Source organism: Triticum urartu, chromosome 2A, assembly GCF_056163025.1.
Source record: "Triticum urartu cultivar PI428250 chromosome 2A, HENAU_Tu73, whole genome shotgun sequence".
Classification (NCBI taxonomy): Eukaryota; Viridiplantae; Streptophyta; class Magnoliopsida; order Poales; family Poaceae; genus Triticum; species Triticum urartu.
In genome coordinates this window covers 97,835,154-97,907,242 of record NC_141874.1, presented here as the reverse complement: position 1 = coordinate 97,907,242, position 72,089 = coordinate 97,835,154, and the positions used below count along the sequence as shown (strand labels likewise).

Below are 72,089 nucleotides of genomic sequence, written 5' to 3'. Positions count from 1 at the left end.
GAAGTCCCGGTTCTAAGCCATAAAGCATGGTGCACTAAACTATCAAGTAGTCATCATACCGAGCTTGTCAAACGTTCATAACGTCTGCATCTGCTCCTACAATAGGTCTGTCACCTAGCAGTGCATCAAGGAGATAATTCTTCTGTGCAGCAACGAGGATAATCCTCAGATCATGGACCTAGCCCGCATCATTGCTACTATCATATTTCAACTTAGTTTTCTCTAGGAACATATCAAAAACATAGGGGAGCTACAACGCGAGCTATTGATCTATTAAACATAGATATGCAAATACTATCAGGACTAAGTTCAAGATAAATTAAGTTTAATTAATCATATTACTTAAGAACTCCCACTTAGATAGACATCCCTCGAGTCATCTAAATGATCACGTGATCCATATCAACTAAACCATGTCCGATCATCACGTGAGATTGAGTAGTTTTCAATGGTGAACATCTCTATGTTGATCATATCTACTATATGATTCACGTTCGACCTTTCAGTCTCAGTGTTCCGAGGCCATGTCTGTACATGCTAGGCTCGTCAAGTTTAACCTGAGTATTCTGCACATGCAAAACTATCTTGCACCCATTGTATGTGAATGTAGAGCTTATCACACCCGATCATCATGTGGTGTCTCGGCACGATGAACTGTCGCAACGGTGCATACTCAGGGAGAACACTTATACCTTGAAATTTAGTGAGGGATCATCTTATAGTGCTACCATCGTACTAAGCAAAATAAGATGCATAAAAGATGAACATCACATGCAATCAAAATATGTGACATGATATGGCCATCATCTTCTTGTGCCTTTGATCTCCATCTCCAAAGCACCATCATGATCTCCATCGTCACCAGCTTGACACCTTGATCTCCATCGTAGCGTCGTTGTCATCTCGCCAACTATTGCTTCTACAATTATCGCTAATGCATAGTGATAAAGTAAAGCAATTACATGGCGTTTGCATTTCATACAATAAAGCGACAACCATAAGGCTCCTGCCAGTTGCCGATAACTTATACAAAACATGATCATCTCATACAATAACTTATATCACATCATGTCTTGACCATATCACATCACAACAAGCCCTGCAAAAACAAGTTAGGCATCCTCTACTTTGTTGTTGCAAGTTTTACGTGGCTGCTATGGGCTTCTAGCAAGAACCGTTCTTACCTACGCATCAAAACCACAACGATTTTTTGTCGAGTGTGTTGTTTTAACCTTCAACAAGGCCCGGCCGTCCTCAAATTCAATTCAACTAAAGTTGGAAAAGCAGACACCCGTGAGCCACCTTTATGCAAAACAAGTTGCATGTCTGTCCGTGGACCCAGTCTCATGAACGTGGTCATGTAAGGTTGGTCCGGGCCGCTTCATCCAACAATACCGCCAAATCAAAATAAGACGTTGGTGGTAAGTAGTATGACACTATTATCGCCCACAACTATTTGTGTTCTACTCATGCATATCATCTACGCATAGACTTGGCTCGGATGCCACTGTTGGGGAACATAGCATGCAATTTAAAAAAAATCCTACGATCACGCAAGATCTATCTAGGAGATGCATAGAAAAGAGAGGGGGAGAGTGTGTCCACGTACCCTCATAGACCGAAAGCGAAAGCGTTAGGTTAACGTGGTTGATATAGTCGAACGTATTCACGATCCAACCGATCTAGTATCGAACGTATGGAACCTCCGATTTTAGCACACGTTCAGCTTGATGACATCCCTCGAACTCTTGATCCAGCAAAGGGTCGAGGGAGAGTTTCATCAACATGACGGCATGGTGACGGTGATGGTGATGTGATCCGCGCAAGGCTTCGCCTAAGCACTACGACGCTATGGCCGGAGGAGTAAACTGTGGAGGGGGCACCGCACACGTCTAAGAGAATAACTGTTTTTCCTTGGAGTGCCCCCCTGCCCTCGTATATAAAGGAGGAGGAGAGGAGGTGGCCGGCTCTAGGGGGCGCACCATGGGGGAAACCGAATAGGATTGCAAGTCCTATTCGGCCCCCTTCCTTTCTTACGGAGGGGGGAAAGGGGAAGGGAGAGGGAGGAGGAGAAGGAAAGGGGGGCGCGCCCCCTCCCCTAGTCCAATTTAGACTCCCCATGGGAGGGGGGCGCGGCCACTCCTTGTGGGCTGCCTTCTCTCTCCCCTATGGCCCATGTAGGCCCATTACTTCCCCGAGGGTATTCGGTAACCTCCCGGTACTCCAAAAAATACCCGAACCACTCCGAAACCATTCCGGTGTCCGAATACCATCATCCAATATATAAATCTTTACCTCTCGATCATTTAGACACTCCTCATCATGTCCGTGATCTCATCCGGGACTCCGAACAATCTTCGATCACCAAAACACATAACTCATAATACAAATCGTCATCGAACGTTAAGCGTGCGGACCCTACGGGTTCGAGAACTATGTAGACATGACCGAGACACACCTCTAGTCAATAACCAATAGCGGAACCTGGATGCTCATATTGGTTCCTACATATTCTACAAAGATCTTTATCGGTCAAACCGCAATGACAACATACGTCATTCCCTTTGTCATCGGTATGTTACTTGCCCGAGATTCGATCATTGGTATCTTCATACCTACTTCAATCTCGTTACCGGCAAGTCTCTTTACTCGTTCCGTAATGCATCATCCCACGACTAACTCATTAGTATTGCTTGCAAAGCATATCGTGGTGTGCATAACCGAGAGGGCACAGAGATACCTCTCCGATACTCGGAGTTACAAATCCTAATCTCGATCTGTGCCAACCCAACAAACACCTTTGGATACACTTGTAGAGCATCTTTATAATCACCCATTTATGTTGTGACGTTTGATAGCACATAAGGTGTTCCTGCGGTATTCAGGAGTTGCATAATCTCATAGTCAAAGGAATATGTATAAGTCATGAAGAAAGAAATAGCAATAAAACATATCGATCATTATGCTAAGCTAACGGATTGGTCTTTTCCATCACATCATTCTCCTAATGATGTGATCCCGTTCATCAAATGGAAACACATGTCTATGGTCAGGAAACTTAACCATCTTTGTTTAATGAGCTAGTCAAGTAGATGCATACTAGGGACACTCTGTTTTGTCTATTTATCCACACATGTATCAAGTTTCCAGTTAATAGAATTCTAGCATGAATAATAAACATTTATCATGATCTAAGGAAATATAAATAACAACTTTATTATTGTCTCTAGGGCATATTTCCTTCACGAGGGTCATTCCTCCAAGTTCACCTTGACGGTTGCATCAAGAGGATTCCATCGAGGGTGATTCCTCGGATTCCCCCTTGGTGTTATGGACATAGAGTTACTTTGATTTTACCACCAGAACCATGATGAAGTTGGGCCGGCCCTGAGGGGTGATAACCCACAAGTATAGGGGATCGCAACAGTTTTCGAGGGTAAAGTATTCAACCCAAATTTATTGATTCGACACAAGGGGAGCCAAAGAATACTCTCAAGTATTAGCAGCTGAGTTGTCAATTCAACCACACCTGGAAACTTAATATCTGCAGCAAGGTGTTTAGTAGCAAAGTAATATGATAGTAGTGGTAACGGTAGCAAAAGGTAACAGTAGTAAAATCAATGTTTTTGGTATTTTGTAGTGATGATAGCAATAGCAACGGGAAAGTAAATAAGCAAAGAACAATATATGGAAAGCTCGTAGGAAATGGATCGGTGATGGAGAATTATGTCGGATGCGGTTCATCATGCAACAGTCATAACCTAGGGTGACACAAAACTAGCTCCAGTTCGTCAATGTAATGTAGGCATGTATTCCGAATATAGTCATACGTGCTTATGGAAAAGAACTTGCATGACATCTTTTGTCCTACCCTCCCGTGGCAGCGGGGTCCTTACGAAAACTAAGGGATATTAAGGCCTCCTTTTAATAGAGAACCGGAACAAAGCATTAACACATAGTGAATACATGAACTCCTCAAACTACGGTCATCACCAGTAAGTATCCCGATTATTGTCACTTCGGGGTTAACAGATCATAACACATAATAGGTGACTATAGACTTGCAAGATAGGATCAAGAGCACTCATATATTGATGAAAACATAATAGGTTCAGATCTGAAATCATGGCACTCGTCCCCTAGTGACAAGCATTAAGCATAGCAAATTCATAGCAACATCAACCTCAGAACATAGTGGATACTAGGGATCAAACCCTAACAAAACTAACTCGATTACATGATAGATCCCATCCAACCCATCACCATCCAGCAAGCCTATGATGGAATTACTCACACATGGCGGTGAGCATCATGAAATTGGTGATGGAGGATGGTTGATGATGACGATGGCGACGGCTTCCCCTCTCCGGAGCCCCGAACGGACTCCAGATCAGCCCTCCCGAGACGTTTTAGGGCTTGGCGGCGGCTCCGTATCGTAAAACACGATGATTACTTCTCTCTGAATTTTTTCTCCCCGAAACACAATATATGGAGTTGGAGTCGGAGTCGGAGAGGCAACAGGGGGCCCATGAGGTAGGGGGCACGCCCCCCACCCTCGTGGAGAGGTGGTGGGCCCCCTGGCCTTCATCTTTTGCAGGTATTTTTCATATTTTCTGAAAAGTTTCTCCGTGAAGTTTCAGGTCATTCCGAGAACGTTCGTTCCTACACATAAATAACACCATGGTAATTCTGCTGAAAATAGCATCAGTCCGGGTTAGTTCCATTCAAATCATGCAAGTTAGAGTCCAAAACAAGGGCAAAAGTGTTTGGAAAAGTAGATACATTGGAGACGTATCAAGTCCCCCAAGCTTAAATCTTTGCTTGTCCTCAAGAAATTCAGTTGACAAACTGAAAGTGATAAAGAAAAACTTTTACAATCTCTGTTTGCTCTTGTTGCTGTAGATATGTAAAGCCAGCATTCAACTTTTCAGCAAAGATTATAACTAACCACATTTGCAATAACGCATAGGTCTCAAGTTTACTCATATCAATAGCATAATCAACTAGCGAGCCATAATAATAAATCTCGGATGACAAAACTTTCTCAAAACAATCATAATATCATATAACAAGGTGGTATCTCGCTAGTCCTTTCTGAGACATAAATGCAGAGCACCTTTAAAGACCAAGGACTGACTAGACATTGTAATTCATGGTAAAAGAGATCTAGTCAAGTCATACTCAATGTAAACTAACAGTAATGAATGCAAATGACAGCGGTGCTCTCTAACTGGTGCTTTTTAATAAGAGGATGATGACTCAGCATAAAAGTAAATAGATAGGCCCTTCGCAGAGGGAAGCGGGGATTTGTAGAGGTGCCAGAGCTCGGTTTTGAAACAAAGGTGAATAATATTTTGAGCGGTATACTTTCATTGTCAACATAACAACCAAGAGATGGCGATGTCTTTCATGCTACACACATTATAGGCGGTTCCCAAACAGAATGGTAAAGTTTATACTCCCCGTTCCACCAACAAGCATCAATCCATGGCTTTCTCGAAACAACGAGTGCCTCCAACTAACAAGAGTCCCAGGGGGAGTTTTGTTTGCAATTATTTTGATTTAGTTTGCATAAAGCATGGGACTAGGCATCCCGGTGACCAGCCATTTATCTCGTGAGTGAGGAGTGGAGATCCACTCCTCTTGAGAATAACCCGCCTAACATGGAAGATACGGACAGCCCTAGTTGATACATGAGCTATTCGAGCATACAAAACAGGATAATTATTTGAAGGTTTAGAGTTTGGCACATACAAATTTACTTGGAATGGCAGGTAGATACCGTATATAGGTAGGTATAGTGGACTCATGTGGAATAACTTTGGGGTTTAAGGATTGTATGCACAAGCACTATTCCCGCTTAGTACAGGTGAAGGCTAGCAAAAGACTAGGAAGCGACCAGCTAGAGAGCGACAACAGTCATGAATATGCATTAAAATTAATCAACACCGAATGCAAGCATGAGTAGCATATAATCCACCATGAACATAAATATCGTGAAGGCTATGTTGATTTTGTTTCAACTACATGCGTGAACATGTGCCAAGTCAAGTCACTTAAATCATTCAGAGGAGGATACCACCCTATCATACCACATCATAAGTATCTCAATAGCATGTTGGCACGCAAGGTAAACCATTATAACTCATAGCTAATCAAGCATGGCACAAGAAACTATGATCTCTAGTTGTCATTGCAAACGTGTTTATTCATAATATGCTGAATCAGGAACGATGAACTAATCATATTTACAAAAACAAAAGAGGTCGAGTTCATACCAACTTTTCTCATCTCAGTCAGTCCATCATATAACATCATAATTTCTTTCACTTGCACGACCGAATGATGTGAATAATAATAATAGTGCACGTGCATTGGACTAAGCTAGAATCTGCAGGCATTCAATAAACAGGAGAAGACAAGGCAATATGGGCTCTTTTGTCAGATAAACAATAATGCATATAAGAGCCACTTCAAAAATTTAACCATGGTGTTCTCCTATCGACCCCCAAAGAAAAGAACAGAAATAAAACTATTTACACGGGAAAGCTCCCAACAAGCAAAAGAAGAATAGGAAATCTTTTTGGGTTTTCTTTTTAATTACTACTACAAGCATGGAAATTAAACTACCAAGTGGCACAGTAGTATCAAGCATAGAAGTAGTTTCATCATAAGTATCATGCATAGCAGAAGTAGCATCATCAATAAAATGCGACATATCAGAACGAATAGCAGAAGCAGGTGTAGGTGTCGCAAGCTTACTCAAAACAGAAGGTGAATCAAGTGCAGTGCTAGATGGCAGTTCCTTACCTCCCCTCGTAGTTGAGGGATAGATATTGGTTTTTGGATCTCTCAAGTTCTTCATAATGATAAGTAGATATATATCCCAAGTGACTCAAAGAATAGAGCTATGCTCCGCGGCAACGGCGCCAGAAAATAGTCTTGATAACCCACAAGTATAGGGGATCGCAACAGTTTTCGAGGGTAAAGTATTCAGCCCAAATCTATTGATTCGACACAAGGGGAGCCAAAGAATACTCTCAAGTATTAGCGGCTGAGTTGTCGTTTCAACCACACCTGGAAACATAATATCTGCAGCAAAGTGTTTAGTAGCAAAGTAATATGATAGTAGTGGTAACGGTAGCAAAAGGTAACAGTAGTAAAAGCAATGTTTTTGGTATTTTGTACTGATGATAGCAATAGCAACGGGAAAGTAAATAAGCGAAGAACAATATATGGAAAGCTCGTAGGCAATGGATCGGTGATGGAGAATTATGCCGGATGTGGTTCATCATGTAACAGTCATAACCTAGGGTGACACAGAACTAGCTCCAGTTCGTTAATGTAATGTAGGCATGTATTTCGAATATAGTCATACGTGCTTATGGAAAAGAACTTGCATGACATCTTTTGTCCTACCCTCCCGTGGCAGCGGGGTCCTTACGGAAACTAAGCGATATTAAGGCCTCCTTTTAATAGAGAACCGGAACAAAGCATTAACACATAGTGAATACATGAACTCCTCAAACTACGGTCATCACCGGTAAGTATCCCGATTATTGTCACTTCAGGGTTAACGGATCATAGCACATAATAGGTGACTATAGACTTGCAAGATAGGATCAAGAACACTCATATATTGATGAAAAAATAATAGGTTCAGATCGTAAATCATGGCACTCGGGCCCTAGTGACATGCATTAAGCATAGTAAAGTCATAGCAACATCAATCTCAGAACATAGTGGATACTAGGGATCAAACCCTAACAAAACTAACTCGATTACATGATAGATCCCATCCAACCCATCACCGTCCAGCAAGCCTACGATGGAATTACTCACGCACGACGGTGAGCATCATGAAATTGGTGATGGAGGATGGTTGATGATGATGGTGGTGACGGATTCCCCTCTCCGGAGCCCCGAATGGACTCCAAATCAGCCCTCCCAAGAGGTTTTAGGGCTTGGCGGCGGCTCCGTATAGTAAAACACGATGATTTCTTCTCTCTGATTTTTTTCCCCGAAACACAATATATGGAGTTGGAGTTGGAGAGGCAACAGGGCCCCACGAGGTAGGGGTGCGCCCCCCACCCTCGTGGAGACGTGATGGGCCCCCTGGCCTTCATATTTTGCAGGTATTTTTCATATTTTCTGAAAAGTTTCTCCGTGAAGTTTCAGGTCATTCCGAGAACGTTTGTTCCTGCACATAAATAACACCATGGTAATTTTGCTGAAAACAGCGTCAGTCCGGGTTAGTTCCATTCAAATCATGCAAGTTAGAGTCCAAAACAAGGGCAAAAGTGTTTGGAAAAGTAGATACGTTGGAGACGTATCAAGGGGTACCCGCGAGAGAAATGTGAAGTCGGGTTGACCGTGAGGGTACCTGCGAGTGATGTGGAGTCGGGTTGATCTGGAGGATACCCGGAAGTTAATTACGCAACATGCACGGGCATTCTTAGCCCTTGTCGTAAGTCTGTGAGACAGGGAGACGGGACCATAGATCATGGATCATTGATCACCTCCGCGTGCTCCCAAGGCACTAACGGTTTGGATATGTGATCCGAGTAGGCCTCTGGCCTTTTCGCATTGACCACCATGCAGGAATAAGTATGGGCACTCTATGTCTTACGTTTCTTCCGAAAGCTCACAGACGTTAGCAATGGAGCGGCACGCGCCCGAGTGGTCCGCATAAGTGTGTGCTTTGTATAAATAGGTAGCTAAGGCTGATCTCGGCCGTCCTTGCAATGCGCAGGATTGCAAAGGACGATTGGCCCATGACCCCTTCGCATTTAGGATGTAGACCGGTGTGCTGGCCTCTCTGTTGAGCCTATGTAGGACTATGGCGTGTTGATCAGCCGAGGTCGGGCATGACCCAGAAAAGTGTGTTCGGTTGGAGTTAATCGAGCGTGTTGGGTAAGTTTGTGCACCCCGGCAGGGAAGTTAATCTATTCTAATAGCTGTGTCCACTGTAACGGATGCTCGGAGTTGTATCCCGAACTATACAACTAGAACTGGATGCTGAGGCATGAAATGGATATGATGGCTCCGGGATTGCTTTCTCGCAGGGAGTCGAGAAATGATCTCTAGGTGATACTGCAACATGCTTGCTACTTATAATATGCTAATCTGCACTCTTCTAATGCTTCAAGATGCTAGTCTTTGATAGGCTAGGCTTTCCCTTCTCTTCTGGCATTCTGCAGTTCATTCCAAAGATATAGCCTCATTCCTTTGATACTGGTGCATACTTAGCATAGTTCGGATGTAAGTCTTGCGGGTACTTTGGATGAGTACTCATGGTTGATTTTCTACTCCTTTTCCCCTATAGCTGATTGCTGCGATTAGGTGACGGATCCCAGGAGCCAGATGCCACCACCGACGACTACTACCACCCCGACGGAGCCTACTACTATGTGGACACCGCCAATGACCATGAGTAGTTAGGAGGCTCCTAGGCAAGAGGCCTTGCCTTTTCGATCGTTGTTATCATTTGTGCTAGCCTTCTTAAGGCGGACTTGTTTACCTTATGTTTGTACTCAGATATTATTGCTTCCGCTCTATTCGAGCTTATGTATACAAGCCCTCGAGGCCCCTGGCTTGTAATATAAAGCTTGTATGACTTTAATTTGTGTTTAGAGTTGTGTTGTGATATCTTCCCGTGAGTCTCTGATCTTGATCGTGTGCATTATCATGTACGATTAGTGCATGATTAAGTCGGGGCGTCACAAGTAGGATATAAACACCATGAACATAAATATCATGGAGGCCATGTTGGTTTTGAATCAACTACACGCGTGAGCATTGATACGTCCATTTTGCATCATGTTTTCCTAATGTTATTTATAATGTTTTTATGCATAATAATTCTTTATGGAGTATTTCTAATGCCTTTTCTCTCATAATATGCAAGGTTTACACAAAGAGGGAGAATACCGGCAGCTGGAATTCTGGGCCTCAAAAAGCTGCGTCAGGACACCTATTCTGCACATCTCTAAATGAGCTGAAAATTTACGGAGAATTATTTTGGAATATATATATATATATATAATACTAGAGCAAATAACTACTGGAGGGGGACACCTGGTGACCACAAGACACCAGGGCGCGCCAGGTCCCCCAGGTGGCCAGCCCGGCCCACCTCTGGTGCCCATCTTCTGGTATATAAGTCATTTTGACCTAGAAAAAATAAGGAGAGGACTTTCGGGACGGAGCGCCACCGTCTCGAGGCAGAACTTGGGCAGGAGCACTTTTTCCCTCCGGCGGAGCGATTTCGTCGAGGGATCTCCCCTCCCGAAGGGGGAAATCAAAGCCATCGTCATCACCAACAAGCCTCTCATCTTTGGGAGGCCAATATTCATCAACATATTCAACAACACCATCTCCTCTCAAACCCTGGTTCATCTCTTGTGTTCAATCTTTGTACCGGAACCTCAGATTGGTACCTGTGGGTGACTAGTAGTGTTGATTACATCTTGTGGTTGATTACTATATGGTTTATTTGGTGGAAGATTATATGTTCAGATCCATTATGCTATTTAATACCCCTCTGATCTTGAGCATGATTATCATTTGTGAGTAGTTACTTTTGTTCTTGAGGTCACGGGAGAAATCATGTTGCAAGTAATCACGTGAATTTGATGTGTTCGATATTTTGATGATATGTATGTTGTGATTCCCTTAGTGGTGTGATGTGAACGTTGACTACATGGCACTTCACCATCTTTGGGCCTAAGGGGGTGCATTGTGGAGTAGTTATTAGATGATGGGTTGCTAGAGTGACAGAAGCTTAAACCCTAGTTTATGCACTACTTCGTAAGGGACCAATTTGGATCCAAATGTTTAATGCTATGGTTAGATTTTATCTTAATACTTTTCTCGTAGTTGTGGATGCTTGCGAGGGGGTTAATCATAAGTGGGAGGTTTGTTCAAGTAAGGACAACATCCAAGCGCCGGTCCACCCACATATCAAATTATCAAAGTAGCGAACGCAAATCAAACCAACATGATGAAAGTGACTAGATGAAATTCCCGTGTGCCCTTAAGAATGATTTCCTTGTTATTAGAGACCATTTTGTCCTTTCCTTTTTCCACAAAAGGATTGGGATACCTTGCTGCACTTTATTTACCGTTACCGTTACTTATCCGTTACAAATTATCTTGCTATCAAACTACCTGTTACCGACTATTTCAGTGCTTGCAGAAAATACCTTGCCGAAAACCACTTGTCATTTCCTTCTACTCCTCGTTGGGTTCGACACTCTTACTTATCGAAAGGACTACGATTATTGATCCCCTATACTTGTGGGTCATCAAGACTCTTTTCTGGCGCTATTGCCGGGGAGTGAAGCGCTCTTGGTAAGGAAAAATTATTACTATGTACCGAAATTTATTGTGACTTGCTACTATGGAAAACCATCCTTTGAGGGGTTTGGTCGGGGTATCTTCACCTCGACTAGAACCACAATTAGTTTCCCCTCAACCTATTGCACCTACTGAAAATATTGGTTATGAAATTCCTTCGGGTATGATAGAACAACTGCTAGCTAGTCCTTATGCAGGAGATGGAACAGAACATCCTGATATGCAATTGATCTATGTGGATTATTTAAGCTTGCAGGTTTACCCAGAGATGAAGCTAAGAAGAAGGTTTTCCCTTTATCTTTGGAGGGAAACATTGGCATGGTATAGGCTATGCGATGATATTGGATCTTGGAACTGGAATCGATTGAAATTGGAATTTCGCCAAAAATTTATCATATGCATCTAGTTCATCGTGATCGGAATTACATATATAATTTTTGGCCACGTGAAGGAGAAAGTATCGCTCTAGCTTGGGGGAGGCTTAAGTCAATGTTATATTCATGCCCCATTCATGAGCTCTCTAGAGAAATTATCATTCAGAATTTTTATGCTCAGCTTTCTCATAATGATCAATCCATGCTTGATACTTCTTGTACTGGTTCTTTTATGAAGAAGACTATTGAATTGAGGTGGGATCTTTTAGAAAGAATTAAACGCAACTCTGAAGATTGGGAACTCGACGAAGGTAAAGAGTCTGGTATTAAGCTTGAGTTTGGTTGTGTTAAATCTTTTATTAATACCGATGTTTTTTGCAAGTTTAGCACTAAATATGGACTTGATTATGAGATAGTAGCCTCCTTTTGTGAATCATTTGCTACTCATGTTGATCTCCCTAAGGAGAAGTGGTTTAAATATCATCCCCCTATTAAAGAACAAATTAAAGAACTAGTTAAAGCTAAATATGAAACTATTATTTACAATGTTGATCCAGTTGTGCCTACTTCTTATATTGAAAAATCACCTTTCCCTATTAGGATAATGGAGCATGCTAAGGAATCAATCGTGGTTCGCAAAAGTAATATCAAAGCACCTAAACCCTCTGAGCAAATCAAAGTAGAACCTAGTGTCGCTATGGTTAAAGATCTCCTGGTAAAAAATATTGATGGGCATGTTATTTATTTCTATGATGAAGCTGCTAGAATTGCCAAACCCGATGAAAAAGATAAATGTAGACATGTTGTTGGCATGCCAGTTGTCTCAGTTAAAATAGATGATCATTGTTATCATGGTTTATGCGACTTAGGTGATAGCGTGAGTGCTATTCCTTTTACCTTATACCAAGAAATTATGAATGACATAGCACCCGCCGAAATAGAAGACATAGATGTTACTATTAAACTTGCTAATAGAGACACCATCACACCACTTGGGATTGTTAGAGATGTTGAAGTCTTGTGTGGGAAAATAAAATACCCTATTGATTTTCTAGTTCTTGGTTCCCGACAAGATGATTTTTGTCCCATTATTTTTGGTAGACCTTTCTTAAACATTGTCAATGCTAAAATAGATTGTGAGAAACAAGTTGTCACTGTTAGCTTTGGTGATGAATCTCATGGTTTTAATTTCTCTAATTTTAATAGACAACCTCATAATAAAGAAATTCCTAGTAAGGATAAAATAATTGGTCTTGCTTCTATTGCTATGCCTCCTACAGATCCACTAGAACAATATTTACTAGACCATGAAAATGATATGCACTTGCATGAAAGAAATGAAATAAATAAAATATTCTTTGAACAACAACCTCTCCTTAAACACAATTTGCCTATTGAAACTCTAGGAGATCCTCCTCCACCTAAAGGCAATCCTGTCTTTGAATTAAAACAATTGTCAGGCACTTTGAAATATGCGTATCTTGATGAGAAAAATATATATCATGTTATTATTAGTGCTAACTTTTCAGAACATGAAGAATAAAGATTATTGAAAATGTGAAGAAGCACCATGCTGCTATTGGATATACTCTTGTTGATCTTAAGGGCATTAGTCCCACTCTATGTCAGCACAAGATTAATATGGAGCCTGATGCTAAACCCGTTGTTGATCACCAACGACGTTTGAATCCTAATATGAAGGAAGTGGTAAGAACTGAAATACTAAAGCTTCTGGAAGTAGGTATAATCTATCTCATAGCTGATAGTTGATGGGTAAGTCATGTTCATTGTGTCCCAAAGAAGGGAGGTATTACTATTGTTCCTAATGATAAAAAGGAACTTATTGCACACAGAATTGTTACTGGCTCTAGAATGGTAATTGATTTCATAAAATTAAATAAAGCTACTAGAAAAGATCATTACCCTCTGCCTTTTATTGATCAAATGCCAGGAAGATTGTCTAAGCACACACACTTTTGTTTTCTTGATGGCTATTTTGGTTTTTCTCAAATACCTGTTTCACAGCCTGATAAAGAGAAAACCACCTTTACTTGCCCTTTTGGAACTTATGCTTATAGACGTATGCCTTTTGGTTTATGCAATTCACCTGCTACCTTTCAAAGATGTATGACTGCTATATTCTCTAATTTTTGTGAAAAGATTGTTGAGGTTTTCATGGATGATTTTTCCGTTTATGGAACTTCTTTGATGATTGCTTAAGAAACCTTGATCAAGTTTTGTCGAGATGTGAACAAACCAATCTTGCCTTGAATTGAGAGAAATGACCCAGGGCCGATACCTTGGGAAAGGGACCTCTTGATGGCGGCAAATGGCTTGATCCCGATGACCTCATTATTGTCATCCTTCTTAGTCACCCCACCACGACCGAGCTCCAAGTCATAGTCCCTGAAGTCGGCCTCGAAGTTCTCAAAGTCAGCCTCGAAGTCCTGCTCGTCGTTGTCCAGCTCGAGTCCCATGCGCTCGACGTGTCCCGTGAAGCGCCGGCTCCCATTACTGCCCCACCAGGGCTTCTTCTCGGGCCACACCGTGGCCTCTGTCACCTTACGCCTCACCGCGAGAATCTCGACGTCCCAAGTAATGCTCTGCCGCACATGATGGTCGCTGGTACCTCGTTGTAGTCGTCGCCGAGGGGAGGGGCCTCACCGGAATTCATAAATGGGTAGGTTTTAATGAAGTTGGGGCGGAAGGTTTGGGTTGGCAGGTAGGGACTAGGCCAGTCCCTTATATACATGGTGGCCATGTGACGGTGCAAGAGGGCGAGTGGTGGTGCCCATGCATCAGTGAGGGGCCATGCGACTGGCGGAAGGCATGAGATAGGTTCTAAAAGCGAGTGTTTCTACTCAGGGGAATCTTGCACGCTGGTCCCTTGGGGGAAGTGGTATTTCATGTATTGTCCTTGGAGAATGAACAGATGGATGTACGTTTGACTTTATTTCTTTGGAGGCAAGCCAACAATTATTAGCTCAAGATTGTTGTACTACACACTTGTAGTACGAAAGATATTAGTTAAACATTTGATTGGATGAACCCATCCAATAAACCCAGACGAAGAGAGTAGAACAATAATAGAGTCATACTACATATGTGTAGTACAATCTTGAGCTAGTAAATGGTGTAACTATGAGTGATTTGCAAATATCTCAGCATTACACACAATCATTTATGAGAAGATTTTTGGTTGAATGATCCTGTCCAATAAACCCGAAAGGGGAGAACAACAGTAATAGTACAATCATACTATAGGTGTGTAGTAAAATCTTGAGCTAATAAATGACGTAACTAGCCATGAGTGATTTGCAAAGATCTTAGCATTATACACAATCATTTATGAGAAGATTTTTGGTTAAACGTTCAATTGGATGAACCCGCCCAATAAACCTGGATGGAGAGTGTATAAGAGTAGTAGTACAGTTTCTCATAAATAATTGTATGTAATTTTAAGATCCTTACAAGTAACTCATAGCTAGTTCCTTCATTTTTTTATATCAAGATTGTACTACGCAATGTAGTACGACTGTACTACCACCGTTGTACACTCTTCATCATGGTCTATTGGATGGGCTCATCCAACCAAACATTTAACCAAAAATCTTGTCATAAATAAATGTGTATAATGCTAGGATCTTTTCAAATCCTGATAGCTACTTACGACATTTATTTGCTCAAGATTATACTACGCACCTGTAGCATGACTCTACTATTGTCATAATCTCTTCGTCTAGGTTTATTGGACGGGCTCGTCCAATCGAACGTTTAACCAAAAATCTTCTTATAAATAATTGTTTGTAATGCTAAGATCTTTGCAAATCACTCATAGCTAGTTACACTATTTATTAGCTCAAGATCGTACTACACACTTCTAGTATGATTGTACTACTATTGAAGTACATTCTTCGTCTGGTTTATTGGACAGGTTCATGCAGCCAAATGTTTAACCACAAACCCTCTCATAAATGATTGTGTGTAATATTAAGATCTTTGCAACTCGCTCATAGCTAGTTACACCATTTATTACCTCAAAAATATACTACACACCTGAAGTATGACTATTGTTGTCGTACTCACTTCATCCAAGTTTATTGGGCGGGTTCATCCAATCGTACGTTGAATAAAAAATCTTCTCATAAATGATTGTGTGTAACTCTAAGATTCTTGTAGGTCACTGGTAGCTACTTACTCCATTTTTCTCAAAGAAAAATATAATTACCCCCATTGAGTTACTAGCATGTACTTTATGTGCAATCATTAGCATTACTATGTGATAATTATATGAATTATAATTTAGATTATAATTTTCTCATCACGTTCTTGATCTAAACATGTATACGGAGATCGAACATTCATTTTTAAATGAACATGACATCGACCTTGTATATTACTTAATATTCAACCAATATCCCCTTATAAATGACTCCATAGCTCTATGATCCTTGTAAATCATATATCTACTTACCCCCATTGACCTACTATCAAGTATGTGCAATCATTAGCACTATTACATAGTTAGTTTATGAATTTCGATGAACATTGAACTTTTTATAATGTGTTCATGATCTAACCATGAATATAGAGATTTAAACAAATGTAAACTAACATGGCAATGTTGATTCATGACTATGTGAGTCTTACTTGACGCCAAAAAGGAATAATTTGAGAATAGTTTTGTTTCTTTTGATAGGATGTGACTGCCGATGCATTAATGAAGCAGCAACTCTCGATCAAAACATAGAATTTGTGTACACAATCTACACACGAGTATTTTATACTCAAATAGCATAAAAATATGTAAACAATACATAGAAAATTTGATAATATCCAAGAACTTTCAACATATTACGTGGTTTACAACCTTGTATCCTAACTAACAACGGTAAAAAGTAACTTCAGGGTGGTGTTTCTGGGTTGGTTGATGCATAACTTATGCTATGAGTCAACACGTAAATTTGTGTTGTCATTCTACATTGAGAGATAAAAGAGTGGAAATCGTCTTAAATTGGAAAATGTATGTGTGTAAACCGCATGAAACCAGGAAAAGTAAGAGTTTAAACCACGTGAAAATAGAAAATGTCTCTTGCAGGTAGGCTTATCTGGTATGGTACTACCTATAGCAAAAGAAGGATTCAGGTTCACACTAGGCGATGGGCCTATTGTGGTTAACTACAATATATTGAAAGCTTTAACAACATAAGCAGATATTTAACCCCATCAAAAAATGAACCATAGGCAGTTTCAAACATTCGTGTCCTACCTAAAAATGAGAAAATATGATACTACAACATCTTCTACAAGATAAGGACGAGAAGTAATCATAATACATGGATTAAAACTAGTTTCAGTGGCATGGGGCCAATACCTTTAGAGAGGGACCTCTTGACGGTGTTGAACAAATTAATCTCAATGACGTCACATCATTATCCTCCTCAGCCACCTTTCCATGCCTGAGATCCAAGTCGAAGTCCCTAATGTCGACCTCGAATTCCTGGACGTCCACATCATCATCCTCCACCCTGAGCATGACCCCAAATCCATCGAGCCCCGTGCAGCGTTGGCCCCCACCGGGCTTCCTCTTCTCGGGCCACAACGTTGTCTAGATCACCCTCCCATGCACCATGGGCGTCTCGAGGTCCATGAAGGTTGCTTCACCGCACATGACCGGTAGTACCTCGTCATAGTTGTTGGAGGATTAGGAGCCTTGTTTGAATTGCTAAATGGGCAGAGCTTTGAATGAAGCGGTGGAGCGGTTATGTAGGTTGGCAGGTGGAGATGAGCACAATCTACTATGTACATGGTGGTCGCATGACGGTCACCCCCCCTAGATAAGGGGCATGTGGTAGGGCCCATGCATCAGTGAGGGGTCGCGTGACGGGCGGAAGGCACGAGGTAGGTTCCGGAAGCGAGTGCTTGGATTCAAGGGGAATCTTCTGCGTTCACCCCTTCAAAGAAGTGGTATTTCTAGTATTTCCCCTCAGAAATGAATGGATGGACGATTGACTTTCTTTCTTTGGTACTAGCCCATATTTTTCTTAATATTACGACACCCCCTCCCTTGAGAAAAAGGTTGTACGACACTCTTGTACTGCTATACTATACTCATATTATACTGTCTCACACCGTCGAACCAAGATAATCAACAAAGATCTCTACACTAGTACAGAAAACACTAGTAGTATTATACTCATATTGTACTCACTCGCACCGTCCAACCAAGACACTCAAAAAAGAACTCTACACTAATACAGAAATGCTAGTGCTGGCATTCTAAAAACCACCTTACTAGCGTTAGGGGTCGACGCCACCAATATGGCATCATTGTTAACAAAATACCGATGACGTGCAGATCCTAAGCCATTGGTATTTTACATACTGATGGCGTGACACTAATCACTCAAGCCACCACTAACCAAAATAGCAATGGTGTGCCCATTTACCAACGCCACCACTATTCACTAGTACTACCAACGTGAGCATAACCACCAATGCCACCACTAAGTATTTATGGATTTAAAAAAAAATTATACAATTCATCCATGCATCCAAATATATACATTCATCCATATAGTCAAATACATACATATAGTTCACTCGTATATTCAAATACATACATACAGTTCATACATTTGGTATATATACATTGCGAAATCCACGAGTCTGGCGCACCGCCGGGCGTAGAGGTTGTCATTGTTGCTACAGCCTCGTGTGGATGTCGCCGCCATCATCGCCACCGCCGCAGCCCCTTGTCGATGTCGCCATCATCACCGCCTCCGCAGCTCCATGTCAATATTGTCGTCATCGTCATTGCATCAACATACTTCCAATGGAAATGGAGCATCAGCTATTAGGTAATAGACTGCACACTTATCTTTTTTATCTATCTTCTCGCATGCCTTTCCAAACAAATCATAACAACTGATTGCAAACAACGAAAACAAGCAAGCAAGTATAATTAAGAGTTCACATAAATGAGGGTCTGCTAGACCACTGTGATACATCATGTATCTGTGAACTATCTTCACTTTATGGAAATTTCACTTTTGTTTCGTCCAAATAAGTCAAGATGTAAACTTTGAACTTTGCACAATAAGCTATATAGTCTAAAACTCTATCATTTTAGATAGAAGGGCATTCATGATTCATATGTTGTTGATGCATGTAACTACCAGATTAGCTGAGTGACATTAGAGAAACTCTTATACTTAGATGTTTGTTATCTACCAATCTCAAACCGATCCTCTCCCGTCAGATTCCTTTCAATCGCATGGCCGAGAGGCTCCAAAAAATCATGTTCAACTACCCGTTATCCCCAGGAAGAAAAACGGCCACGACCCCCCGTAATCCTGCACCTTTCTGCCTTGCTCGCTTTCATTTCTTCGCAAATCCCTCAAATCTTGCCTTTCACCACCAAGTCGCCGATGACCACACCTCCTCGGCATGGACATCGGCCCTTCCATTAACAACCAAGCATTTCTCCTATTTCCACCATGCCGCTCCAATTTCATTACCTTGGCGGCCACGACACTTCACCAGCGGGTGGTAGCCACAACAGGCGTCGGGAGTCTCGGCAGTGGTGACAAGTGGTTGACGCTGCAGATTGCATCATGCGCCCGTAGGCCCTTTTCTGCAATGACGGTAGTGCACGTGGCTGATGGTACGAAACGTCAGATCTACGGCCGCCAAGATCTTGATTTATTAATGATTTCGTAGGCCGGATATGCAAAAAAAGCAAGCAATTGATTTTTTTCCCACCAGCATATTGTTGGGGAACGTAGTAATTTCAAAAATTTCCTACGCACACGCAAGATCATGGTGATGCATAGCAACGAGAGGGGAGAGTGTTGTCTACATACCCTCGTAGACCGAAAGCGGAAGCGTTATGACAACGCGGTTGATGTAGCCGTACGTCTTCCGATCCAACCGATCAAGCACCGAAACTACGGCACCTCCGAGTTCTAGCACACGTTCAGCTCGATGACGATCCCCAGACTCCGATCCAGCAAAGTGCCAGGGAAGAGTTCCGTCAGCACGACGGTGTGGTGACGATCTTGATGTTCTACCGTCGCAGGGCTTTGCCTAAGCACCGCTACAATATTATCGAGGAGTATGGTGGAGGGGGGGCACCGCACACGGCTAAGAGAACGATCACGAAGATCAACTTGTGTATCTATGGGGTGCCCCCTGCCCCCGTATATAAAGGAGTGGAGGAGGGGAGGGTCGGCCCTCTCTATGGCGCGCCCTAGGGGAGTCCTACTCCCACCGGGAGTAGGATTCCCCCTTTCCTAGTCCAACTAGGAGTCCTTCCATGTAGTAGGAGTAGGAGTCAAGGCAAGGGAAAGGAGAAGAGAAGGAAGGAGGGGGCGCAGCCCTTCCCCCTAGTCCAATTTGGACTAGGCCTTGGGGGGGCGCCCAACCTCTCCTATCTCTTTCCCCTAAAGCCCAATAAGGCCCATATACTCCCCGGCGAATTCCCGTAACTCTCCGGTACTCCGAAAAATACTCGAATCACTCGGAACCTTTCCGATGTCCGAATATAGTCGTCCAATATATCGATCTTTACGTCTTGACCATTTCGAGACTCCTCGTCATGTCCCCGATCTCATCCGGGACTCCGAACTCCTTCGGTACATCAAAACTCATAAACTCATAATATAACTGTCATCCAAACCTTAAGCGTGCGGACCCTACGGGTTCGAGAACAATGTAGACATGACCGAGACACGTCTCCGGTCAATAACCAATAGCGGAACCTGGATGCTCATATTGGCTCCCACATATTCTATGATCTTTATCGGTCAGACCGCATAACAACATACGTTGTTCCCTTTGTCATCGGTATATTACTTGCCCGAGATTCGATCGTCGGTATCTCAATACCTAGTTCAATCTCGTTACCGGCAAGTCTCTTTACTCGTTCTGTAATACATCATCTCGCAACTAACTCATTAGTTGCAATGCTTGCAAGGCTTATGTGATGTGCATTACCGAGAGGGCCCAGAGATACCTCTCCGACAACCAGAATGACAAATCCTAATCTTGAAATACGCCAACCCAACATGTACCTTTGGAGACACCTGTAGAGCTCCTTTATAATCACCCAGTTACGTTGTGACGTTTGGTAGCACACAAAGTGTTCCTCCGGCAAACGGGAGTTGCATAATCTCATAATCATAGGAACATGTATAAGTCATGAAGAAAGCAATAGCAACATACTAAACGATCGGGTGCTAAGCTAATGGAATGGGTCATGTCAATCACATCATTCTTCTAATGATGTGATCCCGTTAATCAAATAACAACTCTTTTGTTCATGGTTAGGAAACATAACCATCTTCGATTAACGAGCTAGTCAAGTAGAGGCATACTAGTGACACTCTGTTTGTCTATGTATTCACAAAAGTATTATGTTTCCGATTAATACAATTCTAGCATGAATAATAAACATTTATCATGATATAAGGAAATAAATAATAACTTTATTATTGCCTCTAGGGCATATTTCCTTCAGTCTCCCACTTGCACTAGAGTCAATAATCTAGTTCACATCGCCATGTGATTCAACACTGATAGTTCACATCACCATGTGATTAACACCCATAGTTCACATCGTCATGTGACCTATACCCAAAGGGTTTACTAGAGTCAGTAATCTAGTTCACATTGTTTATGTGATTAACACCCAAAGAGTACTAAGGTGTGATCATGTTTTGCTTGTGAGATAATTTTAGTCAACGGGTCTGTCACATACAGATCCGTAAGTATTTTGCGAATTCCATGTCTACAATGCTCTGCACGGAGCTACACTAGCTAATTGCTCCCACTTTCAATATGTATCTAGATTGAGACTTAGAGTCATCCAGATCTGTGTCAAAACTTGCATCGACGTAACTTTTTACGACGAACCTTCTGTCACCTCCATAATTGAGAAATATTTCCTTATTCCACTAAGGATAATTTTGACCGCTGTCTAGTGATCTACTCTTAGATCACTATTGTACTCCCTTGCTTAACACAGTGTAGGGTATACAATAGATTTGGTACACAGCATGGCATACTTTATAGAACCTATGGCTGAGGCATAGGGAATGACTTTCATTCTCTTTCTATCTTTTGCCGTGGTCAGGCTTTGAGTCTTACTCAATTTCACACCTTGTAACACAGCCAAGAACTCTTTCTTTGACTGTTCCATTTTTGAACTACTTTAAAATATTGTCAAGGTATGTACTCATTGAAAAAACTTATCAAGCGTCTTGATCTATCTCTATAGATCTTGATGCTTAATATGTAAGCAGCTTCACCGAGGTCTTTCTTTGAAAAACTTCTTTTAAAACACTCCTTTATGCTTTGCAGAATAATTCTACATTATTTCCGATCAACAATATGTCATTCACATATACTTATCAGAAATGATGTAGTGCTCCCACTCACTTTCTTGTAAATACAGGCTTCACCGCAAGTCTGTATAAAACTATATGCTTTGATCATCTCATCAAAGCGCATATTCCAACTCCGAGATGCTTGCACCAGTCCATAGATGGATCGCTGGAGCTTGCACATTTTGTTAGCACCTTTAGATTGACAAAACCTTCTGGTTGTATCATATACAACTCTTCTTTAATAAATCCATTAAGGAATGCAGTTTTGTTTATCCATTTGCCGGATTTCATAAAATGCAGTAATTGCTAACATGATTCGAACAGACTTAAGCATAGATACGAGTGAGAAACTCTCATCGTAGTCAACACCTTGAACTTGTCGAAGACCTTTTTGTGACAATTCTAGCTTTGTAGATAGTAACACTACTATCAGCGTCCGTCTTCCTCTTGAAGATCCATTTAATCTCAATGGCTCGTCGATCATTGGGCAAGTCAATCAAAGTCCATACTTTGTTCTCATGCATGGATCTCATCTCAGATTTCATGGCCTCAAGCCATTTCACGGAATCTGGGCTCATCATCGCTTCCTCATAGTTCGTAGGTTCGTCATGGTCAAGTAACATGACCTCCAGAACAGGATTACCATACCACTCTGGTGCGGATCTCACTCTGGTTTACCTACGAGGTTCGGTGGTAACTTGATCTGAAGTTACATGATCATCATCATTAGCTTCCTCTCTAATTGGTGTAGTAGTCACAGGAACAGATTTCTGTGATGAACTACTTTCCAATAAGGGATCAGGTACACTTACCTCATCAAGTTCTACTGTCCTCCCACTCACTTCTTTCGAGAGAAACTCCTTCTCTAGAAAGGATCCATTCTCAGCAATGAATAATTTGCCTTCGGATCTGTGATAGAAGGTGTACCCAACATTTTCTTTTGGGAATCCTATGAAGACGCACTTCTCCGATTTAGGTTTGAGCTTATCAAGTTGAAACTTTTTCACATAAGCATTGCAACCTCAAACTTTAAGAAATGACAGCTTAGGTTTCTTGCCAAACCATAGTTCATATGGTGTCGTCTCAACGGATTTAGATGGTGCCCAATTTAATGTGAATGTAGTTGTCTCTAATGCATAACCCCAAAACGATAGTGATAATCGGTAAGAGACATCATAGATCGCACCATATATAATAAAGCACGGTTTGATGTTCGGACACACCATTACACTGTGGTGTTCCAGGTGGCGTGAGTAGTGAAACTATTTCACATTGTTTTAACTGAAGGCCAAACTCATAACTCAAATATTTTATTTCCGCGATTATATCGTAGAAACTTTTATTTTTGTTACAATGATTCTCCACTTCACTCTGAAATTCTTTGAACTTTTCAAATATTTTAGACTTGTGTTTCATCAAGTAGATATACTCATATCTGCTCAAATCATCTGTGAAGATCAGAAAATAATGATACCTATCGCGAGCCTCAATATTCATCGGACCACATACATCAGTATGTATGATTTCCAACAAATCTGTTGCTCGCTCCATTGTTCCGAAGAACGGAGTCTTAGTCATCTTGCCCATGAGGCATGGTTCGCAAGCATCAACTGATTCATAATCAAGTGATTCCAAAAGCCCATCAGTATGGAGTTTCTTCATGTGCTTTACTCCAATATGACTTAAACAGCAGTGCCACAAATAAGTTGCACTATCATTATTAACTTTGCATCTTTTGGCTTCAATATTATGAATATGTGTATCACTACGATCGAGATCCAACGAACCATTTTCATTGGGTGTGTAACCATATAAGGTTTTATTCATGTAAACAGAACAACAATTTATTCCCTTACTTAAATGAATAACCGTATTGCAATAAACATGATCAAATCATATTCATGCTTCAACGCAAACTCCAAATAACACTTATTTAGGTTCAACACTAATCCCGGAAGTATAGGGAGTGTGCGATGATGATCATATCAATTTTGGAACCACTTCCAACACACATCATCACTTCACCCTTAACTAGTCTCTGTTCATTCTGCAACTCCCGTTTTGAGTTACTAATCTTAGCAACTGAACTAGTATCAAATACTGAGGGGTTGCTATAAACACTAGTAAAGTACACATCAATAACATGTATATCAAATATACTTATGTTCACTTTGCCATCCTTCTTATCTGCCAATCACTTGGGTAGTTCCGCTTCCACTGACCAGTCCATTTGCAGTAGAAGCACTTAGTCTCAGGCTTAGGACCAGACTTGGGCTTCTTCACTTGAGCAGCAACTTGCTTGCTGTTCTTCTTGAAGTTCCCCTTCTTCCCTCTGCCCTTTTCTTGAAACTAGTGGTCTTGTCTACCATCAACACTTGATGTTTTTCTCGATTTCTACCTTCGTCAATTTCAGCATTACGAAGAGCTTGGGAATCGTTTCCGTTATCCCTTGCATATCATAGTTCTTCACGAAGTTCTACTAACTTGGTGATGGTGACTAGAGAATTCTGTCAATCACTATTTTATCTGGAAGATTAACTCCCACTTGATTCAAGCAATTGTAGTACCCAGACAATCTGAGCACATGCTCACTAGTTGAGTGATTCTCCTCCATCTTTTAGCTATAGAACTTGTTGGAGACTTCATATCTCTCAACTCGGGTATTTACTTGAAATATGAACTTCAACTCCTGGAACATCTCATATGGTCCATGACGTTCAAAACGTCTTTGAAGTCCCGATTCTAAGCCGTTAAGCATGGTGCACTAAACTATCAAGTAGTCATCATATTGAGCTAGCCAAACATTCATAACGTCTACATCTGCTCCTGCAGTAGGTCTGTTACCTAGCGGTGCATCAAGGACATAATTCTTCTGTGCAGCAATGAGGATAAACCTCAGATCACGGATCCAATCCGCATCATTGCTACTAACATCTTTCAACACAATTTTCTCGAGGAACATATCAAAATAAACATATGAAAGCAACAACGCGAGCTATTGATCTACAACATAGATATGCTAATACTACCAGGACTAAGTTCATAATAAATTAAAGTTCAATTAATCATATTACTTAAGAACTCCCACTTAGAAAGACACCCCTCTAATCTTCTAAGTGATTATGTGATCCAAATCAACTAAACCATAACCGATCATCACGTGAAATGGAGTAGTTTTCAATGGTGAACATCGCTATGTTGATCATATCTACTATATGATTCACGCTCGACCTTTCGGTCTCAGTGTTCCGAGGCCATATCTGCATATGCTAGGCTCGTCAAGTTTAACCTGAGTATTCTGCGTGTGCAAAACTGGCTTGCACCCGTTGTAGATGGACGTAGAGCTTATCACACCCGATCATCACGTGGTGTCTGGGCACGACGAACTTTGGCAACGGTGCATACTCAGGGAGAACACTTTTATCTTGAAATTTAGTGAGAGATCATCTTATAATGCTACCATCAATCAAAGCAAGATAAGATGCGTAAAAAGATAAACATCATATGCAATCAAAATATGCGACATGATATGGCCATCATCATCTTGCGCCTTTGATCTCCATCTCTAAAGTACTGTCATGAACTATATCGTCACCGGCATGACACCATGATCTCCATCATCTTGATCTATATCAATGTGTCGTCACATGGTCGTCTCGCCAACAATTGCTCTTGCAACTATTGCTATCGCATAGTAATAAAGTAAAACAATTATTGGGCACTTGCATCTTATGCAATAGAGAGACAACCATAAGGATTTTGCCAGTTGCCGATAACTTCAACAAAACATGATCATCTCATACAACAACTTATATCTCATCACGTCTTGACCATATCATATCACAACATGCCCTGCAAAAACAAGTTAGACGTCATCTACTTTGTTGTTGCAAGTTTTACGTGGCTGCTACTGGCTTAGCAAGAACCGTTCTTACCTACGCATCAAAACCACAACGATAGTTTGTCAAGTTGGTGCTGTTTTAACCTTCGCAAGGACCAGGCATAGCCACACTCGGTTCAACTAAAGTTGGAGAAACTGACACCCGCCAGCCACCTGTGTGCAAAGCACGTCGGTAGAACCAGTCTCGCGTAAGCGTACGCGTAATGTCGGTCCGGGCCGCTTCATCCAACAATACCGCCGAACCAAAGTATGACATGCTGGTAAGCAGTATGACTTATATAGCCCACAACTCACTTGTGTTCTACTCGTGCACAACATCAACGCATAAAACCTAGGCTCGGACGCCACTGTTGGGGAACGTAGTAATTTCAAAAATTTCCTACGCACACGCAAGATCATGGTGATGTATAGCAACAAGAGGGGAGAGTGTTGTCTACAGACCCTCGTAGACCGAAAGCGGAAGCGTTATGACAACGCGGTTGATGTAGCCGCACGTCTTCGCGATCGGACCGATCAAGCGCCGAAACTACGGCACCTCCGAGTTCTAGCACACGTTCAGCTCGATGACGATCATCGGACTTCGGTCCAGCAAAGTGTCGGGGAAGAGTTCCGTCAGCACGACGGCGTGGTGACAATCTTGATGTTCTACCGTCGCAGGGCTTCGCCTAAGCACCGCTACAATATTATCGAGGAGTATGGTGGAGGGGGGCACCGCACACGGCTAAGAGAACGATCACGGAGATCAACTTGTGTGTCTATAGGGTGCCCCCTGCCCCCGTATATAAAGGAGTGGAGGAGGGGAGGGCCGGCCCTCTCTATGGCGCGCCCTAGGGGAGTCCTACTCCCACCGGGAGTAGGATTCTCCCTTTCCTAGTCCAACTAGGAGTCCTTCCATGTAGTAGGAGTAGGAGTCAAGGCAAGGGAAAGGAGAAGAGAAGGAAGGAGGGGGCGCAGCCCTTCCCCCTAGTCCAATTCGGACTAGGCCTTGGGGAGGCGCCCAACCTCTCCTATCTCTTTCCCCTAAAGCCCAATAAGGCCCATATACTCCCCGACGAATTCCCGTAACTCTCCGGTACTCCGAAAAATACTCGAATCACTCAGAACCTTTCCGATGTCCGAATATAGTCGTCCAATATATTGATCTTTACGTCTCGACCATTTTGAGACTCCTCGTCATGTCCCCGATCTCATCCGGGACTTCGAACTCCTTCGGTACATCAAAACTCATAAACTCATAATATAACTGTCATCCAAACCTTAAGCGTGCGGACCCTACGGGTTCGAGAACAATGTAGACATGACGAGACACGTCTCCGATCAATAACCAATAGCAGAACCTGGATGCTCATATTGGCTCCCACATATTCTACGAAGATCTTTATCGGTCAGACCGCATAACAACATACGTTGTTCCCTTTGTCATCGGTATGTTACTTGCCCGAGATTCGATCGTCGGTATCTCAATACCTAGTTCAATCTCGTTACCGGCAAGTCTCTTTACTCGTTCCGTAATACATCATCTCGCAACTAACTCATTAGTTGCAATGCTTGCAAGGCTTATGTGATGTGCATTACCGAGAGGGCCCAGAGATACCTCTCCGACAATCGGAGTGACAAATCATAATCTCGAAATACGCCAACCCAACATGTACCTTTGGAGACACCTGTAGAGCTCCTTTATAATCACCCAGTTACATTGTGACGTTTGGTAGCACACAAAGTGTTCCTCCGGCAAACGGGAGTTGCATAATCTCATAGTCATAGGAACATGTATAAGTCATGAAGAAAGCAATAGCAACATACTAAACGATCGGGTGCTAAGCTAATGGAATGGGTCATGTCAATCACATCATTCTTCTAATGATGTGATCCCGTTAATCAAATAACAACTCTTTTGTTCATGGTTAGGAAACATAACCATCTTCGATTAACGAGCTAGTCAAGTAGAGGCATACTAGTGACACTCTATTTGTCTATGTATTCACACATGTATTATGTTTCCAATTAATACAATTCTAGCATGAATAATAAACATTTATCATGATATAAGGAAATAAATAATAACTTTATTATTGCCTCTAGGGCATATTTCCTTCACATGTTGCATTCATTCTTATCGATATGCGTTGATATTATGTGTTTGCCCGTCATGTAAGGAGTAAGGTAAACGCTTCCTATCTATAGTATGGAGAAACGCCAGCGCCAGACCACTCGACGCCCGTCGATTCGTTCGACAGTTGACGCTCCAGATTTCTTCTCGTTTAAAAAAAATAAACGGAAATAGGAAAAACCGATCCCTGCATAATTGCATATCCCTGGCCCCGCTCGCAATCACCTCCCCTAAACTCTCGCCAGCATCAATCGCTAGCCCTCCCCAAGCTCTGCTTCCCACCTCTCTCGCCTCGCCGCCAGCTCGCGTCACCAGATCCGCTGCTCTGACACCGTCTCACCGCGACTCCACCAGACAACGGCGCCCCCACCGTGACGCTCCCACACAAGCCAACGACGGAACCTTGCAGTTCCACCTCACCAGCCTGCTCCATCCTCCTTGCACCTCCAATTCCGCCTCGCATCGGTGGACCACACCGTCCAGCCTTCGGCCCCAATGTTCGCCAGTCGAGCCTCCCCGCCGAGCAGCATGGCTATCCCTTAGTACTCTCCACCAATGCGACCCAAGTGCGATTCTGTAGTCTTCTTCAGTCGCTAGGCTCCCCCATCTACTGAATCGGCTGCATCCCCATCTATTTCAATCGGCCGGCCGGAGTAGAGGCATTTGGATTTCAAAATTGCGGCCCTTTTTTAAGCTCCCCAACCCTGAATCAGAGGTATGTGTACTTGGTGGAGCGCCCCATGTTTAGGGATTTCTAATTTTTCAACGGAGTTTGCTGTGTAATGCATCCATCGGCTGGATTAGATTAGTTATTTATGTTCATTGCCGGCCTAGTACTGATCCGATTTATATAGTTGTTTTCAAATTTCGTCGGTGCTTCAAATCTACATTACAATTGCTGCGACACCCCCTATTCAGTGCATCTTATAATGCCTACTGTAAACATTGCATCCAAGCAAAAGTACACTCAGACTGGCAGTAAAGTTGTTATGTTTTCCCTATTTAAAATTCTGTGCTTCCATCTAAGATTGAAAATGCACCCTAAATTGCACAAAATGCACCCTAAATTCCATGCTTCCATCACACAAAATTGCTTCTAATTTGTCCCCTTTTCCATACAGTTTTATAGAAAAAATGCTTCCATGCCAAAAATACATGCAGATGCATCCTCATCATGGCACCAAGCTTACCAATTTCAATGTCATGCGCCGTATTGTTTCTGTCCATATTACGTGCTTCTGTTATTCTTTATGTCATCAGTCAACCAATATATACTGTTATTTCTAGTGTATTGCTTCCATACAAATAATTCCATGACAGACCAAGCCTATCACTTCATTCCTTACAACACATATTTACAGAAATGCTAACACAGTACATTATGTGTTCTCAGGTGACACTCAACAATGAGTAAAAAGGAGTCGATCATGCTCCAGAGTCGATATTCAGCAGGTCGGTTACATGATATTGTCAAGGGTCTCCCACCGCAAAGGAAAGACCTAATTTCTGGGGGGGATGGGGTAATCTACTTAATATTAGCAAATTCTCAGCTCTAGAGGGTCTCCTAGAATGGATCGTTGACCGGATTATTCCAAAGCTAGGTGAATTTTGGAATCCACGAAACAATACCAGCATCCTATTCACTCGACAAATGGTTGAAAAGGTTCTCGGACTTCCTCATGGTACTAGGCATGTGGTTATCATAAGCAAGCATGAAGAATCACCTCACCGAGAATTCTACAAGACGGAATATGAACATGGGAGACGGGCGCCCATTCACTATGTTGCCACTATGCTAGATAAAGGCAATGATTTAGATGATGAGACCTTCTTCAGAACCTTCTTCCTATTAGCATTGGCTACTCATATGGCACCCGAACTGGAAATATGGTTCCTTTGGAGTATTTAGGCAGCCTTGAAGTTGCTGATGAGGTTTGCGAGTATGCATGGGGAGAACAAATTATGAAAGATGTCATGTCTGAGGTCGATACATTCCAAAAGAAGAAGAAAAAAGCACTATTAGATGGTGTCTTCAAAAAAATATGGGTTGGCAGCTGCCTACCTTTGCTCGCGGTATCCACACTATACTACACATCTTTTTTACTATGTCAAATTTGATAGCCTTATTCTTTTATTTAAATTCACATGTTTTCATCCTACTTTTTAATCCAGATTATATACATGGACCATCTTGACTTTCCAGAATCATCTTTGTCAACGCATCAAATAAATTACTCACTTCCGAGAGCATCCCATGTAACCGATGACGACTTCGATTTTGTCATGCAACATGACAAAAGTAGACTGAGCCTCATCCCACATATTTATGGCGCACGACCGGTAAGACAAAAAAACATTTATGCCTTCTATACCATTTATTTAGTTCTTGCTTCAAACAATTGCAAACCATTTTATCTTTCTCCATATACATCTCGATGTAAGGATTTTTCTTCTACTAACGATCCACCACTATTCACTATGTTCTCTCCACTTTTTCTTTCATGGTGCACTTCTATTTGCAGTTTCGTGCACTTGACACCACCCCATATGCCATCCAAGCGCCAAACTACAAGGACCAACCTGACCAACAGCCATATATTCAGCAAACAGAAACTGATTCTACCGAACATCCAGCCGGGGTACCCACCATGTGTTTTACTCATTTAGTAACATAATTTTCTTTTCAGATCTTGTACTCCGTCTTTCATTTGGGTTTTCTAATCTTTTATTCTGTGCTTCACAACAGGACATGCATCACCAGGTCCCTACATTACCTATCAAGCAATCTGAGGTACAACATTATAAAATTTCACTTGCTCACATTTTTACATAAATAACAAGCTAACAAGATCAGCGACAATTTCTTTACAGCAAACCATGCTTCTACCTACTTATCTTAAAGTTGTCATTGTTTAGTTCTTAGGCTTCCATCTAGCATTAGGGTCAAGAACAACCACCACTTCTAATACATCAACCCATGCATGTTACTACCTTCCTACTCGATTGTTTTCATGTTTACAATTTCATGCTTCCAACATACTAATTTCTAAAAAAACCATTTCTTCACGCAGGAACATCAGCATTCATACTACCAATTTTGCAAAGGCATAGTGCAAAATGGGCAGAAGATATTTCAAAAGCCACATCACGACTTACTAAACTGCATGCCAAGCGCATGAACGAGTTTGCACAAGATGTCATTGCTGCCACAAAAAACCATAACCCGATACCACCTACTTATTCTTCGCCTCCTAGGGATGTCCAAGACTCATCTACTGAAAAAGCTCAAAATAATGGTACAAAAGCCACACTCGGCACCAGGTTTTGGCAGGAAGCAACTGCATACGCCGATGAGGTGGATAAAAGTGTCGGAAAAACACCTCAGAATAACCAGGATGTTGCTTCTACATCCGCTCCTGTTACGAACCAATCCAGCGGAAAATTAGATACAAGGCGTAGGATCCTTGCTTCATACGAAGATCCAAGTTTCAGTTTCCTACCCCCTGGTCAGACTTGGACCCAACTATGGTCCGAACCAGCTCCGTCATCACTTCAACCACAAGATGTCGATGTTGCTACAACAGTTGCACAATCCTCAACTCTAGGTCAGTGCATCGGATACCATTACGAAGCTGACTTATACTAAATGTTCTTCACTAACACAACTTTAGAAAATCCAGGGGCAACAACCATGTCAACAGTGGACGCAAACTTGGCACACATCGGTCACAAATATCCCCTGTACAATTGCCACCTACTACAGCCCCAACACAGCTAAACCAGGTGCATTTTTTCATTTCTCAACACCGCATCTGTTCACCGAACTTGTAGCTTCCATTACATTTTTCTAATGTTTCCAGCAACCACAATTAGTACCTTCCATTATATTTGTTTATTACATATGTCCAATTCATTTCTCAACAATGCATCCTTCCACCCCATTTGTAGCTTCCATTACCTTTTTATCAAGTTTCCAACATTTTGTTTGCCTGCTTCAACTTAGGAAAATGGAACCGAAGCACCAATCAGCAACCCTATTGTGACCGAGGTACAGATGCATCATTACACAGTCACTCTCACCCCAAAACTCCAATCTCTCTCCAGCAACCACCATTAACGACATCACATAACGATCCATTCAGGTACATGAAGGCACCGCTAGGGATGTCCCTGAAACGATTGGCACCCAAACTCAGGAAAAAAAGAATAGGAAAAAGCGAGCTTGTCTTCGAATAAATGAGGACACAAAGCTCAAGAAGCCCAAGGTTAACAGTTCCTCTATTGATCTGTACAACAAGTACATTACTACCAGATGTGTGCGACCTCCGACAAAAAAAGAAAACAGGTTACAATTTCCATCATTTCTAATCTACCAATCACATGTATTGCCTTAATATTCTTCACGCCGTTTATTATGTATGTGTTTCGAATAAAACCAACTCCTGCTTCCACTATATGCTACTCATGCTTACAATGTATGAAACATTGCTTCCACCAATTACTTACAGGCGCAATCTTTCCATTTGTTATCCCAGGCCACCATTAGTTGATTACAGTGGGTACCACATATCATATGAAGACTTTCGCGAGGCAATCAAACCACGTGGGTTCGTTGACACCCATACAATGGAGCTCTACATTCGACAATTCAACCTTGAACAATCAATTGAGACATGTGGCTCCGCTCTTCCAACCAAATATGCATTCTCACAATCTTTGACCGTAACTACATGCTTCTATCCCTGTCCCTAATGTCTCATTGTTTACATTATCTTGAAAATCCTAACATGTTGTTTCAACCTTTCATCAGTCCAAACTACTTGTTCCCGAGGACAAATTTGATGCTAGCGACTGCCTTCGTGAATTCAACACCGCATACCATGAGGGCTCGCTCAAGTCAAAGGATCTCGTACGCTTACTTACATTTTTTTATTGCTTTGTCATTAGCTAATAATGTTCAAATCTGAACATTCTAATGATTCTCACCATCATAATTTGCAGCTGTACTTTGCCATTCCCCACAAACAACATTGGATCGTGCGTTCAGGAGGCAGTTAATACGTACATGGAAGCACTTAATTAGCGTTTATTAAAGACCCAGGGCGAGAGGCCATGTAAACGCTTCCTATCCATAGTCTATAGAAACGCCAGCGCCAGACCACTCGACACCCGTTGATTCGTTCGACAGTTGATGCTCCAGATTTCGTCTCGTTTAAAAAAAGAAACAGAAATAGGAAAAACCGATCCCTGCATAATTGCATATCCCCGGCCCCGCTCGCAATCACCTCTCCTAAACTCTCGCCAACATTAATCGTCAGCCCTCCCCGAGCTCTGCTTCCCACCTCTCTCGCCTCGCCGCCAGCTCGCGTCACCAGATCCGCTGCTCCGACGCCGTCTCACCGCGACTCCACCAGACAACGGCACCCCCACCGTGACGCTCCCACACCAGCCAACGACGGAACCTTGCAGTTCCACCTCACCAGCCTGCTCCATCCGCCTTGCACCTCCAGTTCCGCCTCGCATCGGTGGACCGCACCGCCCAGCCTTCGGCCCCAATGTTCGTCAGTCGAGCCTCCCCGCCGAGCAGCATGGCTATCCCTTAGTACTCTCCACCAATGCGACCCAAGTGCGATTCTGCAGTCTTCTTCAGTCGCCAGGCTCCCCCATCTACTGATTCGTCTGCATCCCCATCTATTTCAATCGGTCGGCCGGAGTATAGGCATTTGGATTTCAAAATTGTGGCCCTTTTTGAAGCTCCCCAACCCTGAATCAAAGGTATGTGTACTTGGTGGAGCGCCCCATGTTTAGGGATTTCTAATTTTTCAACGGAGTTTGCTGTGTAATGCATCCATCGGCTGGATTAGATTAGTTATTTATGTTCATTGCCGGCCTAGTACTGATCCGATTTATATAGTTGTGTTCAAATTTCGTCGGTGCTTCAAATCTACATTACAATTGATGCGGACACCCCCTATTCAGTGCATCTTATAATGCCCACTGTAAACAGAGCATCCAAGCAAAAGTACACTCAGACTGGCGGTAAAGTTGTTATGTTTTCCTTGTTTAAAATTATGTGCTTCCATCTAAGATTGAAAATGCACCCTAAATTGCACAAAATGCACTCTAAATTCCATGCTTCCATCACACAAAATTGCTTCTAATTTGTCCCCTTTTCCATACAGTCTTATAGAAAAAATGCTTCCATGCCAAAAATACAGGCAGATGCATCCTCATCATGGCACCAAGCTTACCAATTTCTATGTCATGCGCCGTACTGTTTCTGTCCATATTATGTGCTTCTGTTATTCTTTATGTCATCAGTCAACCAATATATACTGTTATTTCTAGTGTATTGCTTCCATACAAATAATTCCATGACAGACCAAACCTATCACTTCATTCCTTACAACACATATTTACAGAAATGCTAACACAGTACATTCTGTGTTCTTAGGTGACACTCAACAATGAGTAAAAAGGAGTCGATCATGCTCCAGAGTCGATATTCAGCAGGTCGGTTACATGATATTGTCAAGGGTCTCCCACCGCAAAGGAAAGACCTAATTTCTGGGGGGGATGGGGTAATCTACTTAATATTAGCAAATTCTCAGCTCTAGAGGGTCTCCTAGAATGGATCGTTGACCGGATTATTCCAAAGCTAGGTGAATTTTGGAATCCACGAAACAATACCAGCATCCTATTCACTCGACAAATGGTTGAAAAGGTTCTCGGACTTCCTCATGGTACTAGGCATGTGGTTATCATAAGAAAGCATGAAGAATCACCTCACCGAGAATTCTACAAGACGGAATATGAACATGGGAGACGGGCGCCCATTCACTATGCTGCCACTATGCTAGATAAAGGCAATGATTTAGATGATGAGACCTTCTTCAGAACCTTCTTCCTATTAGCATTGGCTACTCATATGGCACCCGAACTGGAAATATGGTTCCTTTGGAGTATTTAGACAGCCTTGAAGTTGCTGATGAGGTTTGCGAGTATGCATGGGGAGAACAAATTATGAAAGATGTCATGTCCGAGGTCGATACATTCCAAAAGAAGAAGAAAAAAGCACTATTAGATGGTGTCTTCAAAAAAATATGGGTTGGCAGCTGCCTACCTTTGCTCGCGGTATCCACACTATACTATACATCTTTTTTACTATGTCAAATTTGATAGCCTTATTCTTTTATTTAAATTCACATGTTTTCATCCTACTTTTTAATCCAGATTATATACATGGACCATCTTGACTTTCCAGAATCATCTTTGTCAACGCATCAAATAAATTACTCACTTCCGAGAGCATCCCATGTAACCGATGACGACTTCGATTTTGTCATGCAACATGACAAAAGTAGACTGAGCCTCATCCCACATATTTATGGCGCACGACCGGTAAGACAAAAAAACATTTATGCCTTCTATACCATTTATTTAGTTCTTGCTTCAAACAATTGCAAACCATTTTATCTTTCTCCATATACATCTGGGTGTAAGGATTTTTCTTCTACTAACGATCCACCACTATTCACTATATTCTCTCCACTTTTGCTTTCATGGTGCACTTTTATTTGCAGTTTCGTGCACTTGACACCACCCCATATGCCATCCAAGCGCCAAACTACAAGGACCAACCTGACCAACAGCCATATATTCAGCAAACAGAAACTGATTCTACCGAACATCCAGCCGGGGTACCCACCATGTGTTTTACTCATTTAGTAACATAATTTTCTTTTCAGATCTTGTACTCCGTCTTTCATTTGGGTTTGCTAATCTTTTATTCTGTGCTTCACGATAGGACATGCATCACCAGGTCCCTACATTACCTATCAAGCAATCTGAGGTGCAACATTATCAAATTTCACTTGCTCACATTTTTACATAAATAACATGCTAACAAGATCAGCGACAATTTCTTTACAGCAAACCATGCTTCTACCTACTTATCTTAAAGTTGTCATTGTTTAGTTCTCATGCTTCCATCTAGCATTAGGGTCAAGAACAACCACCACTTCTAATACATCAACCCATGCATGCTACTACCTTCCTACTCGATTGTTTTCATGCTTACAATTTCATGCTTCCAACATACTAATTTCTAAAACCATTTCTTCACACAGGAACCACCAGCGTTCATACTGCCAATTTTGCAAAGGCATAGTGTAAAATGGGAAGAAGATATTTCAAAAGCCACATCACGACTTACTAAACTGCATGCCAAGCGCATGAACAAGTTTGCACAAGATGTCATTGCTGCCACAAAAAACCATACCCCGATACCACCTACTTATTCTTCGCCTCCTAGGGATGTCCAAGACTCGTCTACAGAAAAAGCTCAAAATAATGGCACAAAAGCCACACCCGACACCAGGTTTTGGCAGGAAGCAACTGCATACGCCGATGAGGTGGATAAAAGTGTCGGAAAAACACCTCAGAATAACCAGGATGCTGCTTCTATATCCGCTCGTGTTACGAACCAATCCAGCGGAGAATTAGATACAAGGCATAGGATCCTTACTTCATACGAAGATCCAAGTTTCAGTTTCCTACCCCCTGGTCAGACTTGGACCCAACTATGGTCCGAACTAGCTCCGTCATCACTTCAACCACAAGATGTCGATGTTGCTACAACAGTTGCACAATCCTCAACTCTAGGTCAGTGCATTGTATACCATTACGAAGCTGACTTATACTAAATGTTCTTCACTAACACAACTTCAGAAAATCCAGGAGCAACAACCATGTCAACAGTGGGCGCAAACTTGGCACACATCGGTCACGGAATATCCCATGTACAATTGCCACCTACTACAGCACCAACACAGCTAAACCAGGTGCATTTTTCACTTCTCAACACCGCATCTGTTCACCGAACTTATAGCTTCCATTACATTTTTCTAATGTTTCCAGCAACCACAATTAGTACCTTCCATTACATATCTTTATTACATATGTCCAATTCATTTCTCAACAATGCATCCTTCCACCCTATTTGTAGCTTCCATTACCTTTTTATCAAGTTTCCAACATTTTGTTTGCCTGTTTCAACTTAGGAAAATGGAACCGAAGCACCAATCAGCAACCGTATTGTGACCGAGGTACAGATGCATCATTGCACAGTCACTCTCACCCCAAAACTCCAATCTCTCTCCAGCAACCACCATTAACGGCATCACATAACGATCCATTCAGGTACATGAAGGCACCGCTAGGGATGTCCCTGAAACGATTGGCACCCAAACTCAGGAAAAAAAGAATAGGAAGAAGCGAGCTTGTCTTCGAATAAATGAGGACACAAAGCTCAAGAAGCTCAAGGTTAACAGTTCCTCTATTGATCTGTACAACAAGTACATTACTACCAGATGTGTGCGATCTCCGATAAAAAAAGAAAACAGGTTACAATTTCCATCCTTTCTAATCTACCAATCACATGTATTGCCTTAATATTCTTCACGCCGTTTATTATGTATGTGTTTTGAATAAAACCAACTCCTGCTTCCACTATATGCTACTCATGCTTACAAAGTATGGAACATTGCTTCCACCAATTACTTACAGGCGCAATCTTTCCATTTGTTATCCCAGGCCACCATTTGTTGATTACGGTGGGTACCACATATCATATGAAGACTTTCGCGAGGCAATCAAACCACGTGGGTTCGTTGACACCCATACAATGGAGCTCTACATTCGACAATTCAACCTTGAACAATCAATTGAGACATGTGGCTCCGCTCTTCCAACCAAATATGCATTCCCACAATCTTTGACCATAACTACATGCTTCTATCCGTGTCCCTAATGTCTCATTGTTTACATTATCTTGAAAATCCTAACATGTTGTTTCAACCTTTCATCGGTCCAAACTACTTGTTCCGTCCAAACTACTTGTTCCCGAGGACAAATTTGATGCTAGCGATTGCCTTCGTGAATTCAACACCGCATACCATGAGGGCTCGCTCAAGTCAAAGGATCTTGTACGCTTACTTCCATTTTTTATTGCTTTGTCATTAGCTAATAATGTTCAAATCTGAACATTCTAGTGATTCTGACCAGCATAATTTGCAACTGTACTTTGCCATTCCCCACAAACAACATTGGATCCTGTGCTGCATCAACCTTCTTTACAAACAGATCAACATATTCGATTCAGACAAGAAAGTCAAAAACGTCAAGGCATACGATCTGTCCGACAATCTGGTTAGTACTCTAGAAACCTTACTATACCGAATTCTGGTGGTATGTCTTAAGATGACGCATCCATTACATTTTGCATCCTTGTCTTTTAGGTTACCAATTTTGCAACACAAGCGGTACATGCCAAAGCATTCACAAAGTTAGATTTCTTGAAGTTCACGTGCTTCAACCCTCCCGAATGCCCCCAACAGAAAACACAGTAAGTTTGCTACAATTTTTTTGGGGAACTCAATTATGAACAACCTTGACACTAACTTCGCCACTGTGTCCCCTATGTTTCCAGCTTTGACTGTGGAATATTCACAATGCTCTTCATGAAGCAGTGGGATGGGAAAAAATGGCAGAATTTTGCAAGGTACTTCACCTCATACCTACCTACACCTGAAGGGTCAATTTCACCCATCTACCATTTGTTTTTTCATGATTCCGACAACAACAATTACCCTAACACTAGCACTGCAAACGAGCATGTATCTGCTTCATCCTATATACATCTAACAAACAAGCTTTTCAATACAACATGCAACCTACAGAACCTTCTCCTGCTTCAAACGAGAGAAGTTTATGCTTCATTGCTCTAACCACTAGCATACGCCTATTGCAGGATACATATGACCATCGCGTGCTCATCACAGAAGAAATCCTCACTTCACAACTCAACACCCAAGATCCAAGCTGGGTACTGAAGAAGAAGTGAGAATCCTGCTAGTCGTGCTCAAGACAATAAAGAAGTGGTTGAGAAGCCATCCTAGAGGCCTACTAGAGAATAAACGCTCGCACTTTTGTACCAACTATGTACTTCCATGTCTCCTTTTAAAAATGAACTTGTAGTTTTCCAAGACAATACCTTTTTTCTGTTCCCAAACAGTACATCTACGTTTCAGAGCACTTTTTTCATGGTTCACACTCTTGTTGTCCAGTACGTACTATCAAAATTATCGAAGTTGACCATTATTATTTTTTATATATGATTAATACCATGTCCAGCCAATATCGCCATGCTCCTACTTCATACCATTTTTTGCTTCCAGTACACCTTGTTGATGCTTCTAGTAGACATCACTGTCTGCAAATGAAGATATCATCGCCTCGTATAACATATTATTTCCCACACATCTGAATGGATGTTTCATTCACAGAACTAATTTGCTTCCACGATTTCTGTTACTAACCAAGCCAACCAAACTAACCGCACACCACTACACCTGCCATTCCACAATCTTATTATATACCTCAACATTTTTCCTTTAGCGAAATGATTCATTGTATTAACAAACTTAATGGCACAAATATAACTCCTTGAAAATGCATAGTAACTTTTATCCCATTTGTCAGACATAAAATTAAGGAAAAAAGGACACATTACTTGTTCATATCTTGGTACAGACTTCAGGTTCAACTACTTACTAGGTTCACAGTTTTCGCATCATCCAACTAAAAGTCCCATCCAAGACAGTAATATACAAAGAAACATGACCAATTAACAATCTAATTCATATCCACCACAAACCATAAAATTCTCAATCTTAAACATGTTCTGACCAACTTATTACACCCCATAACACTACGTGGTAACATACCACAAATTGCAATTTTCAAAGTGAAACAACCTTTTGCATAAAACGATTTACAATGTCAGCTCCGTCTGTCGCCTAACTTTTTCCAACTCCACATTCTGCCTCTGTCTCTCAAGCGCTAGATACGGGCAATTTCTCTTGTCGTGCCAATCCTCTTTACAGTACGAACACAAACCCTTCGCCTTTCCTTTTTGCTGCGCCTTTTCCTGCTGAATCTCCACCAGGGGCTTCTTCTTCTTCTCTTTATCCTTTGGTCTACCTTTTTTTGCAGATTTAGGAGGATTTTTCACACTGCTGCAGGCTACTACTTCTTCATTAGGTGCTGTTGGCTCTGTCACACCACCAGACAACCTCCACTTCCATACCAGGTTGCTTAAATCATCCACTCCACCAGTAACAATCTTGTAAGTTTCTGGACCAAAACATGCATCTGAAGCAAGGGTGCACATCTGAATGCACAGTTCATTGTACCTTAATGTATTTGTTTCTGGGACATCAGAACAAAAAACATTGCTTCTTGCAGGTCTAATGGTTGCTTCCTTAGACCATCTATACACCAAGTACTTATCCAGTATTACTTGCACATTAGTATGCACCATGACTTTCAGGATGTGATGACACAGGATTCCATTCATGTGGAATCGGTTGCATGAGCAGTCATATGAGTTGTCAACTGGGTCAACAACAACCACACGGATTTTACTTGAACTAGGATCACAACATCGAAGCTCAAACTTATACTGATTACCTTCAACCGGATTAATCATCAACGCTGTTGTTTCCTCCATCATTTGTTTGAACTTTCCAAAGGCAGACCTCGTGTAAAACTTTAACGCTTGCTCCTCTATCTTGTACCTATCGAAAAAAACATTACCAACTTACTACTGTTTGTAGAAGCATGAAATATACAACACAGAAGCAATACAGCAGTACAGATGATGCATGCAGCAACAAGAATGGAATTTGAGAAAAAATACTACAATACCTGGACCACAAAGGTGCAGCCGTCGCCTCGCCTAAGAACCCAGCATTGTCCTCCCAGTCTAGCCTAGTTTCTTGGATGTACTCGTACTGCTTCACAAATTGCCACACCGAGTCATGAGGGTGCACAAGCTTCTTGAAGAATGAGTTCAAACCTTCTGATCTGCCAGTCGTCCAGTGTAGGGAAAAAATTCTTTTTAAAGTACGTCGGTGCCCAAGTTTTTCTGCAATCCCACATGTTAATCAGATGTGTGTGCTCAACAAGCTCATGCTTCAACACCATCTGCTTCCATGCATTCTCAAATTCTTCTGTTGTATCCGTCCCATTCACACAATAATAGAATTCTTTCTCAAAATCCTCTCTAGTCCTAAACAACATACCAAGTTTTTCCTTCGCGATCTTCAGGACATGCCACTTGCAACATTTTGTGTATTATACCTGGGGACACCATACCAATAGTTGCGGCCATCGCTTGATCTTGATCAACCATAATGCACCCTGGAGGATCATGCCCCATTGCATCCATCCACCTCTCAAACACCCACTTGAATGTCTCTATTTTTTCATCTGGAAGCAAGGCACATCCTAACATTATGGTCTGCATGTGGTTGTTGATCCCCACGATAGGTGCAAACGGCATATCATACCTATTTGTACAGAACGTGGTGTCAAAAATACACAGTCTTAAAATTTCTTGTATGCCTCCCTGGTCCGTCCATCCACCCAAAAAAGTGCCCTTACAGCTTTATTCTCATCCTCTAGCTTCGCATAATAGAACCGTGGACTCTCTTCTTGAAGCTTCTCAAAATACTCCATCGTTTTCGCCATATCATTTAAGGACACCTCATTTCTCATCTTAGTTCGAATGTTTGCAACATCTCTGTCAGTGTATGGCAGGTTACCTAGTTTCTCATGCAAGTCTCCAAGAGTAGCCATGATCAATGCGGTGGGTATGTTCCGATTATGCAGTGCCTTCAGAAACATGTAGTCCTCATATGGCACCTTCCTATGAGATCTGTTGAACCTCGTCCATTCTTCCCTACTCATCATTGGGTGTGTATGTTGCTCCTCAAAAACAGAGACTTCCCATTTTCCATTCCTCAACAACACTGCCATACGTGCTCTGCATTCATGCCTATTCACCTTGTTTCTGCACCGTTGTGGAGCAACCTTTCTATTACCAAAATCTGGTTCTTTGCTTGCTGCAGTGTCATCATCTTCTATTGCGTCATACCACTCAGGATCACATCCACCTTCTTTTCCTCCAACCTGTCCTTTTCCCCCTCTCGCATGAACACACTCAAACTCGCTCCTGATAATGTGGTCACAACCATTCTTCTGTGTCCTCTTTGTGTAACAAATCCTAGTGCCAAAACCAAGCTTCTTTGCATACTTATTATACACCTTCTGGGCTTCCTCGAGGGTGTCAAACACATGACCTACATATGGCGCAGCTGGTCGAGGAGTACTTGCATCATCAACAAATGGCATATACGTGTCACCTTTGACGTCATCCATGATTTCATCCTACAAAGAAAAATATATTTAGCATCGACAGTTGCATCCATGAACATGCGCCGAGATTCTGTTACACCACTGATGACGGGAAAAATGGCGGGCGTGAAAACACGCGTCCACGTCATTGATACAGAGTGAATAATTTAAATGCGTAAATAAAATGGAGATCAAACATTGCAGGTACATTATTTCCAGAACTCTTACATTTACATAAAAGATCTGTTAATTACATCTCTGAAGAGAAAACCCCTGATTAAGAATTCCAACATAGCTATTACATAAGATTGCAACACATTCCTATTACAACATGCTACAAAAAAAGAGAAATTCCTCCTTGCGATCGTCGACGCCGGCATGCTCGGGGGAGCCTTGGACTTTGTTGATATTATCATATGCGATGACTTTCATTTATATTTGCTTTCATTTGACTCGTACTGGTATTGGCAGTACGTGTGTGCATGCTTGAATGACTTCACTTACTTTTCCTTGTTGATCAACCAATATATAGACTTTGATTTATTTTCTTTACTTTGTATGAAAAAGTCATCTTAATGGTTAACCAATCTGTTAAATGAGTATTCAAACATCATGATGCATGCGTATGGGGCATAAAATCATGCACGCGCATGTTCTGTGTATGCAAAATACATTAGTACTAACAGTTGTAGTACTCTTTGTTTTATGGGTAGATGGCATCTATGTTTTCTTAATATTTGTAAGCCGTATGGGGGATGCATGATCTAATTTTCATCTTATGCGAAGATAAGCTAGATGCGACCTTTTTGAGCATACACATATATGGAGCAGATAAAAGATATTTAATTTGTTTTGGTGGCATATGCAAGTGCACTACAATATTTCTAGTGCGATCAGACTCAGACTATGACTCTGGTTATCTTTTAGTTTTTTAATGTATGTCCATATGAAGGGACCATACAATTTATTTTAGTTGGGTGGATGTACGCCAATTGACCTAGAATTAGCTAGGTAGGACGTGTCCATTTTACTTTGCATGCGCATACACTAGATTCGCCAATATCTAGTTATTTGTTGATGACGGCTAGCATTATTTGGGGCGAACACATTTTTATATAGTGCAACCATTTAGTCTATTTTAGAGACATTTGGTTAATATAATACCATTTACGACTTGGGCGGCATTTTGTTTATCATCATGAAGTGAGAATGTCAGTTTTTCGTGCGCCCAACTTTGAACATGGTTAATTAAATTTTGCTACATGACTCAATTTTAGCATATCATGCCCACATGTGATCATTGAACATGCGACTAAGTATGGTGTCTTTTAACGAGCACTTATGGTTTTGCAATATTTTTTATATATGCAATCTATAATATATAGTTGTTGATTTTCCCCGAGCCATACCTTTGCCGTCATTCTATTGAGAACAAAGTTTTCACTCTACATAAGGGAATAAATACCTTGATTTGTGTCAATATGACCAAACCAGAGACAATTTTCATGCAACTTGTATTTCTTGACATGTGTCAATATGAGAATACTACTTCTGAGAGTGCTACTTGACATGTGTCAACATGACCATGCCAAGAACAAATTATTGAATTTTGAGAAAACCTCTTGACATGTGTCAATGTGACCATGCCAAGAGTGAGCTCTCAAATATGGTGAAAATACTACTTGACATGTGTCAATATGACCATGCCAAGAGTAGAATGCCAAATTTGTGGAGGATGAAGGCTACTTGGGATGTGTCAAGATGACCAAGCCAAGAGCAAGAATCATTTCACTTGGAGAAGAATTCAAGATCTATGTCAATATGACCAAATCAAGAACCATCATATGGAGAGAGAAAAAAAAAAGCAAGGATCATGCTACTTGAAGAAAAGTTCTAGATCTGTGTCAATATGACCAAATCAAGAACCATCATATCAAGCAAAAAGCTACTTGACTCATGTCAATATAACCAACCAAGAGCAAAAATTGGGTAACATGAGGATGAATTCATGAACTGTGTCCATATGACCAGATCATGAACCATGATATGAGAAAACACTACTTGGCTCATGTCATTGTGACCAAACCAAGAGCGGAGATTGAGAAAACATGGGGTAGATCACCAACAAGAGAAAAAGGGATTAGGAGAGAACCATGAATCTCACCTTCTTGCTCCACTCCTCCCAGCCTTCCTCTCCTCACGTATGTGTGTGTGGGATTTTTCTTGCAGCAGTGTATGTGTAGCAGCAGTATAACACCAGATGAAATGAGCAGTCTCCAACCTCTTTTTTCCTGTATACAGCATGACAGTATTTATAGGGGCAGATAGCGACGGAGCGCTGTTAGACGCACGCCCACGTTGCCAGATCATGGGCAGTGCTCGTGCGATCGTGGGAGTATCTGGCTCTTCTTTCATTTCTTTATTTCTTAATCACAAGTTGACTGAGCTTTGAACCGGCCATTGGCCTAATTAGCCCATTTATTCCCAATCACCGTATGGGCTTGATTATTTTAATCAATTAGTGGGCCTTGTCACTATTGAGCATGCACGCATAAGCCTGCAGCCATGCAACGTGGCCGTATTTCTTTTAATGGGCTAAGCATGATCAGCTATTAAATGGCTCATTAAGGCCTAGGGTCAGGGTGTGCACGTTAATTATTTTTGCATGCAACTCATGATCAAATACCATATGTATTATCAGATGAATATTTGACCAAATACATCGCACGTATATTTCATTAGCGCGATGTATTTTTTATGCGCCGTTTCAATATTTCATTTCGTCGATGGAACAAAGCAGAACATTTTCATATAGTCAACATTTTGGTGATCTTAGCATCCCTCGTGACAATTTTATGTTTGTATTTTTTTTGCTAGTGGTGGCGGCATGCATGCGAGCCTTGTGTCCTCTATATTTTCTTCATGACAAAATCTAATGTGTTTCATCACATTTTATAATTGTCGGTTTAATGTGTGCATTATCGACATTCAAAAATATATCATATGCCTATTTTTTCAGTCCTTTATTCGAGCGGTTGATTATATTTTTAATTCATTTTTAATGATAAAATAGAATTTTACTGTTTTGTATTTATATTTTAATATTTTATATGGTTTATGCATTTTATTTTATCTTGGTTAAAATCCATGTCAACAACCACATTATCTACATCTGAAGTCTAAAATTTCGACGAATGCTTCTATCCCTAGTTAACCATCGCATCCTACAAATCTTGGGGAACATAGGATTTACAATCGTGACGACGGCCTCTATCCCTATGATTAGGATGACTCATATTTAATATGCAGGCAAATTCATCATAATTAGTACGGCTGCTTCCATCCCTATGATGCACCATCAACTAAATTGCGCCAGCCCTGACGCTACACGGTAGCACATATCTGAGACTGCATGTCAGTAAGATGTGAGCTTCCATCACCCATTCAAAGTGCACCTTGGAACAACATATCATGCTTCTAACTACGTATCAACATATAGTTCATAAATCTACATCCACAATCCCATACTATGTGTTCAGAAAAGAAAGAATCTTGCATCCGACAGCGAGCATCCATCAGAACGACCCCAAATCTCGAGAGAAAACAACTAAAAGCGCAGCAAATTCATGGAAATTGATCATCTTACCTCTTCATCTCCGTTGTTCACAACTGGTGGGTTCTGGTAAGGCCGATTAATCCCATCTTCAGAACCCCGAACAGCTTTTGAATTCATGCCCGGACACGAAGCACGACGCCAGTTTGCATCAGAGAACCCACGATACTCAATTTCGCGGCTGAGATGCGCCATTTTTCCAAGGACGGGAGGGAAGCATTCGCGCCACGAAAGATACTATGAAAGACCGAGTGCATCGATAAGAAAGCCTGAAGAAGGAAGGCGTACGTCCTGGGCGTGCGTTCAGGAAGCAGTTAATACGTACATGGAAGCACTTAATTAGCGTTCATTAAAGACCCAGGGCGAGAGGCCAGGTATAAAATCAGATGGCCCTGATTACCCTCATCCTACGGTGCATTAGTAGTCTGATGGATGCATTCTTGCTGTAGTCTGATTCCTAGTGGTGTCCATCATGTAATGTGTATAAGCTCACAAAACCAGCATCTGGCTTCGGTGAAACTAGGATGTAGATCACACATGTACGCACCCATATGTTACCTGCAGCATCACTAATTTCCAATTTGAAATTTCTATGCTTCCAATATAGATGACTTGTGTTGGGATAAGACCGATTTCATGCTTTGAAATGTCCTTGCTTACTAAGCATATTGTATGTGTTTCTTCTGTTTGTTGCTTCGGTCTAGATAGTCTGCGGCAATATTACCATGCTTCTTTTCTTATTTGTTGCATTTCATTTTAAACACAACCTTCACGCTAATTAAATTCCACATATATGCTTAATATGAAACATTGGGAGCAAAGGCTAACCATTTTTTCAAGTTTATAACCATCCTTAATATTAATGTCGGGTGTGAAATTTCCCTTTCCATTGTGTAACTATAACATCACTAAATCATCTGCCAATTCAGGTGTATAGTATTTAGATCAAGTGTAATGAGTTGATTTCATGGCTTTGAATAATTTTAGTTCATGTAAACTCGCATAACCCCAAATAGGTTGATGAGATCATTTTGTAGATCAAAAAAACTTGCACTCGGATTTTGGAAGCGGGCATGCTATCCTTGTTGGGGAACGTTGCATGGGCAACAAAAATTTCCTACGCTCATCAAGATCAATTTAGGAGATGCACATCTACAAGAGGAGAGATTGGATCTACATATTCTTGTAGAACGCTAAGCGGAAGTGTTAAGAAACACAGTTGATGTAGTCGAACGTTTTCGCGATCCAATCACAATCCGTCCACGAACTCCCGATCAAGTGCCGAACGGACGGCACCTCTGAGTTTAGCACACGTGTAGCTCGGCGACGTCCTCTCCTTCTTGATCTAGCAAGCGAGAGAGAGGGGTAGATGAGATCGCGACCAACACAATGGTATGGTGGTGGTAGTAGCGGAATTTCGGCGGGGCCTGCGTACCGGTGAAACGTGGGAGGAGTTGGGAGAGGTAATGGGCAAGGGTCGAAGGATAGCTACCCCAACGCCTCCACACCTTTATATAGGTATGGAGGGGGCTGGTGGCTTGCCCTCCAAGGCCCTAGGGTCATTGGCCAAAGGGGGAGCAAGGAAATCCCACCTTTCCTTTCCCATTGATTGTTATCCCCTTTTTAGGGATTCTGATCTTATCCCCTTGGAATTTGATACTATTCCTTTTAAGGAAGGATCTTGGTGCGTCTAGACCAGGGTTGTGGGGACTTTTCTCACTACCCATGTTCATGTGGGTCCCCCATGCAGGTGAGCCCCACTCCGGAACCTTCTAGAACCTTCCCAGTACAATACCGAAAAAACTCAAACTTTTTTCAGAACCCCGATAACAACTTTTCATATGTGAATTTTTACCTCGGGACTATTCCGGAGCTCCTCGTGATGTCCCGGATCTCATCCGGGACTCCGAACAACCTTTGGAATTTCCACTATTAATATCTCAATACTACCCTAGCGCTACCGAATGTTAAGCGCGCAACCGTGCGGGTTCGAGAATCATGTAGCGGTTGAACCACGATGCCCATATCGCGGGACCTGAATGCCCATATTGATTCCTACATATTCCACGAAGATCTTTATCGGTTGAACCACGATGTCAAGGATTTAGTTAATCCCGTACGCAGTTCCCTTTGTCCATCGGTATGTTATTTGCCCGAGATTCGATCGTAGGTATCTCCACACCTAGTTCAATCTTGTTACTGGGAAGTCTCTTTACTCGTTCCATGATACAAGATCTCGTGGCTAACTCCTTAATCACATTGCTTGCAAGCTCATTATGATGTTGTATTACCGAGTGGGCCCTGAGATATCTCTCCGTCATACGGAGTGACAAAATCTCAGCCTTGATCCAAGTGGGCCCTGTTTCTCTAGAACGAGCGGAGCGGCCGACACGTCGCTCCCCTACCGAAGCTGGCTTGGTCTTATCGATGACACCTGAAAAAATTTCGTGCACGCTGCCCACGTGGACCAGCGTATAGAATGACATCCTTTCTAGCAACAAAAACAAGAAGAATGCTTCAAAATGCTTTTGAAACATCCTGTTATTTATTTTTAGCCTTTAGCCTAAAGCACTAAATGTTTTTCATCACAAAAATTTGCACGCTGATAAAGACTCAAAAAATGTTTTTCAAAAAAAACAGAATTTTTGAACTTTTTGTTGTTTCTTTCTATTTTACGCACCCGGGAGCGAGAAACATTTCTCTCTGAGATGCCGGCCAAAAAACATATACGTACATTCTTCTTATGTTTTTTTAGTATCAGTACAGACATAAGCACTCATATACATGTGTATACACTCATCTTTATAAACGCACACACACACATCCTACCCTTATGAGCACTTCCGAAAGACTGAGCCGACATATCATCTTGAGATTTTACGAAGTCACCGTAAGCGCCTCGTAATCGAAGGAATGTCTCCTCTCACTGGCCCCTTTAGTTTGTAGGAATGTCATAGGATTTATATAGGATAGAATTTGCATAGAAAAATTTCCTTTGAGGTTCTTTGGTTTATAGGAATGAATTTCTATTCCTATATAAGATAGGAATTAATCCTTCACATTTTGGAAGAAAAAAACATTAGCTAAGATTCAATGAAATTTTTTTTATCCTATGTATCAAATGATATCTTTTTCTTTATAAGAATTGAGATGCATGTCATCTCACTTCCTATAATTTTCCTATTCTTACAACATTTCTATCCTATAAACCAAAAGAGGCCTAAAAGCGTATCACCGGAATTCCTGAAATAAATTCAGGATAAATGCAAGCATCAAGATTTGAACCCTGATGTGTTGAAAATACCACTGTCCACCTAACTATCTCAACTTCTTACAACATTTCTATCCTATAAACCACTTCTTACAACATTTCTATCCTATAAACCAAAAGAGGCCTGAAAGCGTATCACCGGAATTCCTGAAATAAATTCAGAATAAATGCGAGTATTAGGATTTGAACCCTGATGTGTTGGAAATACCACTGTTCACCTAACCATCTCAACTAGAGGTTGGTTCGCTACATTCCTCTCATGTGCCAACCAAAAACATCCTTTAGTAATGCAGGTGGTATACGATTAATATTTACGGACACACTTCGTCTAACACAACAAAAGGATGCTACTTTGTCCATTCTACAGCGCAGTTTGGTCATGTAACTACCTACAAACGTCAACCTCTATGTACTACTACCCAGATTCTACAGCGCTTTGTCCTTGCCGTCAGCCAAGGACTCCGCAGCATCACCCACAGCGCCCCTGCGTGCAGGAAAAGAATCAACTCTCGTCACATCGAGATCGCCTTCCTCCTCGTTTCTCCATTCGTCTTCCTTGCCCTTGTCAAGGCCCTTCCTGCTGAGCATGCTCTTCAGGTTATGAGCGGCTTTCCCTGCATGTTTCACCATATGCGACGCCTTCTTCCTCAGCTGTCCCTTTGTCGGGCTCTCGTCCCCGGCCCTCTCGGGGCTGGAGTGCGCGTCATCTGACCTCCGCTCCATGCTGCTGCTCCCCGCGTCTTCGTCGACGACATATGTTACCGACACCCTGCTTTCTCCGACAGGCCGTATGTTGGGGTGCGGCGTTTCGCACGGAGAGGTTTCTTCGTCATCGCTCACGTTCTTGGAGTTCTTGTTGTGGCGCATAGCTCCAGCCAGTTTCACCAAACCCTTCTTCACCTTGCGAAGGTGGCGATGCGATTTGTTGCCGTTGGCTGGTTCTTCGGTGCTGGAGTTGCTTGTCTGAGATTCTGACACCGATGACCTGGGGCTATCGCTGCAGCCATCGTTTTCCCGTAGTATTTGGGAGTCCTGGCACCGCGCTCGCCCCTTCCGAGGTTCCCAGGTAGCAGCGACATCGCTGCCTGGCCGGTGTACCCAGACTCCAGCCTTTTCCAGTCCTTTGATGTCCACAGGTTCATATTCATCAGTCATATTCCGGTATCCTGCAGAAGATGCACTCTCGGTGTTGGTCTTCGAAGAAAAACTAGACCCTGGTGTGCCAGCTTTCCCCTCCTTGGGTGTTCCACACAGTTCATCTTCGTCACTAGGTACCTGCAAGCATGATAGAGCATGTGTGAATGACTAGCTCGCATTAAAAATCGAAAATTTGACCTGTTCGTGTTCTGAGCTTAAAAGTCTAGTAAAGTGAACAACCCAGCGGAGCTGTGAGCATTTCAGCCTGCTCTAGCTAGCCAGCTGGTTGACGCCCAGTTCTCCCATCCAGAACAAACAAATAATCCAAAATCTCAAATCTGTTCTCACCTTTCCATTTTCATCTTCAAGTACCGTGACAGCTATATGAACCCTCCCTGTCTTTATATGCTTTAGTGGAATCCACATATCGTGTCTTTGTCCTCCTCTCAGTTTATTGATACTGATTGAACAATTGCTGCATGAAAATCGTCATCAAGAAATAAGAATGCCAAGTATACGCAAAGCATGTAATCAATCGTACAATAATTTGAATGATTGCAAGAGATGTTATGGCTTTGTTGAAGAGACTAACCCAAGTGGGTCATCAAAGATATGGTCCTTGTCTCGAACTTGAAGAGAAAGAAGATTGGATGATTCCCATGAAGTAATTGGTATCTTGAACTGCTCCAGCCATTTGGGGTTGAGAGTTTTCTTATGGATCTTTGTCTGGAAACGGTATGGTCCAAGCTGGCCTTTCACATACGGGTCCGATAAACCTGCGCATCAGTTCAATGAGCATTTCACCGAGAATCGTCTAAATATGTAGTCACATTTTCCTGAAAGAAATGTTGAGTCAATCTTGGTGTCGAGAACATACCATTTGGATCAGAAGGTTTCATATCAGCCCCCTCCATGATCTCTACCTTGGCATGCGCAATAGGTGGCTTCTCATCAACAGTAAACCAATTATCTAAAACATAATAATAGATGCAAATCAATTCCAGACAGCAGAATAAATTAGTCAGATCAAGAACAAGTTGAAGCACAACAATTAGTTCATGTCATTTACCTGTAGATTCCGACTCTGAGGCAAACTTCTCCATATCAATAACTAGCATGTTAGGCTGTAAAAGAAATTTTACAGAACATTGTTTATCGTGTATACAAAAAGAGACCAAGAAACTACTCAATAAATTCATACGAATGCCCACCTGTTCTGTGGCATTCTGTTCTACACATTGCTAGTATATACAGAAAAATAAAGTTAAAAAATACATGCTTGTTTGAAAATGCATGACTTCTGTAATCTAACCTCAACAAGGGTCTGTCCAAAGGCAACATCCAACATTCTGTCCTGAAAAGTTGAATACATCAAGGGAAATCAGTACCCTCAATGAAATGTAATGACAATTAAATAAAGTAAAAAAGCACGTCGAAAGGAGGACTTACAAGCCATCCAGAAATTCCTGGAAGTTCAGTCACGTCAAGCCCATGACTAAATAGCGGCTTCACTGTCATCTGGAAGTATGGAGGCTCAACAAAGCACACTCGTACACGCCCAATAAAGGGCCACTGTTGAAGAAACCTCACACCAACAAGGACCTGTACACAAATTCAGACATGCCTGGTGAGCACAATGCAACCTAAAGTATTAAAAGCCCTATCTTATTGAAGCCGAGGAAACTATATTGAGTGTCCCTTATTCTAGTGGATTGTATCATCCCATTTACATTTTGCGGGGACATCATTTTTTCTTGTCCACGCATTTAGTCTAGACCCAACCTTATGAGATGTTTAATCACAACAATTTTTCCTTAAGATTAAGAGTTCAAAGGATATTAAAAGAATGGACTTCACCCTCCCACTTGAACAATAGTGCGCCTACTTAGCGTAAAGCATGTAGGTCATAAATCTCAGTTAGTTGCCTACCTTGCCTTCAATATGCATGCCAGTTATATGCATGTTTGCTGTAATACCAAACCCTAATCTCTTCCTTAGTTGTACAGCCATCCTTGCATCCATATCATCTGCAGCAAGGAAGTTCATTCCTAGCTCCAGAACCTGGAACATCGTATGTTAATTTTTATATATTTATGCAGTGAGTACCAGAGCAGACATCTATATGAAAGGTATCGCGTTAACACACCAGATGGTCATCATCAGTTGATTGACTGACGACCCTGATATCTGTAAACATCGGCGGATTCCGACCCAAGTAAAGGCTTTGGATCTCAGCTTTCCTCTGCACATATAATAAGTATGTCATGGACAACCAAGAATACTCCTAAGACAGCCAGTAGCTTGTTCTCCTAAGAGGCACGTGAAAAAATAAGCAAACTGAAAGTGTGTGTGTAAAATCCAAGCTTACTGCGGTCCATGGTTTGAACTTGCTTATGAACCAGGGGAATATGGGCAAAAGGAACTGCTGGGATGCAACCCTTTCCATGCAAACTGGCCACATCTTCTCAACAGCATAATTTAGCCACCGCACTGTCTCTGCATCAGAGAGGAGCTGTTCCAGAAATAAAGTGAGCTGAAGCTAGTGAAAGGGGGCTCGTGATCAACATGAGAACCGAAAGACTTGATAAAAAAATTACACCTAAGAAGTGCATACAGGGAAGATATCACTGCATGAAGGTACAGTAGCCTACCCTTCTTTGGTTGGCACTTTTCTTTTCCTCAAACTGTAATCGCTTCTTCAGTCTCATCGTGTACCGTGCATTTACCTGATTTGGAACATATCAGAAGCCATGGATGCTATGAAGGAAATAAAAGGAAGATCAACAAATGAAAAAATGGGATATATATAGCGTTACACTATACCATGTGATCAAATTCATATGAAATTCTTTCTGTTCATACTACAGATGTGTAGTATGGCATTATTTTCCAATTTTGTTTATGAAGAAGGAGACCCATTTTTCTGACTAAGTATAGTTTTTTTTGGGGTGAAAATGACAAGAACATAAAATGGAATGATTGTGGAAAGTAATAGAACAAATCGTTATACATTTTGTGATCATTCAATTTTGTAGGACAGCAACTCAACAGGACAAGGGGGCACTTGGTTCAATGCGACACATTGTCACTTCTTCAGTGTGGACAGCCACAAGTTTTGGGTTCCAAAATCTGTCATACAAGTTCCGGAATGTCGGGATAGAATACACAATATGTGAAGGAAGTGTGGAAGAGGCAAAACTTTGTCAGGAACAAAACCGTAGCCTAGGAAAGTCAAACTTGATTAACTTGAGCGTCGCATTGTGTGCCCCGAAAAAAGCAACACACTCCAAAACAGTATATCTTACCCTTGGAAATCTAACCTATGAAATTAGTATTATTATTAGATGGTAAGCGCAGCTGTAATATGCATCTTACCTAAGAGAAACTCGACTCATGTTAGTGAAGAGAATGGTTCAACTGTTTCAAACATACACGCATCTCAAGCAAAACCTACTTATAAAAATGCTCCAATGCATCAAACAAAATATAATTAAGGTGGAAACAGCGCAATAGGATACCTGCATAACATTTGCACAGCACAAATACAGATGGTGACTAATTCTAGTAACTAATGCAGTCGTCTACTGAATATGAAGTTTCATGGGACTGGACAATGATACTATTTGAGTTGACATGTAGACAGCATGAATGTTCTGCTTCTATGGAACTTTTGATGAAAAGGCTAAGTCAAACAACCATTCAAGAAACAAATAACCAAATCCACATGAAGTAGTCATATCCTGAATGAGGAAATACAGTTACAGACAATAAAAAAAAAGTCTTTATCCCAGTAAAATATAGATCGAAGATTGACCAGTAATCATGTAAACCACTCCATATGTACGGAGTGTCCACTAAGATGTGTTCATTAGTCACTGCGAGCCAGTGTAATGGCTCTGAACATTTAAGTATACAAGAGACGTGTCTGCGCCACCAGCTAATTAACTGCTATGTGCTCTGCTGCTCATGGTTCTATCTTTTTTGCCAATTTTTTGACGCAAGATATTGTTCAAGTTACTTGAAGAGTAATAAAATTCTGCTTGTATAGCATAAATTTTAAAAGTTGAGATACTAGATTTTAACCAAATAAAAACAAAAATAAATTGCTTTGATTAAGGCTTGCCTTTGTGCATGTGCTAACCGCTGCACCATCTCTGTCTTCAGTTAGACATGTGTTATCACCCCTTGCATCATGGACCATGTTGGCATCCACCAGTGGCAGAATGCAAATATGGTCCAATGATCAATGCCCTTACAGTCAGTCATATCTGGCATTCCATTATTTATTTTTGGGAGGATTTCTTCTCCAAGAGTTGGTGCTGTGATCACATCCAAAATGTGCTAAAAAAGCTGTGCATAGGCAATAAAGTGTCCCTTGTGGAGAGCTCATATACTATATTGTGAGGAATGTCCACATCCCAAAAAAGCATTATGTATTATCTACAAGTCCCTCAACGGCTCCACCATCTCTATGACCTCACTCTTCCTAAGCAAGGCTTCTTGCTTAAGCTAACAAAAAAGCCAAGAGGAAGGCAACTTTTCCTTGGCTTGTAACCCAGTCGGCCACACAAACCCCATTCAATGCACAATGTTTAGTTTTCCAACAGTAAGTAAAAGAGCTGACAGCTTCGAAAAAGGAAGTAAAACGACTTGAGCACGGTCTCAGAAAAATATCCGAACATGGGCCTTAATGTTCCTACTATGGCAGTCACCCCTTGATGGTTTTATTTTTGAGGTCTGATAGTTTTTTTTCTTTTCTGAATGACCATCACATCAAGTACTCTTATAAGCAAATGAGAAATTTCAACGGATCAGGCTTCCCGATTCCACGCACCAAACTGAAGGCTCCATGTCATGATAGCAACTTGGCATCAAGACGAACACTCAGTCAAATGTGAAGTTACAACAGCACAGCGATGGAGCAAAGGAAATTATTAGCAGCCGGGCAGCAGGCAATTTGTTTAAAATTACTACCGCAGAACCAAACTCGCTTCGGCCACAGATTCGCAGCCAGGACGGGTTGGAGCCCCATCTGGAGCCCCCAGGAACAAGCAGATTACCATACGTAGCACAAAATCAATTCGACATTCGGGAACTAAGGGAGGAGTGGATTAAGCCAACAGGGATCATGGCGCCCACCTCGTATGGAACCAAATCAATGCAACGGAAGAGCGGGGAAGCGGTCAGGAAGGAGGAGGGGTAGGTAGGTGCGGTGCGGCGTGGCAGGGAAAGAGTAACTCACCGCGAAGATGTAGACGAGGGCGAGGAGGAAGAGCGCCGGGTGCGCCCACCCGGCGTTCCCGGCGGCCCAGAGCGCGGCCAGCACCAGCGCGACGTGGTGCACCACCGTCACCTCTGTTATGTCCATGGAGGCCTCCGCCGGCGAGCGCGCGGAATGGAAGAAACGCGCGCGCGCGTGCTCCGCAGGGGAGGGAACAGGGGCCGGTGCGGTGGGGTGGGGGCGAGGAGGCAGAAGGTGGGGAGGGACGGGGGCTAAAATAAATGAACCCGAGGAAGACGACGCGGCAGCCGAAGCCTCTGCTGTCGCCTCTGGCGCAGTGGATGTGCCGCCAGGCGGACACCGGCCGCTCTCGGGAGGCGGCGGCGTAGGAACGTGGCGGGCGGTGGCGGCCAGGCGAGGTCACGTGGCGCGGGCGCGGGAGCTGCGGTGGGGCTCGGCGGGCCCCCCGTGAGTCCGTGACCCGCTCTGGTTTGCTTGCTTGCTTCCGGGATCTGATCTGATGGGATCGGACGGAGTTTTGGTTTCCCGTCTCCGTTTCCCTCCCCGGCTAAGCATCTGACGGGTTGGGAATGCGTTATTTGCTGATGTAGCGGCGCGTGTTTGTGGGGGGAGTCGTTGGGTCCAAATTGCCGATTGGTGACGAATTTCAACGCGCGTAGCATGGGAGGAAACTGTCGTCGACCATCGGGCCGCACCGAGTAGCAGCACTAGCAGGCGTCGGTTGAACAGAGCAGTAGTAAAAGATGTTGTGCTTGGACGACTTTTTTCGTCTACTACAAAACTAAACTCGGTTCCTAATTGCGATAAGCAAAAGGAGCCGCCAACGTGTGCAGTAGGACACTACTACGACCACGACCACAAATTAAAAAAAGAGGCACGGGTGCGGGTAGGTCCTCTGGCATTTTGATCCAAGTGGATCGGGCAACAATTTGACTGAGAGGTATGGGTCCTAAAGAAAGTAGAAGAAGCTCTCTGATCATCCTCGACATCGAGAGCAGGGTTGCACGTTATGCGTGGGAAACTTTTTGTGTTGCGCCACTGGTGAGTACTCCTACTGCTAACATGCACTTTTATGCCGTATTTAGCCTGTGCTACTGATTTGCCAGGGTGCCTACTGCCTACTTTTCACGGTGTTATTCTCTGTTGCTTCCTTCATGTCAAAGCGTTTTCTTTCTATGAGAGGAATGTCAGTGCGCTTTGATTGTGAAAATATAACAAAACTGCGGAAAAAATAAAAGGAATGATACAAGTTAGGACACTCATGGATGCAAAAAATGTAAACGAAATCCAGAGGTGTTCCGTAAAAGCTGAGCAACATTGGGTTTTTTTACGGTGTGGAACTTTTGAGAAATCTCTGTAGGGCACGTCTTTTTGAAAAGAAATGTTCATTGTGCGGTTCTACCTTTCTTCACAAATTGATTTGTTGTGAATTGTGTTTTTCTTATTAAAAGAAGACGCACACTTCAGCATGCTGGTTAATTGGGACAACCTGCTTCACAGACGATTGATCATGTCTACGCCCATATACTATGGCGTAGGCTCATAGCTCATCTAGATGTGTTCATGTTCGTCTTCTTCGGGGGAGCTACGTAGGAGTGGTTGGATGTGATTTAACAATAGAGCTTTTAATGTTCTTCAATTTATTAGTGCAATGGCCCATGTGGAAGTAGCATGGATGCAAGCGGGGCGGGATAGCAGACAATTCCATGGTATAAATGTAGTTTTAATTTTGAGCAAGTGATGAGCAAATCTCTACTCCTAATGAAGCAGTTGATGAATAGTCTCCATGATTTATTTTCGCCGAGTCTTTTTCGTCTCTCCTCCCACCACCCCCTCCCATCCTGATCCATCGGTTTATTTTTCTCTCCACTCTTTATTACAGCCAAAACTTTCCTAAAATATAACAAATCACGGATCTAACTTCATTAAATTATGCAAATCAATTGATTCCTTTTATTGGTTCAATTTGTCTTAGGAAACAAATAACAGATTTTCAGGAAACAAATAATATATTTTAATCCAACTTTCCTAACTTATCTAAATCAATTGATTTCTCTCATTAGTGAAATTTGTTGTAGGAAACAAATAACAGACACGTCACAAACTTTCCTCCCAATAAATAGTTTCTTAATATTTGCAAACTTTTCTAATCAGACACGTCACAAACGGGCAGGTACTGATATCACGTTACCAAACAATAAAACCCTATTTGCATAGAAATCAGTTCAAAATCCTAACTTTCCTAAATTTTTACGTTTCCTTGATAACAACCAATATTTCCTATGTTTTTCACCTATAGAAGGAAATCACCCCTCCATCGATATTAGCATTTTTTTGGAATGAGACCTCCAGGTTATGTTTTTTTGCGATTCTTTCCAATTGTGACCTCTCCTTCCGCTCCGGCTCCTTCTCGTATAAACACCTCCACCACAGCCAGCTGACGTCACCCCAGACCTCCTGCCTCTCCACACCTTCTCCTCGTACTCCATCGACAATCCCTCCGCCATGTTTGTCCACGGCAGTGTCGAGGACATGGCGCAGCAGCGTACCAGCGGTAGAGCAGCGCATAGCAGCAGGAAGCAGCACGCAGCAGGCGAGGCAAGCGGTCGGCGTGGCTGAGGGGGCGGCCGGCAGAAGATGTGAAGGAAATATGCCCTAGAGGCAATAATAATGTTATTATTTTATTTCCTTATATCATGATAAATGTTTATTATTCATGCTAGAATTGTATTATCCGGAAACATAATACTTGTGTGAATACATAGACAAACTAAACGTCACTAGTATGCCTCTACTTGACTAGCTCATTAATCAAAGATGGTTATGTTTCCTAACCATAGACATGTGTTGTCATTTGATTAACGGGATCACATTATTAGGAGAATGATGTGATTGACATGACCCATTCCATTAGATTAGCACTCGATCGTTTAGTATGTTGCTATTGCTTTCTTCATGACTTATACATGTTCCTATGACTATGAGATTATGCAACTCCCGTTTACCGGAGGAACACTTTGTGTGCTACCAAACGTCACAACGTAACTGGGTGATTATAAAGGAGCTCTACAGGTGTCTCCAAAGGTAAATGTTGGGTTGGCGTATTTCGAGATTAGGATTTGTCACTCCGATTGTCGGAGAGGTATCTCTGGGCCCTCTCGGTAATGCACATCACATAAGCCTTGCAAGCATTGCAGCTAATGAGTTGGTTGCGAGATGATGTATTACGAAACGAGTAAAGAGACTTGCCGGTAACGAGATTGAACTAGGTATTGAGATACCGACGATCGAATCTCGGGCAAGTAACATACCGATGACAAAGGGAACAACGTATGTTGTTATGCGGTCTGACCGATAAAGATCTTCGTAGAATATGTGGGAGCCAATATGAGCATCCAGGTTCCGCTATTGGTTATTGACCGGAGACATGTCTCGGTCATGTCTACATTGTTCTCGAACCCATAGGGTCCGCACGCTTAAGGTTTCGATGACAGTTATATTATGAGTTTATGAGTTTTGATGTACCGAAGTTAGTTCGGAGTCCCGGATGAGATCACGGACATAACAAGGGGTCTCGAAATGGTCGAGACATAAAGATTGATATATTGGACGACTATATTCAGACACCGGAAGTGTTCCGGGTGATTTCGGAGAAAACCGACGAGCCGGAGGGTTACCGGAACCCTACCGGGAGAAGTAATGGGCCATATGGGCCTTAGTGGAGAGAGAGAAGGGCGCCAGGGTGGGCCGCGCGCCTCCTCCCCCCCTTAGTCCGAATTGGACTAGGAGAGGGGGGTGCCCCCCTTTCCTTCTCCCTCCCCACCTCTTTCCCCCTCCTAGTAGGAGTCCTACTCCTACTAGGAGGAGGACTCCTCATGGCGCGCCTATAGGGGCCGGCCGGCCTCCTCCCCTTGCTCCTTTATATATGGGGGCAGGGGGCACCCCTAGACACACAAGTTGATCCACGTGATCGTTTTCTTAACCGTGTGCGGAGCCCCCTTCCACCATACTCCTCGATAATATTGTAACGGTGCTTAGGCGAAGCCCTGCGACGGTAGAACATCAAGATCGTCACCACGCTGTCGTGCTGACGGAACTCTTCTCCGACGCTTTGCTGGATCGGAGTCCGGGGATCATCATCGAGCTGAACGTGTGCTAAAACTCGGAGGTGTCGTAGTTTCGGTGCTTGATCGGTCGGGCCGTGAAGACGTACGACTACATCAACCGCGTTGTGCTAACGGTTCCGCTGTCGGTCTACAAGGGTACGTAGATCACACTCTCCCCTCGTTGCTATGCATCACCATGATCTTGCGTGTGCGTAGGAAATTTTTTGAAATTACTACGTTCCCCAACAGTGGCATCCGAGCCTAAGTTTTATGTGTTGATGTTATATGCACGAGTAGAACACAAGTGAGTTGTGGGCGATATAAGTCATACTGCTTACCAGCATGTCATACTTTGGTTCGGCGGTATTGTTGGACGAAGCGGCCCGGACAGGCATTACGCGTACGCTTACGCGAGACCGGTTCTCCCAACGTGCTTTGCACAAAGGTGGCTAGCGGGTGTCAGTTTTTCCAACTTTAGTTGAACCGAGTGTGGCTACGCCCGGTCCTTGCAAAGGTTAAAACAGCACCAACTTGACAAACTATCGTTGTGGTTTTGATGCGTAGGTAAGATTGGTTCTTGCTTAAGCCCGTAGCAGCCACGTAAAACTTGCAACAACAAAGTAGAGGACGTCTAACTTGTTTTTGCAGGGCATGTTGTGATGTGATATGGTCAAGACATGATGCTAAATTTTATTGTATGAGATGATCATGTTTTGTAACCGAGTTATCGGCAACTGGCAGGAGCCATATGGTTGTCGCTTTATTGTATGCAATGCAACTGCGCTGTAATGCTTTACTTTATCACTAAACGGTAGCGATAGTCGTGGAAGCATAAGATTGGCAAGATGATAACGATGCTACGATGATGATCAAGGTGTCACGCCGGTGATGATGGTGATCATGACGGTACTTCGGAGATGGAGATCACAAGTACAAGAAGATGATGGCCATATCATATCACTTATATTGATTGCATGTGATGTTTATCTTTTATGCATCTTATCTTGCTTTGATTGACGGTAGCATTATAAGATGATCTCTCACTAATTATCAAGAAGTGTTCTCCCTGAGTATGCACCGTTGCGAAAGTTCTTCGTGCTGAGACACCACGTGATGATCGGGTGTGATAGGCTCTACATTCAAATACAACGGGTGCAAAACAGTTGCACACGCGGAATACTCAGGTTATACTTGACGAGCCAAGCATATACAGATATGGCCTCGGAACACGGAGACCGAAAGGTCGAGCGTGAATCATATAGTAGATATGATCAACATAGTGATGTTCACCAATGAAACTACTCCATCTCACGTGATGATCGGACATGGTTTAGTTGATTTGGATCACGTAATCACTTAGAGGATTAGAGGGATGTCTATCTAAGTGGGAGTTCTTTAATAATATGATTATTTGAACCTAAATTTATCATGAACTTAGTACCTGATAGTATCTTGCTTGTTTATGTTTGATTGTAGATAGATGGCCCGTGCTGTTGTTCCGTTGAATTTTAATGCGTTCCTTGAGAAAGCAAAGCTGAAAGATGATGGTAGCAATTACACGGACTGGGTCCGTAACTTGAGGATTATCCTCATTGCTGCATAGAAGAATTACGTTCTGGAAGCACCGCTGGGTGCCAGGCCTGCTGCTGGAGCAACACCAGATGTTATGAACGTCTGGCAGAGCAAAGCTGATGACTACTCGATAGTTCAGTGTGCCATGCTTTACGGCTTAGAATCGGGACTTCAACGATGTTTTGGACGTCATGGAGCATATGAGATGTTCCAGGAGTTGAAGTTAATATTTCAAGCAAATGCTCGGATTGAGAGATATGAAGTCTCTAATAAGTTCTATAGCTGCAAGATGGAGGAGAACAGTTCTGTCAGTGAGCATATACTCAAAATGTCTGGGTATAATAATCACTTGATTCAATTTGGAGTTAATCTTCCAGATGATTGCGTCATTGACAGAATTCTCCAATCACTGCCACCAAGCTACAAGAGCTTCGTGATGAACTATAATATGCAAGGGATGAATAAGACTATTCCCGAGCTCTTCGCAATGCTGAAAGCTGCGGAGGTAGAAATCAAGAAGGAGCATCAAGTGTTGATGGTCAACAAGACCACTAGTTTCAAGAAAAAGGGCAAAGGAAAGAAGAAGGGGAACTTAAAAAAGAACAGCAAGCAACTTGCTACTCAAGAGAAGAAATCCAAATCTGGACCTAAGCCTGAAACTGAGTGCTTCTACTGCAAGCAGACTGGTCACTGGAAGCGGAACTGCCCTAAGTATTTGGCGGATAAGAAGGATGGCAAGGTGAACAAAGGTATATGTGATATACATGTTATTGATGTGTACCTTACTAATGCTCGCAGTAGCACCTGGGTATTTGATACTGGTTCTGTTGCTAATATTTGCAACTCGAAACTGGGACTACGGATTAAGCGAAGATTGGCTAAGGACGAGGTGACGATGCGCGTGGGAAATGGTTCCAAAGTCGAAGTGATCGCAGTCGGCACGCTACCTCTACATCTACCTTCGGGATTAGTATTAGACCTAAATAATTGTTATTTGGTGCCAGCATTAAGCATGAACATTATATCTGGATCTTGTTTGATGCGAAACGGTTATTCATTTAAATCAGAAAATAATGGTTGTTCTATTTATATGAGTAATATCTTTTATGGTCATGCACCCTTAAAGAGTGGTCTATTCTTATTCAATCTCGATAGTAGTGACACACATATTCATAATGTAGAAGCCAAAAGATGCAGAGTTGATAATGATAGTGCACTGCCGTTTGGGTCATATCGGTGTAAAGCGCATGAAGAAACTCCATACTGATGGGCTTTTGGAACCACTTGATTATGAATCACTTGGTACTTGCGAATCGTGCCTTATGGGTAAGATGACAAAAACTCCGTTCTCTGGTACTATGGAGAGAGCAACAGATTTGTTGGAAATCATACATACATATGTATGTGGTCCGATGAATGTTGAGGCTCGTGGCGGATATCGTTATTTTCTCACCTTCATAGATGACTTAAGCATATATGGGTATATCTACTTAATGAAACATAAGTCTGAAACATTTGAAAAGTTCAAAGAATTTCAGAGTGAAGCTGAAAATCATCGTAACAAGAAAATAAAATTCCTATGATTTGATCGTGGAGGAGAATATTTGAGTTACGAGTTTGGTGTACATTTGAAACAATGCGGAATAGTTTCGCAACTCACGCCACCCGGAACACCACAGCGTAATGGTGTGTCCGAACGTCGTAATCGTACTTTACTAGATATGGTGCGATCTATGATGTCTCTTACTGATTTACCGCTATCGTTTTGGGGTTATGCTCTAGAGACGGCCGCATTCACGTTAAATAGGGCACCATCAAAATCCGTTGAGACGACGCCTTATGAACTGTGGTTTGGCAAGAAACCAAAGTTGTCATTTCTTAAAATTTGGGGCTGCGATGCTTATGTGAAAAAGCTTCAACCTGATAAGCTCGAACCCAAATCGGAGAAATGTGTCTTCATAGGATATCCAAAGGAAACTATTGGATACACCTTCTATCACAGATCCGAAGGCAAAACCTTTGTTGCTAAATTCGGAAAATTTCTAGAGAAGGAGTTTCTCTCGAAAGAAGTGAGTGGGAGGAAAGTAGAACTTGATGAGGTAACTGTACCTGCTCCCTTATTGGAAAGTAGTACATCACAGAAACCAGTTTCTGTGACACCTACACCAATTAGTGAGGAAGCTAATGATGATGATCATGAAGCTTCAGAACAAGATACTACTGAACCTCGTAGATCAACCAAAGTAAGATTCACACCAGAATGGTACGGTAATCCTGTTCTGGAAGTCATGCTACTAGATCATGATGAACCTACGAACTATGGAGAAGCGATGATGAGCCCAGATTCCGCAAAATGGCTTGAAGCCATGAAATCTGAGATGGGATCCATGTATGAGAACAAAGTATGGACTTTGGTTGACTTGCCCAATGATCGGCAAGCAATTGAGAATAAATGGATCTTTAAGAAGAAGACTGACGCTGACGGTAATGTTACTGTCTACAAAGCTCGACTTGTCGCAAAAGGTTTTCGACAAGTTCAAGGGATTGACTATGATGAGACCTTCTCACCCGTAGCGATGCTTAAGTCTGTCCGAATCATGTTAGCAATTGCCGCATTTTATGATTATGAAATTTGGCAGATGGATGTCAAAACTGCATTCCTGAATGGATTTCTGTAAGAAGAGTTGTATATGATGCAACCGGAAGGTTTTGTCGATCCAAAGGGAGCTAACAAAGTGTGCAAGCTCCAGCGATCCATTTATGGACTAGTGCAAGCCTCTCGTAGTTGGAATAAACGCTCTGATAGTGTGATCAAAGCATTTGGTTTTGTACAGACTTTTGGAGAAGCCTGTATTTACAAGAAAGTGAGTGGGAGCTCTGTAGCATTTCTGATATTATATGTAGATGACATATTGCTAATCGGAAATGATATAGAATTTCTGGATAGCATAAAGGGATACTTGAATAAGAGTTTTTCAATGAAAGACCTCAGTGAAGCTGCTTACATATTGGGCATTAAGATCTATAGAGATAGATCAAGACGCTTAATTGGACTTTCACAAAGCACATACCTTGACAAAGTTTTGAAGAAATTCAAAATGGATCAAGCAAAGAAAGGATTCTTGCCTGTGTTACAAGGTGTGAAATTGAGTAAGACTCAATCCCCGACCAATGCAGAAGATAGAGAGAAAATGAAAGATGTTCCCTATGCTTCAGCCATAGGCTCTATCATGTATGCAATGCTGTGTACCAGACCTGATGTGTGTCTTGCTATAAGTCTAGCAGGGAGGTACCAAAGTAATCCAGGAGTGGATCACTGGACAGCGGTCAAGAACATCCTGAAATACCTGAAAAGGACTAAGGATATGTTTCTCATATATGGAGGTGACAAAGAGCTCATCGTAAATGGTTACGTTGATGCAAGCTTTGACACTGATCCGGACGATTCTAAATCGCAAACCGGATACGTGTTTACATTAAACGGTGGAGCTGTCAGTTGGTGCAGTTCTAAACAAAGCGTTGTGGCGGGATCTACATGTGAAGCGGAGTACATAGCTGCTTCGGAAGCTGCAAACGAAGGAGTCTGGATGAAGGAGTTCATATCCGATCTAGGTGTCATACCTAGTGCATCGGGTCCAATGAAAATCTTTTGTGACAATACTGGTGCAATTGCCTTGGCAAAGGAATCCAGATTTCACAAGAGAACCAAGCACATCAAGAGACGCTTCAATTCCATCCGGGATCTAGTCCAGGTGGCAGACATTGAGATTTGCAAGATACATACGGATCTGAATGTAGCAGACCTGTTGACTAAGCCTCTTCCACGAGCAAAACATGATCAGCACCAAAGCTCCATCGGTATTAGAATCATTACAGTGTAATCTAGATTATTGACTCTAGTGCAAGTGGGAGACTGAAGGAAATATGCCCTAGAGGCAATAATAATTTTATTATTTTATTTCCTTATATCATGATAAATGTTTATTATTCATGCTAGAATTGTATTATCCGGAAACATAATACTTGTGTGAATACATAGACAAACTAAACGTCACTAGTATGCCTCTACTTGACTAGCTCATTAATCAAAGATGGTTATGTTTCCTAACCATAGACATGTGTTGTCATTTGATTAACGGGATCACATTATTAGGAGAATGATGTGATTGACATGACCCATTCCATTAGCTTAGCACCCGATCGTTTAGTATGTTGCTATTGCTTTCTTCATGACTTATACATGTTCCTATGACTATGAGATTATGCAACTCCCGTTTGCCGGAGGAACACTTTGTGTGCTACCAAACGTCACAACGTAACTGGGTGATTATAAAGGATCTCTACAGGTGTCTCCAAAGGTAAATGTTGGGTTGGCGTATTTCGAGATTAGGATTTGTCACTCCGATTGTCGGAGAGGTATCTCTGGGCCCTCTCGGTAATGCACATCACATAAGCCTTGCAAGCATTGCAGCTAATGAGTTGGTTGCGAGATGATGTATTACGAAACGAGTAAAGAGACTTGCCAGTAACGAGATTGAACTAGGTATTGAGATACTGACGATCGAATCTCGGGAAAGTAACATACCGATGACAAAGGGAACAACGTATGTTGTTATGCGGTCTGACCGATAAAGATCTTCGTAGAATATGTGGGAGCCAATATGAGCATCCAGGTTCCGCTATTGGTTATTGACCGGAGACATGTCTCGGTCATGTCTACATTGTTCTCGAACCCATAGGGTCCGCACGCTTAAGGTTTCGATGACAGTTATATTATGAGTTTATGAGTTTTGATGTACCGAAGTTAGTTCGGAGTCCCGGATGTGATCACGGACATAACGAGGGGTCTCAAAATGGTCGAGACATAAAGATTGATATATTGGACGACTATATTCGGACACGGGAAGTGTTTCGGGTGATTTCGGAGAAAACCGGAGAGCCGGAGGGTTACCGGAACCCTGCTGGGAGAAGTAATGGGCCATATGGGCCTTAGTGGAGAGAGAGAAGGGCGCCAGGGTGGGCCGCGCGCCTCCTCCCCCCTTAGTCCGAATTGGACTAGGAGAGGGGGGGCGGCGCCCCCCTTTCCTTCTCCCTCCCCAGCTCTTTCCCCCACCTAGTAGGAGTCCTACTCCTACTAGGAGGAGGACTCCTCCTGGCGCGCCTATAGGGGCCGGCCGGCCTCCTCCCCTTGCTCCTTTATATACGGGGGCAGGGGGCACCCATAGACACACAAGTTGATCCACGTGATCGTTTTCTTAGCCGTGTGCGGTGCCCCCTTCCACCATACTCCTCGATAATATTGTAGCGGTGCTTAGGCGAAGCCCTGCGACGGTAGAACATCAAGATCGTCACCACGCCGTTGTGCTGACGGAACTCTTCTCCGACGCTTTGCTGGATCGGAGTCCGGGGATCGTCATCGAGCTGAACGTGTGCTAAAACTCGAAGGTGTCGTAGTTTCGGTGCTTGATCGGTTGGGCCGTGAAGACGTACGACTACATCAACCACGTTGTGCTAACGCTTCCGCTGTCGGTCTACAAGGGTACGTAGATCACACTCTCCCCTCGTTGCTATGCATCACCATGATCTTGCGTGTGCGTAGGAAATTTTTTGAAATTACTACGTTCCCCAACAAGATGGTCATGGCAGGAGGGGGCGCGAGGCAGGGGCGCAACTGCGGGGCGAGCGAAGGGATAGGCGGCAGCAGACGGGGCGAGCGCAGCTAGCGAGAGTATGGTGCGTGGCCAGGGTGTGCGTCGCGCGGGTCACAGTGGTGCGGTGGCTGCGGTGAGGGCGACGGCAGTGGCGGGCGCGATCGACGTGGTGTGGCACAAGCGTGGGCATGGAGAGGGAGTGGCCCCGCGGGCGCAGAAGAAGAGCAGCAGGCTTGGGCATGGGCGCGCATAGGAGCGGGCATGTGCCACGGAGTCAATCTGAGGAGCTGGGTGGCTACCCCTGCAATGGCCATGGCGGACGACGGTTCTCGGCCACGGCGAAATACCTAACGAGAGCAAACGAGAGAGGAAACAGGAGAAAGGCAAGAGGAGATCACGGCGGTGTCAATGGCGCCCTAGGGGAAGACAGGGGAGCTTGGGGCGGCGCGGATCGAACGGCAATGTTACGGTGGCCGAAGGTTGAGGAAGACGGCAACGACGTCGATGCGGGGGTGCTGGACTTGATCTCGTTGGCGCAGACGAAGTAGCGGAGGAGTTCGGAGGTCCTCGACAAGCTCCTAGCCTGCAGGGAGAGCAGTGGCTGTGTGGACAGAGTTGTTCATGGTGACCGTGGCGTCTGACTTCGTCCAGATCGACGGGATAGAGCGAGCGAGGAGGAGAAGTGGATCTGGGAGGGGCGTCGAGGAGTGAGGCCGTGGGGGGCAGGGGAGGCAGGGCGTCACCCTTATCCATTCCCCTTCGATGCCGGCGAGGTAGTAGGGCGGGAGCTCGCCTCTGTAGCGACGCGGCTCGGGGAAATATAAGTTGTGGTGGCAAATATAATACACATATTCCATATTGTTATGCACTAGCGCGTGTGCGTGTGAAATAGATGGATTATGATCCCGTACCCAATAAGATGGATATGTGTGTGTGTTAGAGAGAGAGGGAGAGGGGGAGAGAGAGTGAGGAAGAGGGAGGGAGAGAGTGTGTGTGTGTGAGAATTTGATGGTAAAAATGTCGCCAATATCACTTGATATGTATGAGAATATTAAATGTAATATTAACATAATTGATATTGAATTCTTAAAATTAATGTGGCCCTGTTGCAACGCATGGGCGTTCTTCTAGTTTTAAACTAGTTAATAAGTTTCGTGGGACGAAGTGGGTTGCCGCTTGCACCCCTAGGGAGTAGTAATGGGTTAGGGCATATTTAAGCCTGCATCTCAAATGGGCCCTCAAATGTATTTCAACACCGCCTAGCTCAAGAGAGCATCGACCATCCAGGCTATCCTAAAAAGTAATGCAACGTTGAGATAGTTCAGAGCAAACAATATTTGGTAGTTGAGATATTATACATTTTTACCCTTACATCAAACTAATAAACTACTCATAATCTTACTCCTTGTCGGAGGAGACCTCGGCCACCCCCTCGCCGGAACCGTCGGTCTCATGGTCATTGGCGGTGGGGTGAATTGGTGGCCTCTCCTCGTCGCCAGAGTCCTCCTTTTGCGAACAACTGCTCTTGCTCGAGGTGGATGAGTAGCTTGCAGCGGTTCGTCGCCACCATGCGATGAGACTAAAGGGACTCAAAGATGGTGCAGTTTCTCAGTGACAACTACGGGGTCGGCGATGAGGTCAGCCACGGGTGATGGCGTCGGTGTGCTCGGCAAGGTGATGCACCTATGCCGCGAGGTGCTCAGCCTCTTCGGCGTGCGCTGCATGGTATTACGCCTCCGCCTCCTCCCACAAGAGGAGGAAGATGGTGTCGCGCCGCCCTTGGCTGCAGCATCGGCGGTGACCGCTGTAAGTGCATCTAGTTCCCCTTAGTGATTTTGGTGTATTGAAGACTTATAGGTTAAGGAACTAATGTGTTTATGAGTGCATGCTACCTCTTGAGCATGCGTTGGTTTTCCCTTGAAGAGGAAAGGGTGATGCAGCACAGTAGCGTAAGTATTTCCCTCAGTTTCTGAGAATCAAGGTATCAATCCAGTAGGAGGTAACACGCAAGTCACCTAGTACCTGCACAAACAAACAAGAACCTCGCAACCAACACGATAAAGGGCTTGTCAATCCCTTCACGGTCACTTACGAAAGTGAGATCTGATAGAGATAATAAGATAAATATTTTTGGTATTTTTATGATATAGATTGCCGGCCAAAATACAACAAAAATACCAAAAATATTTACTTTACTATCTTTATCAGATCTCACTTTTGCGAGTGACCGTGAAGGGATTGACAACCCCTTTATCGCGTTGATTGCAAGGTTCTTGATTGTTTGTGCAGGTACTAGGTGACTTGTGCGTTGTCTCCTACTGGATTGATACCTTGGTTCTCAAAAACTGAGGGAAATACTTGCGCTACTTTGTTGCATCACCCTTTCCTCTTCAAGGGAAAACCAAAACATGCTCAAGAGGTAGCTGGGTGACACATGTCGATAGGATGAGAAGGGTCAGGGGCACATTCGTCCAATTTCCTCAGGCGAGCGGTTTTTCACCTCGGCTATAAATACCCCTCACCCTTCTTAGACTGCATTTACCCCACTCGACCTCACTCCCCTCCCTCGAGCTCTCAAACCTAGCGCCGCCGCTATTTCCATCGTCGCTGGTGAGGTAGAGCTTCACTGTCTCGACCTCGTCGCCATCGTACTCGCGCCGGCCGCGGAAATCTTCACTCCGCCGCCGCCGTAGCTGTCTTCCGCCACCAAGTTAGGGCGTGGAAGATATGAACAGACGAACTTCCCATCTACAACTCCCAGTTCATTGTGTTCTTCGTCAAGGGTAAATAAAATCTATTTTTACCGCCCTTTTTTATTCTGATGATTTTCACAAAATCTTCAAAAGGTGTTTATTCTTCAACTTCCCCACTCGTTAAACACCTCACATGCATCTGTTCTTGATTTATTTCTCTAAGCAATATTTTTCTTCAAGATTCCTCAATTGTGTGGATTTTCAATCTATACAACTCTGGAACCTAAGTTAAAGACCGCTTAATGAAATTCCTCGAGACACTCCTGGTCAAATTCCTCAAACTTGTTCTTTTTGAAAAACTTCTGAGAACGCATGCGACCTCTCCAAATTCTTCGCACCTATACTCTGTTCACGGGTACTCATGTCTGCTGCTGAATCACTAGGTTCTCGTCAACTTAACTAATTTGCAGCGTTCCTCGAAGACAAATTGCATACCTCTTCAGAGAATTCTGTTGTTCAAATTCCTCAGCTGAAGAAAATGGCTGATGGCAAGAGACCTCAGATGGGAGGAAAGAAATTGGAAGTGAACACTGCCTTTGAGATTCCATATGACATCTATGAGGAATATTGCACTCCTGATGAAGCCAAACATGTCAAGGAGAACAAGAATCAGCACAAGGTGTGCATACAGAGGATAGAAAGGATATGGGCACAGGGATGGATGGAGTACAGATATATCACTCCGGAGTACATGAAGAAATTTGCTTTACACCCTCCTTGCCCAAGACCTACGTTGGCACCTGGCCAAATTGCTAATCCCACTAGCCTCAAGCGCGGTGAGGACTATCCAGATGAATGGGCCAAGCGGAAAGCCAAGTTGGCCAAAATGGACAAGGAAGCAGTAAGGAAATTCAATGAAGACTCTGCCGCTGCCGCTGTTGTGGCCTCTGCTAGCAAGCCCAAGAAGGCTATGCCCAAGAAACCTGCGCACAAGCCCAGCTCCTCTGCAATGCCCTCACGGCCAAGCTCATCAAAGCCCACACGGCATATTCCTCAAGCAGCTCCATTCCCCTCTGTTTCAAAACCTTCAGCTGCTGCTGCAAAGTCATTGGCACCTGTGCACCTCGCCTCATGCCAAAGGACAACTGGTATCTCAATTGCATCAGGAGCATCTGCAAGTTCTTCAGCTCCTCCTCAGTCCTCAACAGGTCCAACTTTGCTGAAGACAAAGGCCACTGCTGGATGAGGCAGACGGCCAAGTCCTCACAAGAAGCAGGTTGCCTTCCAAGTGTCGTCTAGTGAAGATGAAGCTGATGATGAGGAATTAGAAGAAATCATCAGAGACAGACAACAATGGGCTGCTAGAGCCAAAGGTAGCAATGTGCCTCTTCTGCTGGATCTCAAGTTGATCCTTGACTACATTGATCTCTAGCACAAGGACCCCAACACTCCTATGCCAGATTTCAAACTCACACCTGGTCAGAATCACTTGTTGACAGCCTTCATAGGCGAAGAAAAATGGAAGTTTGAGAAGGTCGAGAAACTAAAGAAAGCTCAGTACAAGAAGGAGCATCTTCTGAAGAAGAATGTTGTCAAAATGACAGCTAATGAACTTGTGAGCATGCAAGCTGAGATCAAAGCACTCAGTGATGCTGGGAGCCAAGATCAGATTCGTCAACATGGCAAAGGGATTCACCTCAAATGTTGCCGCCCCAGTGCAACATGAAATTCCTCAGGCTGAAGCATCTGCTCAGCCTACTGAAGAACATGTCAGCACCACTGATGAAAATCAAGCTGCTAAAGAAAATGAGAGCACCAGGGCTGATGAAAATATTCCAGCCGCTGAAGAAACTGCCAGGGCAACCTCTAGTGTTGCGCCTGAAGAACAAGCCAGGGCTGTTGAAGCATCTGCTACAACGCCTGAAGAAATTGAACAAGCCAGGACAACTGCATCAGTTGTGCCTGAAGAAACTGCACCAATTTTCTCTTCTCCTCCAGCACAGACGACAAGCATCAACCTTCCTTCTGCATCAGAAGCAAAGAAAAATAAGGCTGTGGAGCGAGCGGCTGTGAAGAAAAGGAAAGCATCTGCTTCCTCAGAGTCTTCAGCTCCAAAGAAAGTAAAGAATCTAACAAGCTCATTTGAAAATCCTATAGATGTTGTTCCCATATCAAGTATGCCATCAAAGGAGATTATTCCCTTTGGTGAGGAATATGTAATTCCAAGTGAATCTGATGAAGAAGATCCTTCTGCTACTACGTCAGAGCAGTTGGATGAAGAAATTGAAGTGGATAACATCCCTTCAAATCCACTGATATCATCGCCCATGCCTTAGTTAACAGCTGAAGAGGCAGGCATTGAGGAAATAGATGAGGAAGATGAAGATGTGGACATTGGGTATACCACTCCAATT

The 72,089-nt window shown here is 42.8% G+C and overlaps 3 protein-coding genes across 3 annotated transcripts; 1 reads left to right on the top strand and 2 right to left on the bottom strand.

Annotated features, from left to right (window-relative positions):
* The first annotated feature begins 32,672 nt into the window (after window positions 1-32,672).
* On the top strand, window positions 32,673-39,251 carry LOC147984062 (uncharacterized). Its single transcript, XM_087540971.1, has 6 exons — window positions 32,673-32,853; window positions 32,942-33,040; window positions 38,197-38,340; window positions 38,430-38,536; window positions 38,621-38,807; window positions 38,942-39,251. Exons 1-6 carry the CDS (start codon window positions 32,758-32,760, stop codon window positions 39,032-39,034), a joined length of 726 nt encoding a protein of 241 aa, XP_087397097.1. The 5' UTR covers window positions 32,673-32,757; the 3' UTR covers window positions 39,035-39,251.
* A 713-nt stretch (window positions 39,252-39,964) lies between these two features.
* On the bottom strand, window positions 39,965-46,198 carry LOC147984061 (protein FAR1-RELATED SEQUENCE 5-like). The gene is made up of 5 exons (XM_087540970.1): window positions 46,037-46,198; window positions 41,675-42,423; window positions 41,335-41,543; window positions 40,900-41,119; window positions 39,965-40,769 (listed from the first exon to the last, which is right to left on the bottom strand). The coding sequence occupies exons 1-5, from the start codon at window positions 46,196-46,198 to the stop codon at window positions 39,965-39,967; spliced, it is 2,145 nt and encodes a 714-aa protein (XP_087397096.1).
* A 3,256-nt stretch (window positions 46,199-49,454) lies between these two features.
* On the bottom strand, window positions 49,455-56,223 carry LOC125536013 (C2 domain-containing protein At1g53590). The gene is made up of 12 exons (XM_048699095.2): window positions 55,654-56,223; window positions 53,063-53,137; window positions 52,780-52,923; window positions 52,558-52,653; window positions 52,341-52,472; window positions 51,861-52,013; window positions 51,724-51,765; window positions 51,481-51,535; window positions 51,289-51,381; window positions 51,004-51,187; window positions 50,760-50,886; window positions 49,455-50,549 (listed from the first exon to the last, which is right to left on the bottom strand). The coding sequence occupies exons 1-12, from the start codon at window positions 55,777-55,779 to the stop codon at window positions 49,701-49,703; spliced, it is 2,076 nt and encodes a 691-aa protein (XP_048555052.2). The 5' UTR covers window positions 55,780-56,223; the 3' UTR covers window positions 49,455-49,700.
* Window positions 56,224-72,089: the final 15,866 nt, after the last annotated feature.

Coding starts and splice junctions, on each gene's coding strand:
- LOC147984062 (XM_087540971.1), top strand. CDS start 32,758: ATGGAGCTCTACATTCGACAATTCAACCTTGAACAATCAATTGAGACA. Junction 33,041..38,196: donor CGCTCAAGTCAAAGGATCTC/GTACGCTTACTT, acceptor GATTCTGACCAG/CATAATTTGCAACTGTACTT. Junction 38,808..38,941: donor CTAGCACTGCAAACGAGCAT/GTATCTGCTTCA, acceptor CGCCTATTGCAG/GATACATATGACCATCGCGT.
- LOC125536013 (XM_048699095.2), bottom strand. CDS start 55,779: ATGGACATAACAGAGGTGACGGTGGTGCACCACGTCGCGCTGGTGCTG. Junction 51,188..51,288: donor GAAACCTTCTGATCCAAATG/GTATGTTCTCGA, acceptor ACTGATGCGCAG/GTTTATCGGACCCGTATGTG. Junction 50,550..50,759: donor TTGAAGATGAAAATGGAAAG/GTGAGAACAGAT, acceptor TCATGCTTGCAG/GTACCTAGTGACGAAGATGA.
- LOC147984061 (XM_087540970.1), bottom strand. CDS start 46,198: ATGGCGCATCTCAGCCGCGAAATTGAGTATCGTGGGTTCTCTGATGCA. Junction 42,424..46,036: donor TGAACAACGGAGATGAAGAG/GTAAGATGATCA, acceptor TTTTCTTTGTAG/GATGAAATCATGGATGACGT. Junction 40,770..40,899: donor GCTGCACCTTTGTGGTCCAG/GTATTGTAGTAT, acceptor TTTTTTCGATAG/GTACAAGATAGAGGAGCAAG.